At 42.9% G+C, this 72,089-nt stretch overlaps 1 protein-coding gene across 1 annotated transcript; it reads right to left on the bottom strand.

Moving 5' to 3' along the window:
- Positions 1–30,214: 30,214 nt before the first annotated feature.
- Positions 30,215–38,090, bottom strand: LOC307036317 (uncharacterized protein). Its single transcript, XM_079676526.1, has 2 exons — positions 36,858–38,090; positions 30,215–30,806 (listed from the first exon to the last, which is right to left on the bottom strand). Exon 1 carries the CDS (start codon positions 37,785–37,787, stop codon positions 37,353–37,355), a length of 435 nt encoding a protein of 144 aa, XP_079532652.1. The 5' UTR covers positions 37,788–38,090; the 3' UTR covers positions 30,215–30,806; positions 36,858–37,352.
- Positions 38,091–72,089: the final 33,999 nt, after the last annotated feature.

The raw sequence follows: 72,089 nt of genomic DNA, 5'->3' as shown, positions 1-72,089 counted from the left end.
CATTTTTATCAATTTTAGACAGCTCATTCAATATGTTTTCAATTGTGATAAGGGGGGCTGTCCTAAGGTGATATCTTGTACCTGAACTGACAGAAAAGCTGTGAGCTGATGGCTGTGAAGACTAAAGAAAGCTGAGTGTTCTTGAAGATGCCTCAACATATCCTGGTGGCTGTTTGAAAGGATCCACTTGCCCATTACACCCAATGGTTATTGACTGAAACAGGAGACTTATCCCTTAGATAAGTCTAAATAAATAATAGACGTTCAATTATGCCTAATTACGCCAAACTATTGACTAGTGAATATAAAAACCCTTGACTTGCATCTTTATCGTGAGCCACATCACTGTGTTCTCATGGGAGCAGCCTGCAGGCCTTCTGCTTCAACCAGAACAACATGGCCTCCGGCTGAATCCAGGAGAAGTATCAGGAACTAATTTTGCTTCATAAACAGCAACGCAAGCAAAGTAATGCACCATATTTTGACTGTTTGGGATACTCTCTGTTTTCATCTAAATGTAGGAACACATCTCACAGAATTTCCAGAAATGAACAACACAATGGATTGGAGGCCTGTTTTAATCCCTTAATGTTGTGCAAATATCAGTACACTATGAACTGATCAAAACACTTTGATGGGAAAAAGGCATCTATGTTTTGATATATTGAATGTGTTACAGTTTCTTCACAAATCAGTTTTTTCCTCTTCGGTGAAAGCTTTATTTGATATTGTCAATTGCCATCAATACCACATTTATTTGGTAAGCCTATGTACATGGCATTTTGTTGTTTTGGATAAATCTACCTTTTCATATCAGCCAAGTGTGAAAATATATTGACTTATATTTACACTTGACAAAAAATATATAATATATAAATCGAAAATGACATTCTTCAATAGTACTCGACAGACGTGGGAAGTAACTAAGTAGATTTACTCAAGTACTGTACTTAAAGGTGGGGTAGGTAAGTTTGAGAAACCTGCTCTAGATACAGTTTTTTTTTTATTCCATGGAATGCTCTTAACATCCCGATAGCAATGAATATCTTAAGTGCTTTGACATGAAATCCATAAAAAAATGTAATCTGTGGAAGCCGTAGTACTGTAAAAAGCACAACCAATCATTTGAGCCGGCCCGGCTAAAGTAACTGGATGGCCTACCTGCCTGTCAGCCTTCCATCTGTGCACAAACTTATCTCGTGCCCTCATGTGTCATGTGCGTGTTCGTGTGTGTTGGAGGAGGGGCTCTGTATTTTTTCCGGCTGTGTATTTTCAAATTCTAGCGCACTCGAGCTGGTTTCTTCAAAATGACCTACCCCACCTTTAAGTAAAAATTTGGGATACTTGTACCTTACAAACTGTTCTTCCCCTAAGTAAAAGCTTTATTTGATATTGTTAATTTCCATCAATATGCCAGGATTTATTTGCTAAGCCTATGTACATGGCATGTTGTTGTTTTGGATAAATCTACACCGCTTGCTTGGTAATATTCAAATAAGGGGCTTAGATGCCTTTTAAAGTCAAACCATAAAAAACAGGCATGAAGCAATTAAATCCAAAAGGACATTTTTTAAATTGACCAAAGTTTAATAATCCCTAGAAAAGATAGTCCCATTCAACCCTTTAAAATAAAAAATACATTGAAATTGAAGAGACTAATAGGCGTATTACAAAGAAGTGGGTATTTGACTCATTTTAAGAGGAATATTTGCAAGGTAAGAGTTTGGGAAACTAAATTGAAAGATTTCTGTTGAGAACAATTTTGTTCTGAAACACCACAGGAAGCACATTCAGGAGATGCCTGAGGCTTTTTAGTAGGAAGGTTTTGAAAAATAAAAGAATCTTGACTTGCTCTGGTGAAAAGATGGTGATTGTCATTGAACAGAACATTGATATATCAAATAGTACGCAACAGACGTTTTCACAGCAGTTCGCATGGCAATCGTTTCAGTAGTTGTTGATATTTTGACTGTGCACCAAACTGTTGGATGGTCTGAAGGACATGCCATCCCCAGGCCTGGTTTCCTCTTTACAAAGAGCCCCATGTATGAATGTACGCTTACAATATGTAGAGCAGTTCATTCAATCTACTAAAAAGTCTGAGCCCTTTTTTCGCTTGTATTCATCTTCATGCGGTTTAATAACAAAGGCACAGCACAAACTCAGCTTGATTTGTTTAATATGAGCATTATCCCTGCCAACAGTTTCCAGTAAGGATTTATGTGCAGCTCAGTCAGCGATCTTGGTCTTTAAATAGAGCTGCTGGAAAACAGCAGGGTAAAATGAAGTGACCTTTGAATGATATTTTTGTTTGCACTATCATTATTTTCAGTAAATGGTGCAGAAAGCCCTGCATTACCTTGTCATATTTGACATAGCTGGTTGTGTGCTAGTTGAAGCCACAGCAACTGGAGAAAGAGCTGCATAAAATGACAAGAGGCGCTTTCACAACGCAGTACTTTTCCCACAAAGGTTAATCAGAACTTAGTTCATCAGAACTCTTTAGTTCTGATGAACTAAGTACAGATCGCGTTCACACCGGAATAAGTCCCAGAGGGAGGATCCGGCAAATGAAGCCGCTGACGTCACTTCTTCTTCTTCTGCTTTGGGTTTACTGGCAGTCCTCAAACAACTTCACGGCGTATACTGGCTGCCGCCCAAAATCCCCGGCCGGAAGTCCCCGGAGTTGGGGACTGGCTTCAGTAGAAGCTGCTGGGACTCCCAGCAGCTTCTACTGAAGCCTTCCGAATAAACGGCCAGAACGCTGACACCTCCTCATCTCCACCGCTCCCATGTTTTATTTTGTGTTGTCATAAGTTAGTCTCTCTGCGTTTCTGCGCTGGGCTAATGCTAATAATGATAATAAAATGGCGGCTTCACAAACGTTTTTGGGAGTTTGACGGGGCGTGGTTTGCATTCCGCCCAGCCAATCAGACACAGGAGCCTTTTTCTCACACGAAAGTCCCTGCTCTCTAGCAGGGACTGAAAAGGGGGTAAAAAAGGTTCTGATGAACTAATTTTAGTTCCGGCTCTTTTTGGTGGTGAACGCGACATTTCGGAACTATATCAGAACTAAAGTGGGAAAAGTACTGCAGTGTGAACGCGCCTAAGCCTCTCTCTCTCTCTCTTTCTGTCCCGACTTGATTTGAAAGCATGAGAAGTACAAAAACGCCTCTCTTTCCTTTTAGTTGTTTCCTCGTCTATCCACCCAGTTCATTGAATTTCTTCAGCGATAACTTATGTGTTCCCTCCCTACCTCACCTGGGGTTTCCCCTCTCCTGTGGTGTGTTTTACAGGTTGTTGGTGCGTGTAAATGTTCTGCAAAGGCTAAAATCCCAAACCTCTCTCCCACACACTATTTGAACATTAAAGCATGGAGACATGTCACAGTAGAGACACTACATACCAATATCATCTGGAAAATCTTATCCTCTTTAATTACTCCACCCCATGACAATCTAAACTATAAATATGTATATTGGACTATCATTCTACAGCCATGCCAAAGGCTTAATTAGGTTGCACTCAGGTTCATGGTGTTTGACTATTAAGCCAATTTTAAACATATTTTCTTCGCAGTTCCAAGCAGAGTTCAAACTCCTGAGTACGGGGTGTAAGCAGCACTCTGTGTGCCAGACTTACTATGGCTTTGTGTTGGCATTTCAAACACAGATTTGACACATTGTGTTAGGCTCCTCGTAAAGAGACACAAAACTAGAACCCGCTATGCAAGAACACTGGGACGGAGACTTAGGTGAAGTGTCAAAAAGACTGGATTTAATAAGTCCACAAAAACCAGGCAGGGGACAAAGCAAACTCTGAACAGAGTGGGGAGAACGTGGAGCAGGGCTCAGACGGAGGTTGGGCTGGACGTGGCAGGCAGGACGGAATGGAATGTGGAGTTTCTGGAACAGGCAAAAAACAAAACAGGATTAGCATACGAAAAAATCCAACAGGAAGAGTATACAAAAGTACTAGAAAATCTAGTCAGCCGGAACTGGAGTTTACCACTGTGAGTATACGAAGAACTGGCGAAGTCTGATGATCGAACCGGGGTTTTAAGCAGAAGCAGGTGAGTGGTGGTAATCAGTGATGATGAGAAACAGGAGTGGAGGTGAGTTGGTGGAAGACGGAAAGTAGGTCAACCACGCCCAGCCAGGAAGACAGACAAACAGATAGACAAACAAACAGAAAAAAGGAGAAGGAGGTACCGCAAATCCTCACACATTCTGCCCCAAATCCAGACTGTATTTATCAAAGCAACACAGCAGACTGAAGTAACAGTTTGCATGAGGATGTACAGTAGCTCGCTCATCATAGAGCAGTGTTTACCCTATATACAAATAGTGGCGGTGCAGCGCCGATGCTGAGATATGCGCGCCACTGATATTAATCATTAAAAAATTTTTTAAACTTTGTTTAAATAATAATAAGTGGCGACCCTTTTTCATTTTTGATTGTTTGTCATGTGGATTTGTGGTATTTGTGTTACTGTATGTTCAATGGAGGTGTATCTTTGCTAAATCTTGAGATATTGTTACTGTATGTAGGCTACTGGCAGGGCCGATTTTTGGCATAGGCGGTCGCCTAGGGCGCCAGATCTTTGGGGCGCTGGTAGCTCTGGGAGGGGAAAACATTTTTTTGACCGTTGGCGCTCATCCTAATTTTCGGCCTTGATGTAACAACATTCATAATTAAGTAAATGTAACACCCTTTTCACCCCGGTTACACTTTTCATTTGCCCTGTACGATGGGCGAAAGTGGGGGATGTTGGCTTATCTGGCACCCGCATTTCACAGCCAAAGTGCTAGCGTGGGAGCGAGAGAGCAACGCTGTTGTTATTAGCACCTGGTGCTAGCTGCGCTAATGGATATAAGAAGTAGATGTTTCTACAACCAGGGTGGAGGAGAGCTCTCCTGTCAGACTGAGAGGCTCAGTGAGGTTAAGGACTCTCTGAGTGTTTAGATAGTTAATTTTAGTCTAAGTTATCTCAGTGGGTCTCAAACGTTTTGAACACAAATTATGTAAACATTTATTTCCAAGGCACTCCTTTATAATTAGTAGGATAAATAAAAACAGGTTTGAAATCATTCCAATGTATACTATAGGATAGTAAACCAAAAATATCGTTTAAAGTTGGAGAGATACAAAAATATAATAAATAAATGTTAACTAGGTAAAATAAGATATGAATGAACAACAAAAATAAAATAAGTTACATTTATTTGTTATTGGCTATGGTAGGTTATTGGTTATGTTCATATACTTATTTGATTATTAAAATGTAAACCGATCTTTTGCAGATGGGTGTTTTAGAGTTGTACCCTCTAGATCATGGGCCGTATTCACAAAGCATTTTATCTTACCGCTAGGAGTGCTCCTAACTCGCGCTAAAACATTTTACAGAGGAGTTTTTTCTTAAAAGTTATTCACAAAGCCGCTGAGACCTACTCATACTAAGGATAAATCACTAAGAGTGAACTAAGAGTGACGCGCCGTTGCTATGGATTACGTCGATTCTCGTGCATGAGTTTAGAAGTGGTCAGTACGGTGATTGGTTGTTCAGAGCAGGCGGTCTCGGTGAAACTAATCCGCAACATCCCACAAACGAGCCCACTAAATCACCGAAACACAAGGAAATAGCCTAGGCTAGAAATGTATTCCTATCAAATAGTTATGGAGAGTGCAGTTAGCAGAATACACGCATGATGACAAGTTTGGGCAGACCACGATAATGACATTGTATATGCACGTTAAAGAGAGAGAGCAAACAATAAAAATACGTACATTGCATTAAATCAAGGAGGCAATTAAAAGCACCCTGCAAACTATTATCCAATGAGCATATTTCCAGCACTTAAACACTTTCAATAACAGCCCATACCGCCGTTCAAGTCCCCCTATCATGATGAATGAAAACAATCTGCGTGTTGATGGAATGTACTTTCTTTCTATTGACTAACACGTCCTCATCTTTTGATGGCGCAATTATTTTTATGTGCGTCCCGTCAATAGCACCGACCACACCGGGCATACCTGCAATTGCCATGAAGTTGGCTTTGATCCTGTGTAGTTGTTGATTGTCCAAAGGAAACCGGATAAACTGTTGGATGATATGTGGTCTAGAGAGCGCGTTGATGGTTTGGTTTATGACACGGCTGACTGATGGTTGCGATATTCCTAAATTGTCGGCATTGCAAAGTTGCATTTTCCCACATTGCTAAATATCGTAGTGTTGCCAAACATTTTATTTCCGGACTAATCGGGTTATTCCTGTTAGTCGGGGATGTTATTGCATCCCGCACTAATTCCACAACAAGTTTGATACCCTCACGATTTAGCCTATATCTCTTGATCAATTCACAGTCTTCCATTGACTGCAAAACATTTCGTCTCACAGCCATTTTCAGATTCTTTGTGAATAGGTCTTACTGAGTTAGGAGTCCTCTCGAGGACTTTTAGGCTCTCCTAAACGTAGGTGCTACTTTTAGGCCTAAAATACTTTGTGAATTGCTCTTAGTGAATAAAATTAGGAGTCCTAAATTTAAGACTTACACGCCCATTATTTTTAGGAGTTTCTCCTAAATTCGCCAGTTAGGAGCTACTTTTAGCCCTAAGATCCTTTGTGAATATGGCCCAAGGTCTCTAGTAATTGTGTGCTCAAAGTGCACCAGATTGCAGCATTTTACTTTAAAATGTTTCAAAAAATCTTCCCGGGGGGGCATACCCCCGGACCCCCCTAGAGCAGTGGTTCCCAACCTTTATTCCCAAGAGCCCCCCCAAATGACTCCTGTTGGAGGTTGCCCCTTTAATTACCGCTGTTGCGCCCCCCCCCCCACACAAACACACACAGGGGGGGGGGGGGGGGGGGGGGTGTTGGTGGGCAACAGCGGTAATTAAAGTTTCAAAGTCTCAAAATGCTACAACTACTGTCACAAATTGGATGAATGTGATGTATTTAGTTAAAGTGGACCTATCATGCTATATTTGAATAATATAGTGTAGGACCATACCTATAAGGCATATTTATACTTTTTATTTTTCAAAATACCAAACAGATCATGCATTTTAGCCATTCCTAATTTCGCTCAATTTAACACTGTCTTTGCATGGGCTGATTCTGTGAGAACAGCACAATCTAAAGCAGGGGTGGGGAACTCCCGGCCCCCGGGCCTTATACGGCCCGCGAGACAATTTGGTACGGTCCTCGAGGTAATTTATAAACACTTGCAAAAAATTAGAGAAATCTAGACCGCAAAAAAATTAAACAAGCGAGTGCCTGTTTTTCCTAGCCAAAGCCAGGGTCCTTGAACACAACACGAGCCTAACGTCATCACGTGGCATATGTCTCGTCTGATAGGGGTGCAGTTCTGACGGAGAGCACCAGAACCCCACTCCGGCACTTCCAAAAATTGCAGTATCCATAAGGAGCCGTACACATGTCGCAGTTTTTGCGTGGCTGTGTCTTTAGTAGTAAGCCCAGTGGCGATCTGTTCATCTGACATACTGATCATACAGTCAATAACTTTGTTGTTATTAGCATCTGGTTAGCTAGCTATGCTAATGAATATAAGAAGTTTTTTCTACAACCAGTGAGGTAAAGGCACATCTTTATATGATCATTATAGTTATAAAAAAAATAAGAGAATAAAGTAAACGGGTATAAATTACTGTGACAGTAAAAAAAGTTGTTATTAATAAACAAGAATACAGTTTGAAAGGGGAGTGATTTGTAAAATATCCATAAAGAAAAAATAAATCTGCTTCCAGTTCTGTTTCATATGGATGTTGAGAGATGTATCCATAGATCTCCTAATGTTGCTCTCAAAGTGCACCAGATTGATGCTTTTAACTTCAACATTTTAAAATAAGGGGAGCATAGGGGACCCCCATGGAGGAGGTTAGGTCCACCAACCCAGTTAAATCATGTTCACATGGATAGGAAACTAAATACATTTGCATACATCTTGTGTCCATATCTTTCTGTTTTGGTGGTCATGCCACAACCGTGCACGTGAATGCATACACACATAAGATATCTGGATTAAGAGGTTGCTTTTTCTTTGCACAGCATGAAAGAAAGGCCAAATGAATGGGCTGTGATTTTATTATTTTTAAGCAGAGGTCAATAACTTGTACGGCCCTCGGAGGATATTGTAAACATTGAAATGGCCCTTGAGAGGAAAAAGGTTCCCCACCCCTGATCTAAAGGCCTGGGCATATGTACTACTACAGCGTCTCCAGCGCTTTCGAACGGCAATGTCCGTGGCTGTCTCCTCCTGATTGGTGGAGTTGGCCCAATAGCCGTAGCGCCACTTCTGTAACGTCACAGAAGTGTTCAAATCTGGATCAGTCTGTATCAGATCCGTTGCAGCCCCTTTTTAAGAGATTTGGAGGAAAATAGAGAGGGTTGTGTTTTCTGACACTTGGTGAGTTCCCTGGAACACCGGGGACACATATTCATGTATAAAAGACGTATAAAAGTGCATTTTGCATGATAGGTCATCTTTAAAGGAGGATGAAAGCGTAATTAAGGAGCACTATTGGAGTGACTTTGATGTTTATTGGACTCAGGATTCATTCATTTGGATTCCCGCTGTATGAAAAATTAAAGGACGGCGCGGAAGTGGAAACAATTCACAAAGGGATTAAACTGTTTAAAACACATGCTCAAATTAAGCCGGATTTTGCCGATGTGTTTATGTGGATTCAAAAGTCGTAAATAATCAACAAAATGGAGGAGACCGATCTGATCGGAGCAACTGTGACAAATAATCCAACTGAAACTGGCATGGACAATGACTATGTTTTAAAAATGCGTTTATCCAGAAAAGCCTGGTTTGGACACTTTACGGGCAGAAGAAACATTTCTATTAAAGAAAGAATTATAAATGTCTGTCTTTTTATGCAAGTAAGTAAGTCGGACCCATTTCAGGTGAGGGTTGGCCTCCGCCAGGGCTGCGCTTTGTCACCAATCCTGTTTGTAATATACATGGATCGGATTTCGAGGCGTAGTCGTGGGGGAGGGGGTCTGCAGTTCGGTGGACTAAGGATTGCACCACTGCTTTTTGCAGATGATGTGGTTCTGATGGCTTCATCGGTCTGCGACCTTCAGCACTCACTGGATCGGTTCGCAACCGAGTGTGAAGCGGCTGGGATGAGAATCAGCACCTCCAAATCTGAGGCCATTGTTCTCAGCAGGAAACCGATGGACTGTCCACTCCAAGTAGGGAATGAGTCCTTACCCCAAGTGAAGGAGTTCAAGTATCTCGGGGTCTTGTTCTCGAGTGAGGGAACAATGGAGCGTGAGATGGGTCGGAGAATCGGAGCAGCGGGAGCGGTACTGCAGTCTCTTTACCGCACCGTTGTGACGAAAAGGGAGCTGAGCCAGAAGGCAAAGCTCTCTGTCTACCGGGCCATTTTCGTTCCTACCCTCACCTATGGTCATGAAGGATGGGTCATGACCGAAAGAACGAGATCGTGGGTACAAGCGGCCGAGATGGGTTTTCTCCGCAGGGTGGCTGGTGTCTCCCTTAGGGATAAGGTGAGAAGTTCGGTCATCCGGGAGGGACTCGGAGTTGAACCGCTCCTCCTTCGCGTCGAAAGGAGCCAGTTGAGGTGGTTCGGGCACCTAGTTAGGATGCCACCTGGGCGCCTCCCTAGGGAGGTGTTCCAGGCACGTCCAGCTGGGAAGAGACCAAGGGGTAGACCTAGAACCAGATGGAGGGATTATATCTCTTCTCTGGCCTGGGAGCGCCTTGGGATCCCCCAGTCAGAGCTGGTTGATGTGGCCAGGGAAAAGAAAGTTTGGGGCTCTCTGCTGGAACTGCTACCTCCGCGACCCGACCACGGATAAGCGGGAGAAGATGGATGGATGGATGGATGGATGGATGTCTTTTTATGCCTATAATAGCTACTAACTTGAATTTGTATTCAAATTAATTAATCAATTATTCTTTATATTTTATTGTAATGTATAGAAAAGGCTTTTAGTGACAATCATGTATTGCGTTAAAATTACATGTAAAAAAAAGTCTAAATATGATATTTGGCCTCAAATTACATTACATTACATTGCATTTAGCTGAAGCTTTTATCCAAAGCGACTTACAGTAAGTACATTCGACAAGGAAGATACAACCTTGAAGAAAACAGAATCATATAAGTACATCAGGTTTCATAGAGCCAAACATTTCAAGTGCTACTCAATTGGCTTTAGATAAGCCAGTCCTTTATTCGTATATAAGTGCTCTGTTAGCAGTTCTTTGTTAGTAATTCTATCTCTCGAAGTGGAGTCGAAGATGAGTTTTCAGTCTGCGCCGGAAGATGTGCAAGCTATCTGCTGTCCTGATTTCAATGGGGAGCTCATTCCACCATTTTGGAGCCAGGATAGCAAACCCACGTGTTTTTGCTGATGGGAACTTGGGTCCCCCTCACAGCGAGGGTGCAGCGAGCTGTTTGGCTGAAGCAGAGCGAAGTGCACGCGCTGGGGTTTACAGTTTAACCATGTCCTGGATGTAGGAAGGGCCAAATCCATTTGCAGCATGCATGCAAGTAACATTGTTTTAAAGTGGATTCTAGCAGTTACTGGAAGCCGGTGAAGTGAGCGGAGGAGCGGGGTGGTGTGGGAAAATGTTGGAAGGTTGAAGACCAGATGAGCCGCTGCATTCTGGATGAGCTCGGATGGCACATACAGTTAGACCAGCCACTAGACCAGTACGGTCTTTGAGGTATGAGGTGAGGAGGGAAAGTGCAGAGCCTGAAACTCCAAGTTTTTGGAGAGTGCGAAGGAGGATCTGATGGTTCACCGTGTCGAATGCAGCAGACAGGTCCAGAAGGATGATGACAGAGGAGAGGGATTCTGCTTTAGCAATGTGCAGTTCCTCAGTGACAGCAAGGAGGGCAGTTTCTGTTGAGTGACCTGCCTTGAAACCAGACTGGTGCGGATCCAGAAGGTTGTTCTGATGGAGATAACAGGAGAGTTGTTTAAAAGCAGCGCGTTCAAGTGTTTTAGACAGGAACGGGAGGAGAGAGAAAGGCCTGTAGTTTATAACATCAGACGAGTTGAGAGTGTGTTTACTCTTGCCTCCTTGAGACTGTTTGGAAAGTGACCAGTAGTTAGAGAAGTATTGATGAAATGGGGGAGAAACGGTAGAATATCAGGAGCGATAGTCTGAAGGAGGTTTGAGGGGATAGGGTCCAGAGGACAGGTGGTAGGACGGGCAGAGGTAACAAGGGTAATAACCTCACTTGGAGAGAGAGGGGAGAAGGAGGTTAGTGTGTGGGTGAAAGGTGGGTCTGGTGACCCAGCGGTGAGTAAAGGTGAGTTGGAAAAAGAAGAGCGAATATCATCAACCTTTTTTTCAAAGTAGTTAACAAAGTCGCTTGACAGAAGGTAGGAGGGTGAAGGGGCTTTGGGGGGCTCCAAGAGGGTGGAGAAGATGGAAAATAGTTTTTTGGGATTGGCATAGGAAGATTGGATCTTATCTTGAAAGAAAGTGCTTTTTGCCTGAGAGATGGAAGCAGAGAAAGAGGAGAGGAGAGCCTGATAGGTTAGGAGGTCGTCATGGTGTTTGGATTTCCACCGTTTCCGCTCTGCTGCCCGAAGTATGGTTCTATTAGCACGCAGTGCGTCATTTAGCCAGGGAGCAGGAGGGGACTGACGAGCCTGCCGAGATGTGAGAGGACAGAGAGAGTCCAGAGAGGATGAAAGAGTAGAGAGGAGAGTTTCTGCAGCAGAGTTTGGAGGCAGGAGTTGGAACGAGTCAGAGGAGGGGAGGGCTGAGAGCACCGATGAGGCAAGGGTAGAGGGGGAGAGGGAACGAAGGTTAAGGTGGACAGGTGCAGAGCTAGAAGAGATTAGTTTGTTATGTTTGGGAAGGGGTAGAGAGAATGAAATGAAGAAGTGATTGGATGTGTGGAGCGGGTTTCCAGAGGTTAGAAGTAGTGCAGTTCCTTGAGAATATGAGATCAAGGACATTGCCAGCTTTATGAGTTGGTGGGGATGGAGACAGTGAGAAGGCAAAGGTGGTTAAAAGAGATGTTAGGAGGGACTTCCGGTTGGACGAACATGTGAGGGCTGCTTTGTCTCGTTCTCCCACGACTTTACTTTCTACATTTAATTTAAAACCACCGAAGTTGAGTTAAACCCGTATTGTGTGAACATAATTTGGAATATAGATCAGAAAAAGCCGATGTGATGCCGAAATCTGCATTGAAAACGGAGACGAAACATGCAAAAAATACCGAAACTGCTGTCTCAGACATGGCTAGCATAATTAGCCTGCTTGAAGAGCACAGAGCTAGCTCAGAGCTAGCACAGAGGGAGCACAGAGCTAGCATTTCAGCTGACTTCAAAGCTGCCTTTGCGGTACTGGAGGCGAAGCTGAACCAAACGCAGACCACAGTAGCAGAACATGGGGAACAAATAGACTCTCTTGAGACCAATGCCAATCTGCAAGATCAGCGACTCCGTATACTCTAGGAGAAGTGTGCGGTATTAGCAGAGAGCGATGCTAAGCTGGCTGCGAAGACCGCAGATCTGGAAGGTCGGAGCCGCAGAAATAACATTAGAATCATTGGACTTCCTGAGTCTATTGAGGGACCCCGGCCTATAACCTTCTTTTCTGAACTTTTGTTCGAGCTGCTAGGCAATGAAACTCTCCAATCCCCTCCTGAGCTGGACCGTGCACCCAGAGCGCCGGCTGCTGGGCCGCAGCCAGGGGCGAGACCGCGACCTGTGATATTGCGGCTGCATCGCTACCAAGTCAAGGACCTGATTGTCCGGGAGGCCCGCAAGAGACGAGGGGATCTCCGCTTCCGTGGGACACCAGTGCAGATCTACGAAGACTTCACACAGGAGGTTCTCGAACAGCGGGCGAAATACCGAGACATCATGTCAAAGCTGTACAACCTAGTTCTCAGACCGGCTCTTCTGTTCCCTGCTCGCCTGCAGATCACACTTGGAAGCGGGGCTAAGAAAAGGTTCCCCTCGCCCCTGGAGGCTGTAGCCTTTGCAGCTGGCTATGAACGCGAGCCGGCTAACTAACCACTGATGTTGTGCTAGGCTAGTGGTGGCTGAGCTAGGCTAGGCTAAACCACGCTAGCGCTGCATTGATGGTGGACCGGGTACGTTACAACCGTTATGTTTGTTCACAATTGATTGTATAATCTAACGTTACCTAGCCCTGACAGCGCACAATGCGACATGTGGTCTTCATTTATTTTTTGTATGATTACATTTTTGTATTTACATTATATACCCGGGGTGTTTTTTGCAGTTTTTCGAATGTCCTTGTTAACTCTTAATAAACTTAATAATTGTTTCTGGGCACTTTACAGCCGTCGTTCTGTTGGGACGTAATTTCTTTTATAACTAACGTTGCTCGGCCATGACAGCACACGATGTGACATGTTTACATATATTTTAATTTAATTTAATTGTTTTCATTTTTATATTTACACTCTATACCCGGGATGTTCTTGCACTTTTGCAATGTTCTTGTTAACATTTGCTGTTCACAATTGTTACACTTACTAAGGAGGTTGTATCTGCATGATGTGGGTACTGAGACACCTTGAAGAAGGAGAGATGATTCAGGTAGGGAAGTTATTGCCAATTTCATTGGCAGATGAAGCTCAGGGGTGGGGAGGGAGTGGGGCTAGGGCATGGAAGGAGGTGGGAGGGAGAGGGCTGGAGAGGGCGGGGCATTTATTTTGATGGGGCTATAGGTTCCCATTTGTTTGAGGCAGCTGTTTCATTTACATTCTGTTTTGTCATCTTTATGTACACTGTTCTCTCCATTTTTAGTTGTGGATGTTCTAGGGCTGTTCTTACACCTTCAATGCTGTACGCGGTGTCATGGCTAATGTAACTGGTACAGGGACTGGTGGTGGACAGGCGGTCAGGATACTCTCTTTGAACACTGGTGGGTTGAATGCTTCGGTGAAACGCACAAAGATTATGACCCATCTTAAAAACCTGAAGGCGGATATAATGTTTATACAAGAGACACATCTATGTAAATCTGATCAGCGAAAGCTGAATAGGCCGTGGATTGGACAAATGTTTCATTCACAATTTAACCTAAAGACAAGGGGCACAGCCATTTTAGTTCGGAAAAAAGTAAATTTCACCCCTACTAATACAATTTTAGATCCAAATGGACGTTATGTCATCATTTCTGGTACACTCTATCAGAAGCCGGTCATCTTAGTTTCCGTGTATGCTCCCAATTGGGATGATCATAATTTTGTGAAGTCGCTATTCTCCACAATCCCCGATTTGAATTCCCACCTATTGATACTGGGAGGAGATATGAATTGTGTTATAGACCCAGCACTAGACAGATCTAGTTCCAGAACTGTGGCGCCCTCTAAAACGGCACAAACTCTCTCTGCTTTTATGGACCACTATGGCTACGTTGACCCGTGGAGATTTTTACAGCCCTCGGCTAGGCAATACTCTTTCTTTTCCCATGCACATCGTTCATACTCTCGCATAGATTATTTTATTGTTGATAAAACATTTATTTCGTCGATTGTCTCTGTTCAGTACTCACCGATAACTGTATCAGATCATTCAACTGTGATCCTGGACATTCACTTTGATCATAAGCCTAAGGAATTTAGATTTTGGCATCTTGACCCTCTTTTACTTCCTGATGCAGCCTTTTGTGAGTGTATTTCGGAATCAATTACATTCTTCTGTGAGACCAACCAAAATGAAGAGACCTCTGCGTCCCTACTCTGGGAAACCCTTAAAGCTTTTCTTAGCGGTAAGATCATCTTGCATACGTCACATGTTAATAAACTTTGTAGAGCATGCCAAAGAGAACTGGAAGAATCTATCATTAATCTAGACAACCAACTATTTTCCACTCAATCACCTGATCTATTTAAAGAAAGGATGGGGCTCCAAACAGAACTTGACCTTCTCCTAACAAGAGAGGCTGAACGACGACTCCTACATTCACGAGGGTCTATATATGAACATGGTGATAAAGCTGGCCGTCTCCTGGCCCACCAACTAAAGGCTATGGTTGCCTCGAACCAAATCACCCAGATTCGGGACGGGTTGGGCTCTCTCACTTCTGACCCGGGAGAGATTAATAACATCTTTAAAACCTACTACTCTCGTCTCTACACGTCTGAATCCCCTGATAACGAAGATCAGCTACATACATTTTTGGATAAATTAGATATGCCCAAGATTTCGACTAACGACCAACAGACACTAGATGCCAAACTGCAGCTCGCTGAGATTAAAGAGGCAATACAGTCAATGAACAGTGGCAAATCACCGGGACCTGACGGATACCCGGTAGAATTCTACAAAAAATTCTCAAATCAACTGTCCCCATTACTATTAGATATGTTTAATTCGTCGTACGACCAAGGCTCACTGCCGCCCACCCTTATGCAAGCCTCTATCTCTCTGATCTTTGAGAAGGGCAAGGACCCGTTGAGCTGTGCATCATATCGCCCAATCTCGCTCCTTTCTGTAGATGTGAAAATACTTGCGAAGATCTTTGCTCGCCGGTTGGAATCTATTATACCCTCCATCATTTCGGAAGATCAGACGGCATTCATAAGGGAGAGGCACTCCTTCACAAATGTCCGAAGAATTCTCAGCGTCATCCACAGCCCGCCTTCTCCTGCTGAACCGGAGGTTGTCATATCTCTTGATGCTGAGAAGGCCTTCGACAGGGTTGAGTGGGCCTATCTGTTTTCTGTCCTTCAACAGCTGGGCTTTGGTCCAGGCCTCATCTCCTGGGTTAGACTTCTGTACTCTTCCCCTCACTCCTCTGTATGTACGAACACCCAGCGCTCCAAATTCTTCCCTCTTTTCCGCGGGACGTGTCAGGGGTGTCCGCTCTCCCCACTACTATTTGCAATTGCTATCGAGCCATTGTCAATTGCTCTAAAAGCAGAGAGAGGAATTAAGGGGATTCAAAGAGGGGATATCGAACACAGGGTCTCATTATATGCTGACGACCTTCTTCTGTATGTGCGCGATCCTATAGCTAGTAATCCACACATACTCTCACTTTTGACCACTTTTGGTTCATTTTCAGGATACAAATTAAACTTCCAAAAGAGTGAATGTTTCCCTATCAACCAATTGGCTGCAGAATTACCTCCGTTGTCGTTGCCTTTTACAATATCCAACTCAGGGTTTAAATATCTGGGCATTGCAATAACGCAGTCTTTTAGTGCGCTACGGGAACAAAATCTTACTGTCCTGACGGCAACAGTCAAATCTGACCTACAGAGGTGGGGCCATCTGGCACTCTCTTTATCAGGAAGAGTTCAGACGATAAAAATGAATGTACTGCCCAGATATCTATACATCTTCCAATGCCTACCTATTTTTTTGCCTAAATCCTTTTTCACTGCTATTGATAATTATTATTATTATTATTATTTCCTCATGTATTTGGGCTGGTAAACATGCAGGAGCTAGTAGACCATTACTGCAGAGGGACAGGTTCCTGGGTGGGCTTGGTTTACCTAACCTTATGGGTTACTACTGGGCCACAAACACACACAAGATCATGCTCTGGTTCACTTCACCCCAGAGTGACTGGTGTCTTGTGGAGGCCAACTCATGTCGATCCACGTCACTTCAAGCCCTCGCGTGTAGCACTCTGCCCCTTTCCCCCTCACAATTGACATCTAACCCCGTTGTAATTGGCACTTTAAAGATCTGGGCACAAGTTAGACGTCACTTTGGTTGGCTTACTCTTCCTCAAGCGACTCCTGTCTGTAACAACCATCTATTTTTACCAGCCACAATTGACCCCCGATTTTCTCACTTGGAGAGGGAAGGCCTCCGCTGCATAGGGGAGTTATACATTGATAGCCTGTTTGCCAGTTTTGACCAACTACGGGTTGCCTTTAATCTAAGAGGATCTGATTTCTTTAGATACTTTCAACTAAGAAATTTTGCTAAGACCCACTCTCCACAATTCCCCCAATCCCTTCCTCCCAGTGGAGTGGATCTTATACTTAGTGCAAGAAATTTGTCTAGGCGCCATGTCTCTTATTTTTATGAACTTTTTTCTGCGGTTGATGAATCTGCCATTAACAAGATTAGAACTAATTGGGAAAAGGAACTACAGTTCACCTTCTCTGATGACTTTTGGAAGGAGGCCCTGAGAGCCGTTAACTCATCCTCCAGTTGCGCTAGACCAGCGTTTCTCAAAGTGTGGGGCGCGCTCCACTGGTGGGGCGCAGAGATGTGATAGGTGGGTCGTGAAATACCAAATAAAAAAAATAAAATATATATATATATATATATATATATATATATATATATATATTTTTTTTTTTTTCTTTTTCACACTGGTGGAATATCAAAACAACGGCCCGCCTGGGGTGAAAAATGCATCAATGAAAGCGACCCTCTACCACACAAAACAACACCTGTAAATAACCCAATTTGTGTTCTTTGAAATTGAAAAGGATATTGCATTGTGTTTGTTACTTTCATTGCAGTGTATGTCTTAAGTGTAATTTGGCATGTTTTATTTTGAAGGCGAGTTTACGCTGTTGACATTTGTTGTTGCTATGGAAACAAGAAACGTTTCACAGTGGGCGGAACTTGTCATAAAGTCCGCGATAATAAAGCCCACCCATTTAGAGGGAAGATATGATTGGTCAATTGTACTGTCATTTGACATTACTCTCTCGTTCAGTTACTATAGCTGGCCCTCTGTTAATTCATAGCTGGACGTCCAACAGCTCCTGTCTTCACCTCGCAGAGACGAGCTTCTTTCATTTAACCCTTCAAATTCAAACAGAAAATGAATAGACAGATTCAAAGGATTTATTTCTTTGGAAATGTTATTTTAAATACAATTTAATCAAGTTATTTTTGGTAAAACTAATGACAAATATTACTAAAAACATATTTTAAAAATATATATAAAGAAAAATATAATTTGTTTGAATGTTTTTAAATATTATTTTGTAGAATATCTTAGGCCCTCAGAGAGAGGCTCGCCACTGGTAAAAATCTCTCATACACACATGTGAAACGCTCTCACAGACACACACAACAGCGTTGCAGTCGGGAAGAAAAGCAATGTGGAGCGAGAGAGAGAGAGAGAGAGCAAACCTTTATCTATTTAATAAAGTTGTAAAAAATAAAGTAAGAAATCATTCCAATTTCTACTATAGGACAGTAAAAAGTTTAAAAGGGGAGGGATTAGTATGCATAAATAAAAAGAAAGAATGCTAACTCGGTAACATAAGATAAGAATAAACAAGTTTAAATGATTTGTTGTGATCATATTCTAAAGATGTTTGGATTCTTGAAAAGTATACAGCTCCCTTTCATCTGAGTGTTGAGAGCTGTATCCATACATTCATGTTGTGCTCAAAGTAGGGCTGCTCGATTATGGCAAAAATCCTAATCTCGATTATTTGGTTCAATAATTGATATCACGATTATTAAAAACGATTTACCATTTACTTTGAAAACATAATAAAAAAATAATAATTTGAAAAGGATGTTTTTAACAGTTGATTACCCTGTACTTTAAGTATAATTCAACTGAAAAACCTATTTAAAAAAAATAAAATCGTTTTATTTCGATTATGTTGTTTTCATAACCGTTGCAAGCCAAAATCGTAATTGCGATTAAAATACGATTAATTGAGCAGCCCTAGCTCAAAGTGCACCAGATTGATGCATTTAACTTCAACATTTAAAAAAAAGCTTCCTGGGGGTGCATGTCCCCGAACCCCCCTAGAGGATGTGACGTCCACCATCAAATAAAGCAGGTTAAAATAATAAAATTGCATACATTTTATTTTAGTAAACACTGAAAACGGGTCTCACAGACCCAAACAGCACACAAAGGTTAAAGGTAGCATATAATAATGTTAAAATGTGCTAAATATATACACTGCAAAAAAACAAAAAAGAGGAGTAAAAGTAGCTCACGACTTGTTTTATTTTTTTTAAGTAGCTCTCATCCTAAAAAAGGTTGGAGAACCCTGTTATAGAACGATACATTTGACAATTCTAAGCTTGGCCTACCATTTTATTGGAGCGATGAGGAACAGGTGGGGCTTGAAAAGGCCCGCCTGTTCAAAGTGGGGAATGACAGAAAAAGTTTGAGAACCACTGCGCTAGACCCAGCCTAATACAGTTTAAAGTTCTCCATAGACTACATTATAGCAAGGCTAAGCTCTCCAAGATGTATCCAGATAGATTAGATGACCAGTGTGATAGATGCTCCCAGGCCCCCTGCGACCTGACTCACATGTTCTGGTCATGCCCTAAATTATCTAGCTTCTGGCAATCTTTCTTCTAGTGTATTTCTGAAATTGTAGGTCTAAAAATCTCTCCATCCCCTCATGTAGCTATTTTCGGTAGGACCCCAGATGAAATCAACATTACAAACACTCAAACCAATGTCATTGCCTTTAACGCCTTGATTGCTCGTAGGAAAATCCTTCTTTTGTGGAAATCTCCTTTACCTCCCTCTTTTAAAATGTGGCTGAGTGATACTATGTCTCTTCTAAAGTTGGAAAAAATTAAGTTTACTCTCCGGGGTACCTCGGATAAGTTTTACGCTCATTGGAGGCCACTGATCAGCTATGTAGACCGTCTTCCCCCTGATATGGTGTCGCTGTAGGGATTCTCCCTTTATTTATCCATCTATAATTCTGATATGATTACTCCCCTGTCCGCCACACATGCTCGTGTGATATCCCTGAATATGTGTTAGTATGTGTACATGTATGTATGTATGTATGTATGTATGCAGGTATGTGCATGTATATTATTGTATCTATCATTTTGTATTGTATTGATGTACTGTTGCCTCAGTGCTCCGGGAGAGGGGTGGTTGGGATGGGATGGGATGGGTTGGGATGGGGCGGGGGTTAAGGGAAAGTGAGTAAGGGTTGTTTTGAGCGGGAAAAAAATGAAAATGCCTTAATTGCTGTAATGCACTGTTACACTTTTGTCTTACATGTGAATACAAATATTTGGGAAAAAAAAAAAGAGATGTTAGTTCATCTATCGTCCCTGTCTGGAGGTTGAAGTCTCCGAGAAGTACAGTGGGAGGGCCAGTTTCAGGGATGTGTGAGAGGAGATTATCTAATTCCTCCAAGAAGTCTCCCAAGGCGCCTGGTGGACGGTAGAGAACGACAATGGTTAATTGTATAGGATGGGTTACTGTGACGGCATGGAATTCAAAGGTGGAAGGAGTGAAGTTAGGTAGCTTGAAGAGGGAAAAGCTCCATTTGGGAGAGAGCAGGAAACCAGTGCCACCTCCTCTGCCAGAGGGTCTGGGTGTGTGGGTGAAGGAATATGCTATGGAGAGAGCTGCTGGGGCGGATGTGTTGGATGGAGTAATCCAGGTCTCAGTGAGAGCAAGGAAATCCAGAGACTGCAGGGAAGCCAGAAATGAAGTCAGCCTTAGGAACAGCTGACTGGCAGTTCCACAGGCCCCCTGAAACTAGCTGTTGGATCTCAGTGGAGCATCTGGGATAGACGAGAGCAGGCCGGTTATATCGATTAGGAGATACACGGGGCCAGTGATAATTGTGAGAAGACACATGAACAGGAATGGAGAAAATACACATGATTATAGCATGAGGGGCTAAAAAACCAAACAAAATAAAATACTAGTGATACTTAGCTCAATCAAAGTAGGATTTGCCTCCTCTTTGCCTTCCTCGTGAGTCCCGCAGGACTCCTATGTCTTTGTCAGTCTTACTCCCGCAGGACTCCAATGTCTTTGTCAGTCTTTGTCTGTCTGACGCTGAGGCCTGGCGCCCCCCCCCCCCCCCCCCCTGCGATCTTTGGCGCCTCCCAGGTTGGGAACTACTGCCCTAGAGGATGTGACGTCCACCCCCCAATTCAAACATGTTCATACAATACTGAATACATTTGAAGCAATTTTGACGTATATTACTTATGTCAATAAGTTTCTGTTTTTGTAGTGTATTTGTGTTTTGTAGAGATTTTTCATTTATTCTTTATATATAAAATCTTGCCTGAAATCTCGCCTAGAGCAGCAAATTGGCTAGAACCGGCCCTTGTACTAGGCCTCAAGACGAGCCTTTCTTGTGCTGGCAGACACATAGAAACAAATTGGCGGGGCGCACTTCGCACGTGCACACACAAAAAATTCCACGCGCTCCGCGCTCACATTATGCTGGGCACGTGCCTTAGCACTGCTGCTATGACTCCATAGGGGAAACACTGTAGAGTGTTGAAGTTATAACATATTTTTGTCGGCTGACCTGGAAGTATAAATCACAAGGGCTCCCTCTACTTAAAGCAATGGGATTTTTCCTTAGGGTTTTGGAATATGGCAGAAAATAAGCCTTACAACACTTTTGTCAACAACATCATGATTGATTCAGTATTCAGTTCAGTATTCACTGACGTATGTCATGCTGAAGAATAGGGTTAGGGTTAAGGTTACTCCAGAGATTTCACAAAAAACTGTTTAAAAAAACATTGAGGTTGAGACAAGGGAACCTGGAAGTGCTAAAATGCTAACTTGCATGTGTGTGTGTGTGTGTGTGTGTGTGTGTGTGTGTGTGTGTGTGTGTGTGTGTGTGTGTGTGTGTGTGTGTGTGTGTGTGTGTGTGTGTGTGTGTGTGTGTGTGTGTGTGTGTGTGTGTTTGTGTGTGTGTGTTTGTGTGTGTGTGTGTGTGTGTGTGTGTGTGTGTGTTAGGGAGTGTTAACTTTGCTGTGTGCTTATCATCGATAACGTCTGTGCTCATCAGAGCCTGGCATTGCCTGTGCATATGAGCCATATTGGTTGTGAAATTATATTCTAAAATGATTCTGTTATCACCCACGTTTATTATGGATAAATGTGGCTTTCATATTGACCGGAGCCTGCCCAGGCTTACTCACTGTGATTGAATGTACTCCGTAATTCTGTCCAAAGGGAAAAAACACACTTATATTTGGGACTACGGATGGAAATGAGCTCAAAGCTAAAACCCGGCCCATTTACATTTCAAAGCATTATTTTGTTTAAAATGTTCATTAATGTGCGGTTCAAATAAACGATTAAATGAAAAAATATTCATCTATTAGTGAAAACATTCCAGATGTTATGGAAGAGCTCTGTAAAGCTACCTATCTCTGTACGATGTGTATATTATTTCTGGAAGACAACAGGGCTTCAGATTTATTGTGGAGACATTTGATTAAACAACAATTTAAGTTAAGAAGCAATATTAAAACCAACCAAGAGCACTTAAGACAGGTAATAATGGAGACTCCTCTTAAAGTGGCTCTCTACTGGCTTAACACAAACAGCTGTCCCTCCTTCTGAGGCAGAAACAGCTACTACTGCGCTATTTCTCCAATGGAGCTTTCTGAAGTCTGACAAATTATAGGGCCATCGTGATGTCACTGGGGCTAGTGTTATTTGTATTTAATGAATGGCTAGAAATACCATAATAATTCCTTAAATATTAATTTTACTGATAGATGCCTCATCGTCAATAGAAAGAAAATCTGATTGGTTTTCTGGACCAATGTTTTCCCCACAGAAGACCAGCTACGACATTTCAGTACATTTAAATTATAACATGGCAGAAATGTTTTTCAGAGTTTTTAATCCCTAGAAAACGTTTTGAGATGATCATGACCTTTAGGAAGTTTCTGTCTGGCTTTTAACCACGCCAGAGTACTGAAACAGCAGTTTTAACTTTGTTTAATGATCCTACTTAACTGTTGACTCAGGGAACTTTTAGTCAGGTACTTCTAGACCTGACCTCTTCCTTGACACCATGAATAATTGGATCCTGTTATCAACTCCTTGAAAGCAATGTGGAAATACAGGTACTGCCCTCAAATGGCTCCAGTTATACCTAACAGATAAGATCTTCTTGGTTCACCAAGGAGACTGTCCTTCGGCTCCGGCCAAATGTACTTGTTGTTGGTATCAAGTTAACCTTACCTTCTGTCAATGAGTCAGTGTGGTTTCTCTTTTCTGGGCTATTGTAGAAACATGGTGGTGTTACCGACAGCCTTTGAGATGAGGTTGGGCTCCGTATGTGATATGAAAGAGTCATTTTTAACATAATAAAAGCACCACAATTCTGAGTTTCAACTGATTTAATCAAATCATGCACTGAAGCATCAGCTTTGCTTGGCGTACCTTAAAATAATAGACAGACATGCATTATGCAGGACTGATTTTTAAGAACTTCAGACAAATGAATTCTCCATGTAACAAAAGGACACATATTATTAGTCATTTAGCATAACAAACAAGAAAATAAGATGGAAGATAAGATGGATACTTCATTGGTGCCTTTGGAGTCAGGAGGATAAGGTCCGGTAAATCAAATAAACAAATAGGGGCAGATCTCCACACATGAGACATGGTGTAAGAGAGCCGAAAAGCAAGTGCAGCGCTTTAAGGAATCTCAGCAGTGTTGCCTGTTCTGGTTAGTGCAGGACAGAACCATGTGAACATTGTGAAGGTAACAGACAGCCTTTTCTCTCTCTTTGCACACTTTTATCTTATAGCATTGTCTACAGTCATCTCTGCAGCACTGCTTTGTGTTTGTATCGCTGCCTCCTCTCCTCCCCATGGCTTTTTTCCCCCTCACAACGTTCAGATTCCCCTTTCAGTCCCTGCTCTGTCTGAGCATGATTAACATGGAAGCACACATCATCCCACAACACCTTCAGAGGGGGAAACAGCCGCACTGCAAACACAAAGATAGTCCCTCTACCTTTCTGCACTCTCACACATAACATCCCACACATATCTAGCTGCAGAAAAAACATCAACAACTCACCTTTGGGTCAGAGAGGGTCATAGCCTTCAAGGTGAGAAGCCCAGAGGCACAGGCACACCGGGACCTGTTGGGACTTCATCAGTGGAGATGTTTCTGGGACTGGGTCATCAGTGAGTGCATGAACGTTAATTCATGTCTCATTTGGCATAAGTTCAGCCCCCTGTGCTTATTTTAGAGCATGCATCTTTTTTTTTAGGCTCTCAGTGTTAGTTTTTAATGCATTTTAAGTAAAGTAATGTCACTTTATTTTTCTGTAATTGGTGCAGGTATTAGATCTGTTGGTAATACCAGCATACAATGTTCATGTTTTGTGCAATGACAGGAAATACGTCAGTAAATACCCTATTGGTGATCCTGTGAATGTTTTAGCTGTCATAAGAATGGCGGTTACTAACCGGTGGCTAAAGAGACAACTAAACATTGTCACACCAAACACAAGTCCATCTAGCTTACTGCTGCTTAGGTGAAGACATGCGAACATGATGTAGGCTAGGTTGTTTACTGTAGCATTACGTTAGCTTTTTACTTCTGGCATTTGCACTCATGCTTCAACTATTATGAAAGTGGTGTTAATATGTGGAGATTATCCTGTTCAACAAAATCGGTTTGCCACAGATATAATTTTCTCTTTTGTCCCAAAATCCATTAGAAAAGCATATTGCTTTTCGTAGAGTGCGCTTGTGCAATGCTAACTTCCGGTTCATCCTACAAAAATACATCATCATGGCACCAATCTATTGTTCTGTTTGCTGCTGGTTTTTGATGTTTTATATTGTGGAACAGTGTAATTTAATCTGTGTCACCACTTATTTGTATAATTGAACCATAGTGGGCAGAGAGGTGTCAGTGGGCGTGGCTCAGTTATGTGGTTAGCACAGTAGCAGTTTGCATGCTAACACAATAGAGCATAATATGGATGTATTAATAGAGCAGGATACAACGTCATTCTTGTTGCCAATTTGTCAAACTGTGGTACTGCAATCAGAAAAGGTTTAAAACTTTAATATAATTAGGGCTATTTATCTGTTATATTATCCATACATCCTTCCATCCATCCATCTTCTCCCGCTTATCCGTGGCCGGGTCTCGGAGGTAGCAGTTCCAGCTGAGAGCCCCAAACTTTCTTTTCCATGGCCACATCAACCAGCTCTGACTGGGGGATCCCAAGGCGCTCCCAGGCCAGCGAAGAGATATAATCCCTCCACCTGGTCCTAGGTCTACCCCTTGGTCTCTTCCCAGCTGGATGTGCCTGGAACGCCCAGGTGGCATCCTTACTAGGTGCCCAAAACCACCTCAACTGGCTCCTTTCGACGCGAAGGAGGAGCGGTTCAACTCCAGGTCCCTCCCGGATGACTGAACTACTCACCTTATCCCTAAGGGAGACGCCAGCCACCCTGCGGAGAAAACCCATCTCGGCCGCTTGTATCCCCGAACCCTCACCGGAAATGGGTCCGACTTACTGCAGAGGACACAGCTCTCGCTTTGGGAGTACAGAGACTGGATGGCCCTGAGTAGAGACCCCCTCACCCCATACTCCTGCAGCACCTCCCACAGTAACTCCCTGGGAACCCGGTCATACGCCTTCTCCAAGTCTACAAAACACATGTAGACCGGATAAGCGTACTCCCAGACCCCCTCCAGGATCCTTACGAGAGTGAAAAGCTGATCCGTCGTGCCACGACCAGGACGGAATCCGCATTGATCCTCCTCAATCTGAGGTTCGACAATCGGCCTGACCCTCCTTTCGGATACCTTAGAGTAAACTTTCCCGGGGAGGCTGAGTAGTGTGATGCCTCTGTAATTGGCACACACCCTCTGATCCCCCTTTTTGAAAAAGGGAACCACCACCCCGGTCTGCCACTCCTTCGGTACTGTTTCGAACTTCCACGCAATGTTGATGGGAGACGTGTCAACCATGACAGTCCCTCAACACCCAGAGCCTTCAGCATTTCTGGGCGGATCTCATCCACCCCCGGGGCTTTGCCACTGTGGAGTTGTTTGATGACCTCAGGAGATTGGTGTTGATCCCCCGTCATACTCCAGCTCTGCCTCTAACATAGAGGGCGGAGTTGTCGGGTTCAGGAGTTCCTCAAGGTGTTCCATCAAACGCCCTAACACTCCATCAGTTGAGGTCAACAACGTCCCATCCTTACTGTACACAGCTTGGATGGTTCCCTGCTTCCCCCTCCTGAGGTGTCGGACAGTTTTTCCAGAACAACTTTGGTGCCGCCCGAAAGTCCTTTTCCATGGCTTCTCCGAACTTCTCCCACACCCGCTGCTTTGCCTCGGCCACGGCTGAGGCTGCTGCCCTTCGGGCCTGTCGGTGCCTTGCAACTGCCTCGGGAGTCCCCCGGGATAACAAATCCCTGAAGGCCTCCTTCTTCAGTCGGACGGCTTCCCTGACCACCGGTATCCACCAGGAGGTGCGAGGGTTACCGCCCCTTGAGGCACCTAAGACCTTGAGACCACAGCTCCCCGTCGCGGCTTTGGCAATAGAGGCTTTGAACACCGCCCACTCTGGTTCAATGTCCCCAACCTCCACAGGAATGCCAGAAAAGCTCTGCCGGAGGTGTGAGTTGAAGGCCTCCTGAACTTGGGCCTCCTCCAGACGTTCCCAGTTCACCCGAAATACACGTTTGGGCTTACCAGGTCTATCCAGATGCTTCCCCCGCCACTCGACCCAACTCACCACCAGATGGTGATCAGTTGACAACACCGCCCCTTTCTTTACCCTAGTGTCCAAAACATACGGCCTCAGGTCCGATGATATGATAACGAAATCGATCATGGACCTTCTGCCTAGGGTGATCTCGTACCACGTACACTTATGAGTATCCTTATGTTCGAACATGTTGTTTGTTTTGGCCAATCCATGACTAGCACAGAAGTCCAGTAACAAACCACCACTCCGGTTCAGATCAGGGGGGCCGTTCCTCCCAATCACGCCCCTCCAAGTGTCTCCATCATTGCCGACATGTGCGTTGAAGTCTCCCAGCAAGATTAAAGAGTGTTACATTATCACAATTTAAATTCTATGTGACAATAATATATCATAATATAACATAAATGTCTCAATTTTGAGGAGGTAATATGGATTAACACCACCATGTTGTATAAATATTGGAATAGAAAAGATAATCTTTGTTAAAAAGGTACCTTTTACATTCATACCTGACCAATCGTTGAACAACATTTCTGTGCACATGACTTGTGTTTATAGTCCGTTTGAATTTTGCATGTGTGAACCATAGACCGTATATATAAATGGACGTAGTGTCCCTGACGTCACCCATAGGATTCTGCAGAGTTGTCGAGAAGCCAAGAAGTAGGCAGTGTAGGCCACTAACGGCTCGACAGTGACGTCAGAGTCTAACTCCCACCTGCTCCAGCCTGCTCCAAATAAGGGCAAAGAGGCGGAGCCGAGACGGGACCTGCTGCCACCGAGCTGAAAGTTCCAGAGCTAGCTGAGGCTACCAAGCTAAGCTAACATGCTCAGCAGTGCGGCTCTGTGATGCTAGCCGGCTAATCTACATCTGTTGCTCCCGGTCTGCACGCTTTACGTTGCTTAAGGTAAGTTAACATGAAACTATTCAGCAAAACGTTCTATAATAATCTAAGGTAATGAGTTTTTGGGATAATACTTGCATACAAATCTTAAAATGCCTTCAGGTTTCTAAAATATATATCTTGTGGTAAATTCAACAGTGGATCCAGCAAAGATTCAAATATTTGCATGATTTTATTTATTGATGTTTTGCTGTTACTTAATTATACTTTTAATACATTCAATTCAAGCTAATTACATGTGATGTAGCTAGTTAGTGCTCTTACCTGTGTGCCTCCTCCACAACCAGACTGTATTACAACTCTTAAGTACCACTTTTAAACAATTAAAAAGACAAAATCAACTACATGTATTGAAATAACAATCTTCATTTTAGGTGCCTCTTCTTCTTTTAAATGAAACGTTCAGACGTGAGATATTGAAATACAGTAATAGTAATGTTTATTTTTTTAAACTGAGCCACTCCTTACAGTTAACTTAATATTTCTTATGGTCTAAAGCAGGGGTATTCAACTCAAATTCAACGAGGTCCAGTTAGAGAAAATCTCCCCATGCAAAGGTCCGGAACTTCAAAATGTCTAAGCTGCTTTATGAATTAGTCTGATATATATTGAAGTAGCCTGTAGCTTTATCAACGTCTGCATGTCATCAACAACTGACTGCCAATCAAATAAAGAAAGTACAATTCATAAACAACAATATGTATTGTCAATTAACATTGAACTATACAGATATACAGTAAATACTGTGGATATGTTTAACCTCTTAAGTACGAGGGTCCCCCCAGTGGACCCCTCCCACCGTTTTTTTACGAGACTTTGTCTAAGTAATAAGGGAGCGAGGAGTGATTTCCGGTGCATAATAGGTTAGCATTTTTCGCTCGGGGCTAATCCAGAGGCTCACTGTTAGCATTGTGGGGCCTAAGAGGATAACAGAGTATGTTTTTTTAATGTTTTGATTTTTAATTTTTTCACAATAGTTGTATTTGGATGGAATGAATACCTATAGTAATAATTCAAAGTAATACAATTATTTTTACAGTGAAAAAGATCAAATGGAACCGATGGTTCCCAAATTATCCAGAGGTGAGTCCGCCTGGACTTTATTTTTCTAAACCTCTCTAAAAAGGTCAAATTTCACTTGTTTTGCATCAATCTTGATACAGGGTACTTATTATATGTTATAGTTTGGATTCCTAAAGCTTTTAGTCTACTAACCCATCATTCAAGGGTGGTTTTCACTACAAGTAATGGATTTTCTTTAGGCGGACATTATAATTTACATGTTTTTACTAGGTTCCATCTGAATTTACTTTAAAATAAAAACATCTAGATTGATTCTGACACTTCTACATCCAACTCACAGATGTAACCTTGCTTTGAGAGAAAAGTTATTAATTTACCCCTTTTAGAACTGAAGATATAGTCTTTGCTGTGTTAGTGGCATTTTGGAGCCTGAAACCTGAAAAACAGGCTCAGTGCTTAAGAGGTTAATGTTCCTCTCGGGCTGCATTTAAAAATAAAATAGAGGAAATAAATAAAATAGCTTTTGAAAATGTGTGCATCTTAAAAGTGTTTAATTTTAGATAAATAAAATAAAGTGTAGCAGCAGCTTGAGTTTCCCTTTTTCTTTGTTAACCGTTTCACATCATGACTTAATAGTTTCAGACGATTACAGAACAATGTCAGTCTTTACACATCATAACAATTGAACAGTTTTAAAGTTTCTCTTTCTTTCCCTCTTATATTGCAGTCCCTCACTCACTTTTTTTTTATTCAGTGCGAGAATTGAGCTTGAGCTTGTCCTGCCAGGAGTTTAAATCTGGGCTGAAATGGTGTCAGGGCCATTCTCATACAAACATGCAGGTGCTCATTGGTTAGCCTCGGTTAGCCTGCCCTGGAACGATATTTATTTGTTGTGAGCTCAGTTCTGACTTGAGAGGGAATGTTTGGTCAAACACTTTGTGTTTTGTCTCATAGTGGCGTTTTGGCACTTTTAATGAGCACTACGAACAAATGAGACACACTGGTTCTGTGCTCCCAGTGGGCAGGATGAACATGAATGAGTCCGTCCATTCAGGGTTAAAAGCTCTGTTCTCACTGTCCACTTTCCTCTTCTTGGAGAGTGCCATGTGTAATTATTTGTCTCTCCCTGTCTGCCGCTAACACGCCTGTTCCCTCTCCGTCTTCTCTCCCTGTATCGCTAATTATTCTCTTCACTTACTTTTCTCTCCGCTTCTCTCTGCTCTCTCACTCGTCTCTTTCGCCCCCTGTCGGCGGCGGTTAAAATAGAATCGCCCCGTCAAAATTGAAATCCCCTATTAATGTATTGATTATAGGTCCTGGTCCGTCTAGGTTGGCGTCTGGGTCCGGATCCGGACCACGGTCCGCCTGTTGCCGACCCCTGGTCTAAAGCATTTATTACACACATGTTCCCCTCTCATATTTACAGTGTGGATCAATTGAGACAGTGTGGTGTCCAGAGAGCTGCAGAAACTTAGGGAGAAACCTCAGTGTGACGGACGTCCTGTCTGTTGGTTTGGCTGGAGAGGACTGAGGTGGAGCGGCCTCTCGACATCTGTGAGCCCATACTGGGCACAGCTGTCACAAACAAATGATGGTCCTGTTTGACTACACAATATTCAGTGTGCAGATCTTTGTGTTCACAATAAAAGAGTATTTTCTTAGTGAATGTCTTGTATTGGTCTTTAATCTCATATCAGCTTTTCATTTTCTTCTTGCCCCTCGGAGAAAACGGTGAGGCAGTTGTGTCCTTCAGGTATGTCCTTTCCTAACATAAATGACAAGAAACATAAAACATATGACATTATTGTAGCGTGAGTGTGTTATTTATGAAAGATGTGCATTAGAGGGCTGTAGAAAAAAATAAAGATTTGTTTGAAATTAATGACTTTGTACTACAAAGATAATCAGATTATGAATGAGCAGTCTGCAGTTAATCAACATTAAAATATGTTATTATTAAAATAATATTCAACTGTTATCAGAACTTAGTGTAAATGTAGAATCATGCTGTTCGGTTGTCTCACTGCAAGAACCACTTTTACCACGTTTTTACAGACAATATGTAGAGACAAATGGTAGTAATTCTCACAAAGTAAAATAATAATTGCCTTAAATACATTGACATGTGAAAGCCGGCAAAAAAATCATGTTGCTCGTTAAAATCTAAATGTAACTTTTTGCAAGGAAGGAACAGTCAACTTGCCTGATGTGTCAGTATTTAGTCATGTTTAATGGAATGTATATCAGTGTATTATAGTTGTTACTTTATCTATTTAAACCAGAACGTTTCTCAATTCTTTGTACAGTATGAAAGGGGTCTTTGTACATTTGAGTCCATGCTGAAGTTCACTGATGTTAGGAATAGGTCTGTCTCTCATGGTCAGCATCCTCTAGTGTCTGTCTGCATCATCTGGAAACTTTAAACAAAAAGATAGTAAAGTAACAATGTGTTGGTCAGAGACCTTTTTACATGCAAACGTCATGTCCTAATCTTTTTGATTATCCTTAAAAAAAACAGCCTGTCCTCCTACAAAAAAACGACGAAAAATGGCGAAGTCCCTCCCCTTCCGGGGGACCTCCATGGGACCTTGTTTCAGAAAAATCATGTATTGAAGTCAATGGAGTGACACAAAGGACTCACAAAGACTCAGATGCACGATTCTTTCTTGATTTAAAAAAATACCTTTTATTATAAAAAAGGTTTTAGGATCAACTAGGATACTCACAAGTTTGCGAGGTTCAACTAATGGTACAAAAAGACTTTACAAAGATAATGATTTCTAGGATCTACTAGGATACTCAATAGTTCACTAGGTTAGACTAGTATGCTCAAGGTTTTCACGAGGGAGTACAGGCATAGACTTGGTCTAGAGACAAGACGAACCGACAAAAGACAAAAGGAGAACAGGGCTACATATACACACAACGGTTAATGGGGCACAGGTGAAAACAATCAGGAGCAGGACACCACAATCAAGCTGGCAGGTGACACACAACAAGAAGTGTAGACACCTGAGAAGAGAGGACAGAGTCAACATCAAAATAAAATGCAAGGCCACAAGAATAAACACAAAACAATAAACTAACAGAACTCTAACGCTGAAACCTTACATGGAGAGAGAAAGATTATCTTTTGATTCCGTTTGAATTGTGCAACGAATTACACATATGATATTTGTCAATTTAAAAGATAATTTTGCAACTCAAAAAAATAAAAATGTGTCGTAAAACTGTGAAGTAACACTTTTTTTTGTGTGAAGCGCTCAATGAACTACAACTCTGGTCTTGCATACGTCACCAACACCAAGATGGCCGTCACGTTAGCACACTTCACCTCTTTCTTTCAGAATGAAGTGAAAAGTATTAAAAGAGGTGAAAATCACTACAAGTCTGGGCATGTTGAGAGCTGTACACACACACAAGGGGAGTTAGTTGGTTCCGTAAGAGCCAGCATGCGGGACCGGCTTTACAAGGTTTCGGTGAGTAACACAAGTGCAATGTGTAACGTTAATGTAAGCGACTCTGGGATTTGTAGTCTTTCTAGTTGCGTATTTTTCATAGTCTTATATTTCAACAGTTTTAAGACAAACTGTGGCTTTTTTGACATGGAAAATATTTTTTAAGATTGACAAACATCATATGTGTAATTCATGGCACAATTCAAATGGGATTGAAAGATAAGTGTTCTCTCTCCATTGACTTCAATACATAATTTTTCAGAAATAAGGTCCCATGGGGCGGAAGTAGATGGGCGTGACTTCGCCACTCTATATGTCGATTATTCAGCAGCTTATTACGACCCAGAGTCACGTTTTAAAGTGTAGCACCTCTAGTGGTCGTGTAAAAAACAACATGCTCCCGTTGATTGCAAACGCTCCGGAGATTCTTTTATTCACAAATAACCCTCTCTGGAAAATCCTAAATTGTGCAATAGTTTGGCCATTAAAATGCGTAGATTTCTAGCGAGAAGTGTATATTGTACTTTTATAATCTACGTCCAGTGGATGTGTAGGATCTATAGCAGGGGTGCCCAGCGTTTTTTGAACCGAGAGCTACTTTTAAAGTTGCCAGTCTGCCGAGATCTACCAGTCCAAATAGAGAGGCGTAGCCATTACTGACAGCCTACTACCAGGTAAATACACACTTCTACTTATATCAAACGGACCTTTGTACGATTAATACTTCATAAAATACTGCAGATCCTTTATCTTACCACCTTTCTAATCTACACACATACAAGTATTTAACCGAAGTTACACAACAGTGTTGTTGATACAGAGTTGGAGTTTATTCACACGTCACATACTACAGTGGGTAATGTTTTCAAGAAACATTGAACAGTGCTGCCACATATGACACAGGGAAAAAAAAAAAGACTCTGAACCCTTTCTTTGCCATTATACAAATAGTGTTGCTAGAAAAGTATAAATTAGGCTTACTAATAAGACAACTCAGATCTGAAGCTACACAGGAATCTGCTGGCAAAGTGCAATAGAAAAGACAACATTAGTAGAATCAAACCTTTTTTTGTTGCAATTTAGTAAAGTATAAAAAGAAATGCCTTTAAAATAGGATGCAAGCAACACTAGTTTCTTGACCTGAATTGATAATAAACTAAAATCAATTTAAGTTTGCATTCTTATACCATTTTGTACAATAATTATAATGAATAAGTTCAAACAAACTAAAACTTACAGCTGATAAATAACGGTATCTAACTTGAGTTTTTATTACATCAAAAACCTGTTGAAATGCTACTGTGATTTTTACTGTCCCCCAAAAACGCGTCGGCAGCCTCCAGGAATGCTTCTTTCACAACTTCACCATCTTTGAAAGACTTCATGTGTTTGGCAAGAGCGTGACTGACACGATAAGATACTATGGTAGCAGCCTTGCTCTTGTTGTTGGGCCTGGTGAAAATGGACTGCTGTACATTTAGCTGTCCTTTCAGGTCCCTCACCTTTTGGGAGCGTAGGGCAGAATTAGGAGGGAATTCCGTCTCGTAGCGTTTGTGCACTGTTTTGAAATGCCGCTCCTAAATTACCCTTCTTCGGTAAAGCCACGCTCGCATTGCAGATGAGACAGATGGACTTTGAATTGGAATAGATACAAAAATAATCATCCTCCCACTCGGAGTGAAAATGATATTTTTTGGGCTTTTTTCCTTCTGCCGTAATTGGTGTGCGGAGTCAGACTGTTACTCCTGTTTACACGGACAACGTCAGCGAACTAGTGCACTGCAGTGCCCACTACCCACCAGCCACGCCCCGAAACATGGGGTCACGCCAGCCAATCACAAAGCTTTGATGCGTTCATGTGCATTATTCTGGCACAGGAAGATTATGTTATAGGACATTAACAATAAAACAGAATATTGTTGTTCTATTTTTAGACACATCTCGCGATCTACTGGGAATCTCCCGGTCGATCGCGATCGACTGGTTGGGCACCCCTGATCTATAGTTTGATGGATATTATGAAGATGATTTGAGGTCTCGCCAGGAGAACGTGCACGGGTCTGATTTTCAATACCCGCTCCCGCCCCGCAACCCGCACATATTGCCAATTAGTTCCGCAACCAAACAGGACCCGTCGGCACAGGATCTGCAACCTGACCCGAACCCGCATATATATGAGCAGTGAAAACGTGCAATTATTAACACACGCAGTTGCATATTTGTCTAAAAAAGCGTGGGATGTTGGTTATTTTCTGCATCTAGGATGACACCAAAAGCCTCCCAGACGTTGGATTTCGCTCTTGAGGAAGTGTTATTGAAAATGCTGTATTCTCCGCTAGAGAGCTTCACCTCAGCCATTTCGAATGTGGAGCGCTCAGAAGCAGATTGATGCGCTGCAGACGTTATGATTATGCGCGGTCCCGTGGGGGAGAGGTCTGAGGAACAAACATTAAACGAAATTATTATTATTTTAATATATTTATTATGCAACACCCATCATCTTTGTTTTAGCCAGAACCGAACCCGGAAAAAAGCGTTTGAAGAAATACCACCCGCGAATCACCTTTTTTGCGGGTCACCCGGGTACCCGACCCGATGCAGGACTCTGGCGGCATCTTCCATGTAAAGTTAGCGTCAACCCTCATGGGGTGAAAACAGTATTTCCAGTCTCGAAGTTTTCAAAATAAAACCGGAAGTATTCCCCTCACTGTCCTTGTTAATTACACAATATTGATTGGTTTAAATTGTGTACAATGCTTTTGTGTTTTTAACCTTCGATTCGGAGAAACAAATCGTTTTTTCGGAGTTTAGACACTACAGAGTTTCCGACGACAGTACACTACCCAGAATCCCGAGCTATCGTTTGCTATCCGCCTTGCTTTACAAACCCCGTGATTAGTCCTCAAGCTCTGTGATTGGATGTTGGAGTGGCAGTGCGAGAAGGTTACACTGAGCGTCAAACAGCTCTATGAAATGGAATGGAACCACGGCACACTTTCCAAAACAGGACTTGGACGGGTCAAGGTAAGATATACTTTATTGATCCCAAGCTGGGAAATGTTTTTGTTAGAGCAGCATGCACTACTTTGCTCTACTCCACTACAATTCAGAGGTTAACCTGGTATTTTTACTCCACTACATTTATTTTAGTTACTTTGTAGATTCTGATTAATGATGTTAAATATAAACAACCCTTAAATCAGTCTTTAGTTACACCTGAGTCAAATTCAGGGAAGGTGATTGTCAAGTGCCAAAATAAACTATGCAATATATTAGACGTTAAGTACTTTGTCAGACTTAATATGTATCTGTTGATACCCCCAAAAAATTTTTCTTATTCAAAAGAAGACCTTAACTTAAAGTATTCTTTAATTTTTAAATAAAGCCTTATTAGTTTGTCTGTTTTGCACATCCTCCTGTTAATATCTTTGGACGTCCTCCACTAGCTGTTTTATTGGAGAGATCAAACAGTATCTTCTTGATATTTTCTATTCTATATTTTTATCATTGACCGTCTACTTTCTCCCTATTTCATATTTCTCCCAGTTTGTCCAAAGGTCTTCTAATCAAGGCTCTATAAATAAAGAACTACGGCAGATGTGTAATATTTAATGCAGCCGAACCGTGTATTACAATGCCGTTATGTGATGACTTTCAAAGAGAAAAGCAAGAACACTCGGAATAAAGTATTATTATTATTTGTTTTATGTTTTCTGATTTCATATCGCATTAACACCATATCCCGACGTGCATTGCGGCTAAAACATCCAGGAGTATGGGTAGTTTGATGTTTTAGCCTATCAAAACCTCTGAAAAAAGAAATGTGTCTCTCAGAATCTAAAGAGAAAAATCTACACTGAAAAAATTGATACTTTGGGCTAATTTTTTTTGTTTATTCCAACTTGATTTTTCAACCTAAAAATGTTAAGTTGAGTTAAGTTAAAAATATGGCTTCTGTCTAAGATATATATTTACATTCACACAAAGTAATAAGATGATTCATTCTGAAGACCGCACAACACTTATTACTTTGTTATAACTTAATTTTTCCTTTTGGACTAACCTCATATTTATATTAGATATAAGTAGAGTTTTTAAGTTTCTGAAAAAAAAAAAGAAAATACTTCATTTTGTTGCAGGCAATATTTTTTATTATGGCTTAAAATATGTTATTTTATTACAAAGCAAACACTTCAATGTACATCAATACAATACTGTGTTTTGTTTACTGTAAACAAATTACATTTGACTTATAACACTTTGTTTAGCTCAGTTCACATAAAGACAGGAATATTCTCTTCAAAAGACCTTAACATGTATTGGGATGTCTTTAAAATATGCATCACCTATTCTGCTTTATAAAATACAATATTTGTTTAATTAAAAATAAATACATCAATAAATTAATACAATTAATTGATTAAATTATGCAACCAATTTGTAACGATTCTCATGTTATGTCACGTTTATAGTTTTGGGTGTTTTTGCTGTTTCCATGTCATGTTTTCCTTTGGGTTATTGTCTGGTCCTTTTCCCTGTGTTTTTCCTCTTGTCATTAGTTTCCCTGGTGTGTCTAATTGTCTGATTATGTTCACCTGGGCCCCTGTGTTTTCTCCTCCCTCCTCACCTGTGTCTTGTTGTGTGATTAGTCTTGTGTGTATTTAAGTTCTGGGTTTTCTGTCTGTCTTGGTCGGTTCGTCTTGTTCCCTGACTAGTTCTGCGGTGAGTGTTCTGTTTGTCATTGTATAGATATATCATAGCCTTGAAATAAAGGAATTTTCAGTTTATATCTGCATTTGGGTCCTGCTTGTTTCACAAACCGTGACAGTACGAACCGACCAAGAAATGGGCCCAGCAGATCCGTTCGAGTCGGAATTATTACATTTTTCCTTTTTTTGGCTAACTGCTCGGATAGATGGAAGAGAGCACCCGGAGTTCAGCAGCGGGAGGCTGTGTTGTCGGAGGCGCGCCAGATGGCTAGAGAGAAACCAGGTATGGTGAAGTTCTTACCTGGCTGGATTTCAAAGATCCTCCCTGTGTGTGATTCCCGGCCTGCTAGCCCCAGGCATGCTAGCTCTCGGCCTCCCAATTCCCAACCTGGCACCATACGCCTCGGTGGGTTCCGTCTGCAGTCAACCCGTGCTTCTGCCCCAGTTCCTGCTCCTGTCCAGGAGTCATATTCTGGAACTCGTCTGGCTTATGGAGGTCCACGGAGTATTCAGGCGGCTGCTAAGAGGAGGAGTCGCAAGGCCAAGCTAGCAGCTCAAGCCCCAAGAGCCATGTTTCCAGCCCCAGAACAGGCCCCAGCAGCCATGGCTCCATGCTCCAGTACCGGCCCACGCAGCTTTGCTTCCATACTCCATTACCTGGCTTACACAGCCAGGGTCCAGGCTTCCGCTCCGCGCCCAGCAGCCAGGGTTCCGGCTCCAGAACCGGACCTTACAGCCATGTTTCAGGCTCCAGAACCGGACCTTACAGCCATGTTTCCGGCTCCAGAACCGGACCTTACAGCCATGGTCCCGGCTTCAGTGCCGGCTCCAGTAACCATGGTCCCGACTCCGGCTCCTCGTCACCTGCTGACTCATTGGCCGACGCCAGCTCCTCGAGTCCTGTCGGCGTACCGGCCGACTCCAGCACCTCATCTCCGGTTGGCTGTCCGTCCGACGCCAGCTCCCCGAGTCCTGTCGGCGTACCGGCCGACTCCAGCACCTCTTCTACGGTTGGCTGTCCGTCCGACGCCAGCTCCCCGTGTCCTGATGGCTGTCCGTCCGACGCCAGCTCCCCGAGTCCTGTCAGCATACCGGCCGACTCCAGCACCTCGTCTCCTGTTGGCTGTCCGTCCGACGCCAGCTCCCCGTGTTCTGTTGGCGAACCAAACCACTCAAGTGTCGTTGGAGGTCCCGCAGACTGCCTTTCTGCCGGGGGTCCTGCCAACCCCATGTCTTGTCCCGTTGTAGGTCCCGCAGACTACTCTTCTGCCGGGGGTCCTGCCAACCCCATGTCCTGAGCCGTTGGAGGTCCCACAGACTGCGCTTCTGCCGGGGGTCCTGCCAACCCCATGTCCTGTGCCGTTGGAGGTCCCGCAGACTACTCTTCTGCTGGGGGTCCTGCCAACTCCACGTCTGGTCCCGTTGGAGGTCCCGCAGACTACTCTTCTGCCGGGGGTCCTGCCAACCCCATGTCCTGAGCCGTTGGAGGTCCCGCAGACTGCTCTTCTGCCGGGGGTCCTGCCAACCCCATGTCCTGTGCCGTTGGAGGTCCCGCAGACTACTTTTCTGCCGGGGGTCCTGCCAACTCCATGTCGTGTCCCGTTGGAGGTCCCGCAGACTACTATTCTGCCGGGGGTCCTGCCAACCCCATGTCCTGAGCCGTTGGAGGTCCCGCAGACTGCTCTTCTGCCGGGGGTCCTACCAACCCCATGTCCTGTGCCGTTGGAGGTCCCGCAGACTACTCTTCTGCCGGGGGTCCTGCCAACCCCATGTCTTGCCACGTTGGAGGTCCCGCCGACTACTCTTCCGCTGGGGGTCCTGCCAACTCCATGTCCTGTCGCGTTGGGGATTCCGCCGACTGCTCTCCTGCTGGGGGTCCTGCCGGTCCTGTGTCCTCTTCCATGGGGGATCTTGCCGACACCGGCTCCTGACCGGCCTCCGGAGCTGTCTGGTCTTCACCCCTCCTCGGACTCTGCCTTGCCCCCGGGCCGTCCGCCCGAATTCCCCTTTTTGAACTCTGCCTTGCCCCCGGGCCGTCCGCCCGAATTCCCCTTTTTTGAACTCTGCCTTGCCCCCGGGCCGTCCGCCCGAGACCCGTCCTCCAGACCCCCTCCACCCACCCTGCTGGACTTTTGTTTTTTTGGGACGTCTGGAATCCGTCCCTTGAGGGGAGGGTTATGTCACGATTCTCATGTTATGTCACGTTTATAGTTTTGTAGGTTTGGGTGTTTTTGCTGTTTCCATGTCATGTTTTCCTTTGGGTTATTGTCTGGTCCTTTTCCCTGTGTTTTCCTCTTGTCATTAGTTTCCCTGGTGTGTCTAATTGTCTGATTATGTTCACCTGTGGCCCCTGTGTTTTCTCCTCCCTCCTCACCTGTGTCTTGTTGTGTGATTAGTCTTGTGTGTATTTAAGTTCTGGGTTTTCTGTCTGTCTGTCTGTGTTGGTTCGTCTTGTTCCCTGACTAGTTCTGCGGTGAGTCTTCTGTTTGTCATTGTATAGATATATCATAGCCTTGAAATAAAGGAATTTTCAGTTTATATCTGCATTTGGGTTCTGCTTGTTTCACAAACCGTGACACAATTTTCACTTATGTAAAAAATAAATAAAAGTAAATCAAGATTACTTTGGCTTTTTTTTTTACAAAACTCTCCCGTAGCCTTAACCAAATACATCACAACTATGCATATGAACATGTTAAACTAGCTTGCATATCTCTCCTTTAAAATGTAAATATGTAATGCGTTTAAACCTGGCTGCCTTTTAATTAAAGACTAGAACGTATGCATGACATCTTGTTTTTCTTTACATTTTTAAACACTTCAACAATATTTAAGAGACGGATCACGTTTGAACAAAACGTGATCCGTCTCTCAAATGTGCTATTTTCCATTCTATGGAGAAATTGCATTGCTTTTTTGTCGAGGGTACCGGAAGGAGTTTACTTCCGGGTTTTAGGACGTGTCACTGTGGCACTCTATTTCACACACTTTCCTGACTTCATCAGTAAGCTGCGCCATTGTCTCTGGAATTCCATTCGGCAAAACTAGCTTCCTGGTGTCATCGGGATTCAGAAGAATTTGTAACTTGGCTGGCGTTCTCACGGTCATGTCAGACAACCCAAAAGGAAATAGAAAAAACAAGAACATAAACAATAATATTAGTAATAGTACAATGATACACTGACAACTGAATGTCAGTGTATGTCTCTCAATAGTGACATGCCTGGAATGACAGAGCAAATGATTGCCACCAGTAGCTCTCAATAAACATACAGATGAGGATTGACTTTACATGCAATAATATTAATGAATTGCAGTCTTGTATTTTTTATTTACTTGGACAATACATACTTTTTCTCATTTAACTTTAATATTTTAAATTACCTTACTTAACATTTGGGTACCTAAATAGATATATTATCACTTGAGACTAGAGTAGAGCAGTATACGGCCCGCGAGACAATTTGGTACGGTCCTCGAGGTAATTTATAAACAAACGCAAAAAAGAAAAAAAATTAAGAAATCTAGACCGCATAAAAATTAAAGAAGCGAGTGCCTGTTTTTCCTGGCCAAGGTCAGGGTCCTTGAACACAACACGAGCCTCACGTGTCATCACGTGGTATATGTCTCGTCTGACAGGGGTGCAGTTCTGACGGAGAGCACCAGAACGCCACTCTGCACTTCAGATAAGGAGCTGTACACATGCCGCGGTTTTTGCGTGGCTGTGTCTTTAGTTGTAAGCCCAGTGGCGATCTGTTCATCTGACATACAGTCAATAACTTTGTTGTTATTAGCATCTGGTTAGCTAGCTATGCTAACGAATATAAGAAGCTTTTTCTCCAACCAGTGAGGTAAAGGCACATATTTATATGATCGTTATGGTTATAAAAAAATAAAGTAAACAGGTATAAAATACAATATGACAGTAAAAAAAAGTTGTAATTAATAAACAAGAATACAGTTTGAAAGGGGAGTGATTTGTAAAATATCCATAAGGAAAAAGAAAATATGCTTACAGGTCTGTTTCATATGGATGTTGAGAGATTTATCCATAGATCTCTTAATGTTGCTCTCAAAGTACACCAGATTGATGCTTTTAACTTCAACATTTGAAAAAATATCTTCCCGGGAGAGCATGCCCCCCGGACCCCCCTAGAGGAGGTTAGGTCCCCCAATCGGACAGGTCGGACCCAATTCGTGAGGCTCTCTCCAACCAAGGCGTCCTCATGGGCCGGCATGATAAGAGAGGTTATGGATAACCTCGCATCACTAGCCGCCAATGTAACACAGATGGGACATCACCTCAACCTGGTTTCAACTCATCTTGCTCCGCCTGCTCCGGAGGATCCAGCTCCCTTAGCACAGGTTCCAGCCCAGCCCGCTCTCCCTTCACGTGAGCCAAACATTCCCACTCCAGAGCGGTACGCAGGTGCCTTAGGGACATGTAAATCTTTCTTAATGCAGTGTTCTCTTGTGTTTGAGCAGCAGCCGTCTACTTTTGCTAATGACAGAGCGAAGATTTGTTATATGATAGGTTTACTTACAGGTAGCGCCCTAGCCTGGGCATCAGCTGTATGGGAGAGTCAGTCCAACCTTTGTTATTCTTATCCAGAGTTTACAGAAGAAATGAAGAAAGTTTTCCACCACCCCGTCAGCTGTAGGGACGCTACTAAACGCCTCCTCTCACTGCGACAGGGCTCCCGTAGTGTAGCCGAATACTCAGTGGAATTTAGGACCTTAGCTGCAGAGGCGGGGTGGAATGACACAGCGCTTCAAGGGGTTTTTCAAACCGGGCTAACTGATTCTGTTAAAGATGAGTTGGCAGTCAGGGACGAATCAGCTAACTTGGATGAGTTGGTCTCCCTAGCCATAAGACTGGATAACCGCCTTAGGGAGCGCCGTAGGGAAAGAGCCAGTCGATCTCCTGGGTCACTCCCCTCTCGCCCTGTCTCGTCTCCTCTCGCAAGATTCAGGTCGGAGACTTTCCCAAGTCCTAGTGCTGCATCTGAAGTCTTTTCTCCTCTCCTGTCTTCAGAGGAACCGATGCAGCTAGGCAGAGCCCGACTCACTCCCCAAGAACGTCTCCGGAGAATAAGAGAAGGACTTTGTGTCTACTGTGCTCACTCCGGTCATCTCGTGGACACATGCCCCCAGCGCCCAAAAGAGGGTGCTCGCCAGTAAAGGTGGGGATACTGGTGAGCAAGGCTGTTTCTTCCTCAACCCCCCAGACCCGCAAGCCTCTTGAAGCCACACTGCTGTTAAATCAACAGTCTCTCTCTCTGCCTGCCCTAGTGGACTCTGGGGCTGATGAGAGTTTTTTGGATGCCCAACTGGTTGCCTCAGCCGGCATCTCAACTCAACCTCTGACAGCTCCTCTCAATGCTCGAGGTCTGAATGGGAAGCTCCTGGCATGCGTTACCCATGTCACCGAACCCCTACATCTCGTCCTGTCCGGTAATCACCATGAAATGATTCAGTTCCACGTCATGTCCTCCCCTCACACACCCCTAGTTCTGGGCCAGCCATGGTTAAGACTGCACAACCCCCACATGGACTGGTCGGAGAATCAAGTAAGGAGTTGGAGTTCCTTTTGTCACTCTTCATGCCTGCGGTCTGCAATTCCCCCAGCAGAGGTCGGTATTCCTCCAGTTCAGCAGGAGCCACTCAACTTGTCCGCTGTCCCTCCGGTTTATCATCACCTGGGAGAGGTTTTCAGCAAGCAGCGAGCTCTTTTTCTGCCCCCTCATCGCCCTTACGACTGTAGAATAGATCTTCTTCCTGGGGCATCTCTCCCATCCAGTCGCCTGTTTAACTTGTCCCGAACTGAGCGTGAGGCCATGGAGACATACATCAAAGACTCACTGGCTGCTGGCATCATAAGACCCTCTTCTTCTCCCGTCGGAGCAGGCTTCTTCTTTGTATCCAAGAAGGACCGCTCCCTACGCCCCTGCATTGACTACCGGGGCCTTAACAACATCACCATCAAGAACAAGTATCCACTGCCCCTCATCAATTCAGCCTTCGAACCCCTACAGAAGGCCACCATTTTCTCGAAACTCGACCTCAGGAATGCTTACCACCTGGTCCGCATACGTCAAGGAGACGAGTGGAAGACGGCGTTCAACACCCCACTAGGCCATTTCGAGTATCTAGTGATGCCCTTTGGAATCACCAATGCCCCAGCTGTCTTCCAGGCTCTTGTGAACGATGTCCTCCGTGACTTCCTGAACCGTTCAGTATTTGTGTATCTTTATGATATCTTGATATTCTCACAGACCATGGAGGAACACACCCAACATGTGCAGCAGGTTCTACAAAGGCTCCTCGAGAACAAGCTGTTTGTCAAAGTAGAGAAATGCAAATTTCACGTGGATTCAGTGGATTTCCTGGGCTACATCATTGAGCAAGGTCAGCTGAGAACAGACCCAGAGAAGGTACAAGCAGTGGCACAATGGCCCAAGCCTTCCACCAGGAAGCAGCTCCAACGTTTCTTGGGCTTTGCAAATTTCTATCGCCGGTTCATCAGAGACTACAGTCGTGTTGCCGGTCCTCTCAACCAACTCACCTCCCCAGCAATCTCCTTCTCGTGGACTACTCAGGCTGAGGCTGCCTTCTCTGAGCTGAAGAGACGTTTCACCTCGGCTCCTATTCTTATGAACCCTGACTCATCTCTTCAGTTTATTGTTGAGGTTGATGCATCCAACACCGGTGTGGGGGCGGTTCTATCACAACGCTCAGTCTCCGACCAAAAGCTTCACCCTTGTGCTTTTTTTTCCCGACGACTGACAACCCCTGAGCGCAACTATGATGTTGGCAACAGGGAGCTGCTTGCTGTTAAGCTTGCGCTGGAAGAATGGAGGCACTGGCTGGAAGGCTCTGAACAATCCATTCATTGTGTGGACAGACCACAGGAACCTGGTCTACATACAAACTGCCAAACGACTAAACTCCCGTCAGGCACGCTGGGCATTGTTTTTTGGGAGGTTCAACTTCACCCTTACCTACCGACCTGGTTCTAGAAACATTAAACCTGACGCATTGTCCCGGCAGTTTGCAGTGGATCAGGATCCCATAGCTCCTGACACCATAATCCCCGCTACCAGAGTGGGGGGCGCTGTAACATGGGAGATTGAGAACTCAGTGAGGAAGGCACAGAGAGACCATCCAGATCCAGGAAATGGTCCAGATAACCGTTTGTTTGTACCTGACTCTGTCCGCTCACAGGTTGTCCTATGGACCCATGCTTCCCGCTTTGCCTGCCACCCGGGTGTGAGTCGGACCCTATCCCTCCTGAGACGACACTTCTGGTGGCCTTCTATGGAAGCGGACTCTCGAGCCTTTGTGCTGGCCTGCACTATTTGCGCCCGTAGCAAGTCTTCACACCAGGCTCCTATCGGTCTACTCCAGCCTCTCCCAGTCCCTAGTCGTCCCTGGAGTCACATCGGCCTAGATTTTGTTACCGGCCTCCCGGTTTCACAGGGTAACTCAACCATTCTCACTATTGTCGATCGCTTTTCCAAAGCGGTTCATTTTGTGCCTCTTCCTAAACTCCCCACAGCCTCTGGAACTGCTGACCTCCTAGTCAATCATGTTGTCCGGCTCCATGGCATTCCAACAGACATTGTTTCCGACAGAGGGCCACAGTTCATATCTCAGGTATGGAAAGCATTCTGTCGAGCACTTGGAGCATCTGTCAGTCTCTCCTCAGGCTATCATCCTCAGACTAACGGGCAGGCCGAAAGAGCCAATCAGGACCTTGGAGCTGCACTTCGCTGTGTCACCTCCCGGAATCCCACCTCCTGGAGCTTACATCTGCCCTGGATTGAATACGCTCATAACTCACTGTCTAGTGCTGCTACCGGTATGTCCCCATTTGAATGTTCTCTTGGATATCAACCCCCTTTGTTCCCAGCCCAAGAGGATGAGATCGCAGTTCCCTCTGTCCAAGCCCATCTCCGTCGTTGTCGTAGGATTTGGAAGGATGCCCGCTCTGCCCTTCTCCGCTCCGATGAACGCAATCGGCATATTGCAAACCGCTACCGGACCGCAGCTCCCCAGTTCCAACCAGGTCAGAAAGTTTGGCTTTCTTCAAAGAATATTTCTTTACAAGCTGAGTCTAAGAAGTTGAAACCACGCTTCATTGGCCCCTATGTGATCGAGCGCATAATCAATCCATCTGCTGTTAGACTCAAGCTGCCTCCCTCCATGAGAATTCACCCAACCTTTCATGTGTCCCAGTTGAAACCAGTGTTGTCCAGCCCTTTGTGCCCTCCAGTCATCTCCCCTCCACCCACCCTTGTTATTGATGACCACCCGGCCTACACGGTCCGACGGCTGTTGGACATTCGCCGCCGGGGCCGTGGGTACCAGTATCTGGTTGATTGGGAGGGTTATGGTCCTGAGGAGAGGAGCTGGGTGTCCCGCAAGCTCATTCTATGTCCCTCTCTCATTCGGGACTTTCGCAGGGACCACCCAGATAAGCCTGGTGGTTCGCCTGGAGGCTCCCGTTGAGGCGGGGGGGTACTGTCACAGTCCAAACTGTGTCCCTGTTTGTTCCCCGGTGTGTGTGTGTGTGGAGAGGGTGTGGTGTCCCTTGCAGGCAGCAGCCTGATTGCTCTCACCTGGCCGTCCGACTCAGCTGTCCCTCATCATCTAATCAGGACACAGCTTATCTACTCCAGTCTCCCAGCAACTCACTGCCAGATTGTTTTCTACACCAGTGGTATTACATCCTCCTGGCTGCCCATTCAGTTATCCTGTCTGCGTGTAATTCCGTACTCTTTGTAACTAGTTTCTCTTGTGTTTCCAGTGCAATCCCTCGGCCATCATCCACCAGAGCTTCCAGCCAACCTGCCTGCTTCTTCCTGCATCCTACCTGCCTGCCTTGTAATCAGTCCAGCCTCTCACTGCCTACCTCCACTCCGGACCTCCATAATCACCAAACCTGCCTGAGTCTCCGAAACAATAAACCATTTAAACATCTTCAGTCATTGCCTGCGCCTGGGTCCTGTTTAAAACATAATCCTAACACAGCGTGCGTTGAAGCTAAATCCAATCACATCGATCTCCCGCCCCGGACACACAAGCACGCGGTTTGATTGGCTAGAGCTTGTACTGGCATATAATTTGATTGGCTGACGCTTCCGTCGAAGCTTGAAAAGTTGAACTTTTCTCAACTTTTGAAGCGAGCAACGGAGGCAAAGTGAAGCGACGGAAGCACAATGCAGTTTGGCAAAGCGTGACGTCAAAGGGAATGGAAAGCTGCGTTGAAGCTTCAACCAGGGTTCATGTTATAAACTGAGCTCTATGGGGTCTTTAAACAACAACAACAACACACACACACAAACTTAAATATGAAAAGGTTCAACTACGCACACACATCATCTTGGCTCGCGCAGCACGCTCACAGGCATAGATTGCGCAACCTTGGAAGTGCAGTGCAGGCATATTGTCATTCAAGAGATGCGTAGTTCTTTTGGAAAACATGTTTTGAGTTTAGCCTATTCACCTCGTTAGCATAAATAATACTCATTACATTGACACATGCATTATTTTTGATAAAAATAATGGTTGTTGGTAGAGTATTAGCGACCCACACCGATGTATGATTTCACTGCGTCCGTTGGCTCCCACATAACTCGAACCCTGGCTTCAACGCACGCTGCCGTGTGGACGGGCCGTAAGTCTCCATTTTGTGTTTTTCAATCCTTTTTAAAACGTACATGAAAACTACTTGCAGTTCATTTTGGAACTTACCAAATCAGCATACATTGTGACCTTCAGTGGAAACAGCAAACCTGTAAACACAAAGGAAATAAATAAATAAACAAGGTGTGTTTAAACAATCTTAACCCAGCATAAATCACACACCCTCACCCTCAAAGCATGGTCAACAAGACGGGCAGCGTGTTACAAGGAGATTCGGGTTGTTTCCCCCTCCCAACTGTTTACAGTCCCCTCCGGAGCGGCGTGGTCCGAGCACGGGTTGCTGCAGAGCAGAGATACACCATCAGCCACATAACGGTCCCGGAGCTTTAATAACGGCTCGCCAAAAGTATGAACATCTCTAACGCTGGCTGGGGTCTGGCTGTTAGTGTATTTAATATGCTGCGGTGTTTTTTATGAGCGGAGCACGCATTAAAAATGACCTGGTTTAACAGCTTAAAAACTAGCAAGCACGTAGCTAAACTTGCATAGCCCATATAAAATACGTTATGTGAAACCAATATAACATTTGCAACTATTTAAACTTTTCACTAGTCAAACCGACACAACAAAAAATCGCCACTTCCATGATAAATGTATGAAGATTATCTGGTTAAGCCAGGGGTCGGCAACCCGCGGCCCTCGAGCCGCATGCGGCCCTTTAAGCCCTCTGCTCTGGCTCCCTTGAGCGACAAAAATAAGAAGGAAATCAAATAAAAGTATTTGTAGGACTATTTATATTTTGTTGCATGGTTGAAAATGTTTCGTATCTTGTATTTTGAGGTGATACTGTGACACATAAATAAAAAACAAAACGGTTTTAATTAGGTCAACTAAAATATGTGTCACATCCTGCTACGGTCCCACGCGAGCGCCTTTTCTTAGAGGCGAATAACCTGACCCCCGGCTCGATGAGCGAACTATGCATAAATCAAAGTAAAGTACCGGAGGAACACAGGATTTAATTCTGCATGGACAGAGTTATATGCTTTCACAGCAAACGATGCTGGTTTACCGGTATGTTTGATATGAAGAGAGAAGTTGTCAAAGGTGCTGCAGCCTTTACGTATCGGGAGAGGAAGACAGCTGACGATCTTCAGTCATAATTCAATAGGATATGTAATTTATTTCAGAAAACACTTTTTGTTATATTCCATGGAATGCTCTTAACATCCCGATAGCAATGAATATATTAAATGCTTTGACAATAGTTACATACACAAATTAATCTCTGGAAGCCGTAGCGCTGTAAAAAGCACGACCAATCATCTGAGCTGGCCCGGCTAAAGTAACTGGATGGCCTACCTGCCTGTCAGCCTTCCATCTGTGCACAAATTTATCTCGTGCCCTCATTGGTAATGTGCGCGTTCGTGTGTTGGAGGAGGGGCTCTGTAAGGAAGTCTGAAGGAAGAGACAGATTTTTTCCGGTTGTGTATTTTCAAATTCTAGCGCACTCGAGCTGGTTTCTCCATTCTTACCTACCCTACCTTTAACTCTTTTTAGGGTGCAGCTATATGTTTTATTTATTTCAAAGTGGGCCCATTTTAATTATATATTTGTTTCCTTCAAATGTGCAGAGGACTCCCCAAGTGCTGTGTTTAATTTATGTTAAAGTAGGCCTGTGTATTATTTTTAATTCTCCTTATAGGAGTTCTTTGTTTCTTATTAGAGGTTAACAGTTTTATATAACGTAATACATAGCCTAATAAATGCAAAAAAACCTGTAGTTTTTGTCTGATATAACAATAAATACAACTTTATTAGCTATCAAGCTATGAAATATATGTTTTGCGGCTCCAGACAACATTTTCTTTTGGAAAAAGGAACAAAATGGCTCTTTTGGTCAAAAAGGTTGCAGACCCCTGGGTTAAGCCATCCTTAAAAAATGGTTACACGTGGTTAAACGTTGCTACCTAACACATAGCCAAATACAAAGACAGATGGTAAATTTGTTGTTTATCTTGACACAACACTAAATGGATAAACATTTAAACATAGTTTAAAACAAAAAAGCAACCATTTCAAATCCTTACCTTATTTAAAAGTGTTTTTGGGTCACACACTCTCACAGACAGTGGGTAGCGGTGTAATGGCGGCTGCAGCAAATCTTGAAGTCACCTTGCTTTGTACGTCACGTGGTCATGTGGCATGCTTTGAAGTGAAAATAACGATTTAGGTTGAATAGAGAGGCGAAGTCCCTCCCCTTCCGGGAGCCTCCATGGGACCCCGGAAGCGGAAAATTATACATTGAAGTCAATGGAGAGAGAAAAGTTATCTTTTGATCCCGTTTTAATTGTGCCACGAAAGACACATATGATGTTTGTCAATCTTAAACAATAATTTCCATGTAAAAAAAGTCACAGTTTGTCGTAAAACTGTGGAAATATAAAACTATGAAAAATACGCAACTAGAAAGACTACAAATCCCAAATCGCATTCTGGGTCTCGTAAGTGATGTCATAGGCGATAATGCTCCAAGACTGGTTGCGACTCTCAATTAAAGCAAAGAAGAAGAAGAAGATCTCATAACTGATTTATTCCCTCCAATAAATATAAGAGATTGCTCCAATAAATTCACTTTTACAAGATGCCTGTGTGCTTTGTACCAGGTTGTAATCAAAAAAGTGATCATACCCATCGGCGTCGCGAGACCCTTTTCACGGGGGCACGTGCCCCCCTGTAGATCTGAGGTGCCCCGGTATGCCTGGGTCACTGATTTTTTTATTAATGTATTAATTTATTCAGGGTTCGAAATGGCGACACGCCCGCACGCCCGGGTCTAGTAACTTTCCTATCGGACTAGTAACTCTATGCACTTGCCTGCCCGTGTGTCTGGTAACTTTATAACCCCTTTGCACGGAGCGTCTTTTACAAGCATTGTGGCCGTCAATGCGAACTCAATTTTGCTACTGTAAACCTCTCTTGCACAGCATAAGACTAGTCCTATTCAGCACACGCTGCTTTCATTTGTTTATTCGAATGTTTTTTGTCCCTTCTGATAACCCGTAGTGTTGATGCGTGTTTTGCCTTGGTAGTTCAGGATACCATGAAATAAAGCTTGCGGTCAATCTGGTAAGCAACGTAATTTTACTATGAACATAATCTTAGTTTTAGAAGTGAAGGTCACACAGGAGTAGGCTATATATTTTAATGAGTTTGCCTGGAAGCTAATCGTATAGGCTACACTGTTAAATGTTATGTGATTTGTATAAATAGCACTTTTTAATCATTTATAAAACATAATAGACTAGGCTAAATGGATGGAGATGTGAATAGCAGTGACATGCGCTGAGGTTCGTGGCTGGTGAGGCACTGACAGTTTCAGTGTCAGATTTAGAAATATATAAACCCAAGTATCTTAAATCACGAAATCTATTATTGAGGTGAAACATTTTCAAAGAAATGTGGCTTTGAACGTGAGTAGTCGATGGAGTTATCCTAACCGTCTTTTGAAACATACCTTTTAGCTCCGGCGTTGGTTTCCCATTATTTATCACTTCACGATTTGATTGATTTGATAGTATTCTGTATTTTAGTATTTAGTATCTTGTAAATGGACATCAGAAAGTTATTCGCTCGGAGCAGGGATAAAGCAGCAAGGAAAAATGAGAGAGGTAAGCTAGGTAACAAGGCAACCCAAACCACTTGTAGGTAACAACCCACAAGTTGAGTTCACCACTGGTCACTAGCCTAACAGTTACATATCTGTCCAGACAAAGAGGAGCAGCAGAGTGTCGGAGGAGGTGAAGGAGAGAGGGATGTTGATGAGCACGAGCAGAGGTGATATGGCTATTAATTTAATATTAATTAGGAATAACTGCAAACAGGTTATACACAAGTAACCTTACATCTGCATATGTAAAAATGTAGATAATGAAAATGCAGACATTAGACTGTAATATGTTCATGTTGTTTCAAGACTCAGTGCAGCAGAGTGCAGAGGAGGAGAGGAGGAGATTGAAGGGACACAGGAAGGGATGACACTGAGAGATGACACTGACAGGTGAGAGTGAGACTCAGCTGACAATGTAGTTAGCTACTGTAAATGTCCCTACTTATAGATGTGATGAATGTTATTTGAACTTTTAATGGTTATCTGAGGTAACTATTGAGCATATGATTTTTTTGTACGTTGCACCAGACAGGAGAGTCAGAGGGCAGAAGAGATTGAGCTGGTTGAGGCAGGGGAAAGGCAGAGAGAGAAGGAAGGACAACAAGAGACAGACAGGCCGGAGAGATCACACCCCAGAGATGAGACTGAGAAAACAGTTGCCACAGTGGCAGAGAACATTAGACTGGGGGCAAGAGAAAAAAGCAGTGTCCACAATCTTGAGGGACATACAAGTGATCTTGGGGGAAAGGAGTCTGGCCCAAACCAAGTTAAGTTGTCAAAATATCCCCAGCACAACTTTGGTGCAAAGAATCGATCATTTAACGCCAACTGGTTTGAAAGCTTTACATGGCTGGAATATTCCAAGGCTAAAGATGCAGCGTTTTGTTTTCCCTGTAGAATATTTGGGAAACATTTGAAGAATGACACCTTTGTAAACACTGGCTTTCAAAATTGGAAAAAAGCTCTGGATGTCTATAGAGAGCATGAGAAATCACCAGCACATAAGGCAAGCATGCAGTCTTGGTGTAGTTATAAAGCCAGTGAGGCTCATGGCAGTGTTGTCGACCATTTGGATTCTGCCAGTGAGCATGAAATAAAAGAGAGACGGGAGTACCTCAGCCGGGTTGTGGCTGTTACCAAGTTTTTGGGAAAACAAAATATCCCATTCCGTGGCCATGATGAGGGCATGTCCAGCGACAACCAGGGGAACTTTCTGGAATGCATGAACCTCTTGAAAGAGTTCGACCCTTTCCTTCAGACATATTCAGCACCATCACACACTACATACTTGTCACCTTCATCACAAAATGAAGTAATTCAGTGCTGTGCCCAGGAGATAACAAAAGCTATCAGTAAAGACATTAAGGAGGCTGGAATGTTTTCAGTGATGGCTGACGAAGCAAGAGATGGCAGCACTGAGCAGCTAGCTGTGTGTGTCCGATATGTTGCTGGGGGGAGTGTGCAAGAACATTTACTAGCTATGGTAGATTTGAAGGGTTTTGACGCGGAGTCCATTACAACTGCCATTGAACAACAGCTAAGGTTGAATGGCATAGACCATGTGAAGGTGGTTGCACAGGCTTATGATGGCGCCTCAGTCATGAGTGGGGCTGTTGGAGGGGTCCAAGCAAAGTTCCGAGAGAACCATCCCATGGCCATTTATGTGCACTGCTATGCACATCAATTTAATTTAGTGCTCTGTTCCACATGTCTGGCCATACCAGAGGCCAGGAAGTTATTTGACCTCCTGCAGAATGTCTATACATTCTTTTCTGGCTCCCTTGTGAACCATGACAAGTTTAAGGAGACTCAGAAACAGCTTGGCTTACAAGCTTCTGAGCTTGTACAGCTGTCCAAGACCCGATGGTCTTGCCAGCTGAGGTCTATCAACGCTATGATAGAGAATTTCCCAGCAGTTCTCACGTGCCTGTCCAATATCAGCAACCCTACGGCTGTGGGTCTGCATGCCAACCTTGCAAGGTTCTCCACAGTTTATCTATTGATGATGTTCAAGACTTTTTTGTCTGTGACAGAAAGTCTACACAAATACCTACAAAGTGAAACTGTGGACCTGGCAAAAGCTGAGGAGTTCAAATGCGCTGTGTGCGCCACTCTACAAGAAATGCGCACTGATGACAAAGCAGCTGAGGTTTATGACCGCGCAAAGGCCTTGTGCGAAACACACCAAATCCCTGAGTCATGTGCTGTACCAAGACAAAGGCAGAAGCAGAGACGCATGGAGGAGTATGTAGTCGAGTCTAGTTGTGGGGCAGCGAGTGACCTAGGGAATGCCGAGAAGTTGAGAACCGCAGTGTATCTACCTTGCCTTGACAGGATGGTTGCTGAGATGGAGCAGCGTTTTTCATCTCTCAACAGCACAGTTCTAAAAGGTGTTCAGGCCTGTAATCCAGGATCTAGCAACTTTCTCTGTGAGGAGGACCTCAGAGGTCTGGCAGATCATTATAATATGGATCTAAAGCAAGAGGAAGTGCTGGTGGCTAAAAACTATCTGGCCAGAAAGCAGGAAAGCCTTCCAATCACTGACATGCAATGTCTTTTCAGTTTGCTGGATCATGTCATGTTCCCAACATTGACACAGGTCATTCAGATATCTCTGACCATTCCAGTGTCCAGCTGCACTTGTGAACGTACATTCAGCGTGCTGAGACGCCTCCACACGTGGTTAAGAAGCACAATGGGGCAAGACAGACTCCACCATCTTGCCATGTCTGTTGAGAGAGGAGCACTCTCCAAGTTAAGCCACTGTCAATTGATTGATAGCTTTGCAAAACTGAAACCGAGACGTTACAGTTTACTTTTAAAAAAATGAACATAGACCTCTCCCATCTCTCTGACCATGTACACACCTCATAGGATAGTCACCATCACACCATCATAGGATGGGGGGTTCTCTTTCAGTTTTCAAGTCCATGTTTGCTGACAGATATTTCATGAAGATTCATTGTGCCTCTTTTGCCTTCATCAGTTAGTGATTTAGAGATACTGTATACAGTTAAGTTCACAAGTAGGCCAATTCAATTCAGTTTGGTTCAGGTAGGCTAGATATTTAATGATGCAGAAAATAACAATCTGATTGTACTATTTATTTATGACACTTTATTATAATAAATAAGTGCAAAAAAATGTTTGCTCGCGTGCTTGCATTAATTATCTGTGCCCATGCTTTTTTCAAAGAAATAACTGCAAAACATTTTTTTTTTCTGTGCCCCTGTTGTGCCCCTGTATAGTATTGGGTCAGCTGACGCCCCTGTCCAGACAAGTGGCTACTGAAATCAATCTTACTATGCTGTCTGTGCAATTTACTCCGCGCGAGTTGGCAGACTTTGTTTTGCTTACTTTAACATCATTTTTCATGGTGGGGATACGCCATTTATTGGTATGGCTGTAGCCTACCCCAGTCATACCCTGACCGCAAATACCTCATTCCTTCTGTCCAGTGGTGTAGTGGGGATTTTTTTACTGGGTGGACGGGGTGGTGGGTGGACGGGAGACACTCGCGCTCGTGAACTGTCAACGTGGGTGGGGGGGGGCTTGGGGGACCTCTGTGTCGCCTGTCAGCGCAACTTACATGATGCTGTCAGCGAACCAATCCGGCCTTTCGGCGCGATATCACTCAAATGCGGGACATAGTCTCAATGTGTGGGAAGCGGGACAAATAATAAAAATGCTGTGTGTGCAGTCCCGCACAGTGCGGGACACCTGGTCACCCTACACACATGGTTCTGCCCCTCACACACACACGCTTCAAATCAAGTTGCATAAATGCTTGAGCTACGTTTTTATTATAATAACTGTGAAATCTGCCTATTATGTTTTCGTCATTAATACAACAAACACACACTTGCAACTGATAACACTGGCAATGATTTTAGATGTATAAGACTATTAAAAAAAGAAATCATGCTTCAAATAAGTGGGGGTACGGCGTACCCCCGCGTCCAACGCCCACTACACCACTGCTTCTGTCTACTTGTATCCGAAATGCTTCTCGTTTTGCGCTGTCCTCCCGTTCAAATGAAATCGCCGCCAATCATATTTCCAAGCTCGCGCCAGAGGGGGGGAGGGGTTACAAGGCTCGCGTCTTGTGCTGCATTCCCTTGCACTCGGACATTAGAGATTTTCTCTCATAAATGTCCGATGAAACACAACTTTTCTTTCAAAACAAAGCTGCCAAATGGGGTGGCAGCTGGGGTGGCAAGGCATTTTTCTGAGGTGGCAGCTGCCACCCCGTGCCACCCCGTAGAACCGCCACTGGTCAGTATCATGATTTTTAGTTGTTTTTAATCCATAACATTAGTGTGTCTTTACCAGAGACATTAGCAGTTCATATTATATTTAGATTTTAAATAGGATCTCAAGGATTTCATTTATAATAACACAGATGCTTGTCAGAAATTCAGAGCTATTGAGATATGTTATTTAGTTCACCTGAAGATGTTGGGGTTTATTTTGTTGACACAGGCCAAGTATTATAATTCTGAAGCGGCCTACCAACGGCGGGTCAAACACCTGAGGGCCCAGAAGCTCTGAGCGTAGACTTGAGGGGTGGGTATCAGATTTCTCCACACAGGTTGCTGACGCCAAAAGGGGGACCCGAGGAGCAGAAGGCCGACACAGCGGAGTTCGTCTGGCTGAAGGTGGCTCAACCCCAGGTTCTCCGGCCTCTACAGAGTGACCCAGAGGACATCTCATGCCGTCCGCCGAGGAGCAAAGGGGGACATCTGGTACTACTGGAGCCAGTGTGTGGCGAGGAAATTACCGGCTAGGACCTTGGAGGACATCAGGACGGACCTGGCTATCATCAACGAGGACATCCCTACAGCAGACGACTCAGAAGCTGGCGTCAGCAGGCTGGGGGACTTCTCGAGGCAGCAGAGGAGTCTACTTCTCTCTGATCAGATTCATCAGTTCCACCTTTGCAGGAAAGGCCGCATCTCCCCCTCCCTATCAGCTGCCCTTGTTGGCGTTTTCCGCGGAGAGGGGGGGGGGGGTGTTCAACAACATGCAAGGATGCTGCTTTCTGGCACTCAGGCTCTCACTCTGATAGTTCCTTCACTGACATTGAAAGTTGTGTTCTGTTCACAAAGGTTTAATGAAGGGGGACAGACACAGTAGCAAAGAATGACAGTAGTTGTGTTTCAAATGTCTTATGTGAGTTGGTCTCGTGGGGCAAGACCAAAAGGGGGAATTTAAGTATTATTTGAATTATTTGAAGGATTAAAGTAACGTGTTATGGCAGGAAAGTTCAATCTGGTATATTCATTTTAATGTCACCTCATATATAGAATGTGTGTTAAACTTGTGATTTCTGCATTGAGTGACTTCTGCCTAGCAGATACCAAGAAGAGGCCCCTAGGGTCTCTCTGTTAATTATCGATAGTCCTTGCAGTCAACAGGGGAATTCCCAGATACATTTTCAGATATAAGGCAGTTAAGAGCTTATCAATAAAATGTATAATGTGTAAGCTAACTTTGGGGTGAAGGGAAGTTCAGGGAAGCCATTAAGCGATAAGAACAATTAAACTTCTGTTAATCAACCAAAACTCATGACTGTCAGGGGACAGGACATTCGGACCTATAACAAGGGTCACTTCATAGAGAATATGTGTGGGTATTCCTTACTGTGATCATATGTCCTGTATAATCATTTATCAACTATTCCTGTATTGGTGTTTTATTTGATTCCTCTGTTTTTATTCTTTCATGTGTGGGTACTAGATGGCTACAAACATTGTGGAGAAATTAGCTTAAACATGTTTTATTACTCTATATGAAATGGAAGCAGCTTTTATGACAGCGACGAGAGAGCTGGGGGAGGGGACATTCTTCTTAAGATTTTCAGCATGTCAATAATCAGGGAAATCTACTTGTTTTAAATAGATGTGTGTGGTTGATTACTTTGTATTAATAATAACAGTATGTGTAAAGGAAGCTGGAAATATGCAATGTGAAACCTTTTATTTGAAATAAAGATTCTGCAGGGAATATTCTTAAAGAACAATAGCTCAAGTGTCTGGAAGAGTTGCAGGCTAAATGAGTGTGCGGTACTTTTTAACTGCTTGAGATCAGAGCTGATGTTTTCCTCTTGTTATTATTGTTTGAGGTTAAGGTAACTCACATGTGTTATTTGTATAATCCAACTATAAAAAACTATATCTTAAACCTATCTTTATAAAATGCCAAAAGTATGTGAAACTTGCAAGGAGGGGTTTGTTATCTCGAATGTAAGGGTCGCCTCTGGCTCGCGCTGATTGGCTGTCTTTTCTAAGTGGAGGACCCCTCGGGGGGGGGGGGGGGGGGGGCAGCCACATAGCTCCTCCTGGGGTTTTTGGATACAAGCCTATGTCTTCTTTAGACCAGTCTCTTCTTTTCTTCAAACTGACCAGATCCGTAAGATTGGAGGAAGAGCAGGAAGTACTTCCTTTGTATTTGTATTGTTACATTTTATCATTAAAACAAGATTATTGTTTAACTTGCATTCTGGTGATTCTTAATCCCTTCCTCTTTTACGAATTTACCCAGTTTACCAAACGACACGCGGAGACGAGGTTGGTTTTAAACATCCTCCGATCTCCAACAAGATGCCCCCAACAATCCTGATAGGGAGAGACACAAATCTGACTCATGGACCTGCATCTGGGTTGCAGTGGTGAATGCCCTGACGCCCTCACATTCATTCATAGTCCCCCACTGTACAGACAAAACACCATCAAGGGCCTGTTGTTGCCCTAGCACCCTGGCAATAAAGGAAGCAGTCACAAGCTTTGACCTCAGGACAGCTCCAAAGTTGCTGGCAGTCGACCTTCCTTTCCTGAACAAATGCCAGTTTGGGTTGGTTCACTGACCAGTGGTAGCCATCTGAATTGCCCTCTGTTGCTCCTCAGACAATGCCATGCTTGCCACAATTGCCTCAGGTCCCTGATGCCCAACATATTTGATAATTTCAGGAACAGTAAGTGTTTCCAAGCTGCAGTGTTCCTCTTCTGGCTCGGGGGAGAGAAGCCAAGAAATTCCTGAAAACCTGCCCCCGAGTCTGTCCCTCAGCCAGTCACAATCTTCGGAGGTGGGCTCTCTTGTGAGCGGGTTAAATTAGTTATTGGTTTCAACAGTCACATTAAAACAGTTACTAAATCAGCCTATTATCACCTAAAGAATATATCTAGGATTAAAAGACTAATGTCACTCGCAGCAGGATTTGGAAAAACGTGTCCTTGCTTTTATCTTCAGTAGACTGGACTACTGCAATGCTGTCTTCACAGGTCTCACTAAAAAATCTATTAGAAAGCTGCAGCTGATTCAGAACACCGCTGCTCGAGTCCTCACTAACACTAAGAAAGAGGATCACATCACTCCCGTTCTGAAGTCTTTACTCTGGTTCCCCACTAACACTAAGAAAGTTGATCACATCACTCCTGTTCTGAAGTCTTTACACTGGCTTCCTGTGTGTCAAAGAATAGATTTCAAAATACTGCTGCTGTTTATAAAGCACTGAATGGTTTAGGCCCAAAATACATTTCTGACCTCCTGCTAAATTATGAACCATCCAAGTCTCTCAGGTCTTCAGGGACGGGTCAGCTTTCTGTCCCCAGAGTCAGAACTAAACATGGAGAAGCAGCGTTCAGTTATTATGCTCCATATATCTGGAACAAACTCCCAGAAACTTGCAGGTCCGCTAAAACTCTTACTACTTTTAAATCCAGGCTGAGGACTTTTCTTTTTGTCGCTGCTCTTAATTCAACTATTCATATCTTAGACTGCACTGTAACTTTTATCCATGTATTTTTTCTTTTAATGTTTATTTTATGAGCTTTTCTTTTTAATGACTGATTTTAAATGCCATTTTCTTAATGTCTTTCATTTTTTGTAAAGCACTTTGAATTGCCTTGTGTTGAAAAGTGCTGTATAAATAAACTTGCCTTGCCTAATAAAGATTTCATGTGACACATACAATTGATTTGTTGATGGGAATTAATGTGAATAAATTAACTCTAGGTTAACGGTACTCTTGCTATCACTACTCGCCGACACTATAAACCTTGTCCCTCATGCTAGCCCTGACAACACCGGTAAGCACACCTTCATCTAGGCTGCACTGTTACGTGTCCTGACTTGTAGTGGCTCTCTCCTCTATCTACACTCTTCTTGTCATCTTTGTAAAACGATATCAGACTGGTAATTGACACAGCCATGACTTCTAGTTAAATTCAGTGTGGCTAAAATGAACAGCTTTGTTAAAATATGCAAGCACGCGAAAGTCAAATTCAGCTTGTTATACATCCAGAAATCTCGAAATATCATTTCCCACAGTGTGACATGTATACATAAAACAAAAGAAAAAGGGCCTAGATAAACGTGGTATACATTAAACAAAACGGGCCTAGATAACCGGGGTATACAGTTTAAAATGTTAATATATTTAAAGTGTTCAAAGTGCAGTTTCAGTGCAAGTCAGTTGAAACAATCTTAAGTTGGCGTGACGTTGAAGTCGTGCGACCCTGCGGCTTGTAGTTCATTTATAGCATAATGTTAGCATTTTGCTTCTGGCGACTAGATTTATGATTAAAAAATGATAAAAGTAGGGTTGACATGTGGAGATTATCCGGCTGAACAAAACGTGATCCCTCTCTTAAATGTGTGTCAACCACAGACCTTATTTCGAGCTATTTTCCAAAATCCTATGGAGAATTTGCATAGGTTTTTGACAAAGGAACCGGAAGAAGTTTACTTCCGGGTTTTACGACGCGTCACTGCGGTTCTCTATAGATGAGATAAATTACAAGTACGAATCGGGTGAGCGTCAGGGGAGTCTCAAAAAACCCACACACGAATGCACAGCGATCCGTGCACAGAAAGCAGTTTGTGTTTGCAGGTTCAGGGGATTTAAACGGAAAACAAATATGTGTGGATCAAAAATACATATGTCAAACTTTTTCCTGTGTTTGGATTTTATTTACATGTATATGAAACGGAACACATTTGTATGTGCATTGAAAAACACAAGTGTGGATCTGGAAATACAAGTGTGAATCCTTTTGCGGATCATGAAATACAAGTGTGAATCCTTCTGTGTGCATGTGTGTATTATGAGACTGTTCTGATCCCATAAGCTAGCGTTCGTTCCTGGGCGCGTTGTGCATCCACCTCCCTGCAGCACATACTCTCCACAGCTTTATCAGGGAAACCGTATTACATCTCTCTCCCCCCCTGCTCTCTCTCTCCCCTCCGGTACACGGCACCGTAAGACGTACTGTGGAGTTGCATTACGTAACGCTGTGGCTGTACTGTTCCAGCCGTCTCCTTTGTGTTTGTTTGTTTCCCCCTGTCTGTGTTGTTTGTGTTTGCGTGGTGGCTGTCACTCCTGGCTCCCGGCTCAACCTCCACTCACCTGCTGCAATCAGCTGTGCACCCTCCCCGACTACACTCTTTCCATCAAGCCATTTACAACGGCATATCAACGGAGGCTCCACAACCTTTCTCCGCCAGATCGTCAAGTATCAGCCGTATATCGCGTCTCCCCTCCGGTACACAGCACTGTAGTGTGGAGTTGCATTAGGTAACGCGAGAGATAGAGACGGCTGATACTTGCGCATTAGTTTCTGTTATGGATCAGTATCAACAGTCCTGCCAGTAACGTTACTATATTATCAATACTACTTTAGTTATAGCCTGATATATGATTGCTGACTTTACAATGTTGTGATGTGACGTTAGCTAACATTAACTGTAGCTAACGCCGGTCACTCACCAAGACAGCTGCTCTGTTCTCCACTGGTTCTCCACACACCAAACCTCCATTTCTCTCCGATGGCCGTTATTTTTTCTAATCCTTGGCTGCTCCTGGTCTCTTGGACGCCTAGCAGGCTCATAATTATAATCATATGCATTCGAATATATATTTTCAACCTCTTCTGTGTCAAAACTAGCATTGTGATCCATGTTTATTCACACGTTAGACCGGTGTTACAGTACAAGTTGAGTCATGACAACTGGCGACATTCTATTATTTTCGTCATAGGAATCCGGGGCGTGTACATTGAGGACCCATTGTTGACTTACCAGGAAAGAAACATCGTTTGTCGTTTACGTTCATCTTTTGCTATATCTGCCTCCATAGGATCACTTTGATGCACATTCAGTACTCGTATGTGAGGTTGTGGGGGAGAGGTCGATATCGTGACGCTTACAGGGAGGTATCGAACATTACAAAGTAGGTGACTGTGTAGATGCCTGTTCAAAATATTGCAAACTTGAATAAATCATTTAAATTATATTATTTGTTTCCGACTTTCATTTGTTCATCGTTCTTAATGTGATGTATATTAGCTTTGATAGCTGTCCATACCTTCAGACAGCCTAAAAGTAAAACACAAGTTGTTTATTCACAAACGCTCATCGACATGACTGGATCACTCATGACAAGTTGTGATCAGCTCCGATTAAATTGTGATATCAATTCTGTAGCTATTCTCCAGGGAGCACGTTTTTTTGATGAAATACCTGTATCCCTCTCATCACAACAAGACTCTACACTGTGCAGGAAAAACAATTACATACATGAAAATAACCTTGATGCATGGGAATGAAACACACAAACTATCTTCCGTGGCTATGCTGATATGTCACAGTAACAGTCAACCACATAAAAGTAAGTCCAGCGGGGCAAACGTTGAATACATATAATACAGTAGTTCTATTATGCCTTTAAGCCTATACGTTTAACCCATAAGAACCCGGACCCATTTCTACTTTTGGGGAAATTAAGGGGAACGTCATTTAGACTAAATAGACACATTTCTGACAAGTAACCCCCCTAGTGTCAAATATCTGAAATGTGACATATATGTCACATTGGGCTTTAATCGTAAAGTAACTCTTATTTATAACTTCATTAATGAGGATGATGTTTTGGTTTACATTTGTTTGAACATACTTTCAATTGAATAATAAAGAATATGTTAACTAAATATAATTGAATCAGCTAAATTAACTGAGCAGATCATAATCATATTTGTAATTGTACATATATGTCACTCTGGGTTTACTGTGAATGTTTAGGGTTAATGTCCCGATGTGACACCAGTGTCACAGCAATATTTATGGCATTTGTTTCATATCAATTTCATCAAGAAATGTTTCTACAACATATGTATATGTAATCAGAATCAGAAAAGAGCCAAAGACAGCTTAATGTTTAACAAATGACATGTCATGTAAGCATTTTTATTCTTAAATGGCTTGAATGTTAGCTTTAGCAACAAAAAACATTTCCAAATGTAGCTAGTTCTGTCACATGAGTTAGCCTGGCACATGGACATCTTGGACATGTTGTTATGGGAACACAAAAGCAAATGACTAGGACCATGACCCACCAGACTGTTCAGTGTGTGTCACTTAGGGACTTCATGAGACAAAAAAGGCTAAAGTTGTATAAGGAACTTTCCAGAGCATTTAAAGTTCATGTGACACCTGTGTCTAAGCAATTATGTCTGCCTTCCGTGTTGCACCATGAGGACCCACTGATATAAAATGCTTAACTGTCTAAGTTGCAACCATGCACTTTTTGGAGGGCTAAGTGCCAGCTTGACATCTTTTTGGCTTCATTTATAGAAGGAAAGACAACAGTGATAGTTATGTTTCAGAATAACATTTATTGGAAATTGTTAGAACAATCTCCCTGGTCACCGGCTTGAGCTTGAGCCTCAGGATCCATGTATCTGTGATCCTCTCCAGAATGGAAGGAGTCATCACATACAGAGCATCAACTAGTTCCTGAACAGTGTCCTTCACATGCTGATATCCAAGAGAGGGAGTTCCACAGTCACAAGATGGAGGAATAGAAAGCAGTATTCAATGTTTACTTCAGATTAGCTCCACGTCAGAAATGATCATGCTTGTCATATGTCTCTCTCCATAGAGGCTGAATCATCATGTTAATCACATAGCTATCATATGCCTCAAACAGTCCTGATGCTCTTCTAGGTAATCACACATCCTGTCATGTTCACAGCTACAGTTGATACCTTTGTTATCATGTTACCCTCATGTTGGAAGAGGACATTCAGGATTTTGCCAACAGAAATAATAAACTGTGTGTGTGTGTGTGTGTGTGTGTGTGTGTGTGTGTGTGTGTGTGTGTGTGTGTGTGTGTGTGTGTGTGTGTGTGTGTGTGTGTGTGTGTGTGTGTGTATATGTGTGTGTGTCTAAGAAGTGCAGCCTTTACAAAAGAAATCTGCATTGAGAGAGGGCTCCCCAACACAGTACGTGTGGTACCACATAGTGCACCCAGTGCACTCGATCTTAAAAATAAACAGAAAAACGACTTGTTAGAATATTGACAAACATTTTAACATCCCTCATCCAGAGTAAGCAGTAATCAAGTTGTTTACATTTCATTAAGCAAGCAATGTATAGTTTTAGATCTTAGCTGTTTTCCTTTCTGTTTAGAGTCCATGCTCAGAAGTTTCTTCAACTGCTCCAGTGTCATCCCATAGTGCAAAGGCATGCAAGTTTGGTGAATTAAAGTAAACATTTATAATATCTGTTATAGAGAATGTTCACCCAGTGCTGTAGAGGTAACCAATCCAGGGTGTATCCCAGTCCTCCAGCCAAATGTTGGTCAGGAAATAAATACAACTTCTTACCCATTGGTCAACCTTAGGCCCTATGCTATGTTCCCCACAGGCCCGACACAGCTCGGATAGGTCATCTGTAAAAAAAATATTAAGAAATACAGGCATTAAGGTATTGAAATGCCAAATAAGACACAATATTTATGTTTCCCCTGTCTAGTCCTGTATACCTGAGTTGTTCACCAGAGCCATTGCCATCTTTAACCTCATTGAGGCCACTCCTTCCTGGTCCACTGGGTACTGGACCTGTTGTTTTTGCAGTATTTGCTCTGCAAGCTTAAAAGGTCTGTCATAAGTATCTTCATAATTTTTGTTAATTACAGATGGTTATATATACACACACACATTACTAAATGTTACCTTCAGAACCAACACACCGCAGCACGTAGAATCCATCTGTTTGGGATGATCGATTGTTGTGCAGGCCCATCTCCCAACTGAAGGTCTGTGTTTCCGGACCAGCGATCTACATAGGAAACAGATAGATTGGGTTTTGTATATAAGCCCAATTCAGATCCTTTTTTAAGTCAAGAAGAGCTGCATGTTCACACAGGACAATCTAATGGTATTCAAGTAAAACAGTAGTAATCAGGAACATGATTTATGTGGCTTTGTGTTGCTCCCTCTTAATATAATCAAAAATCCTGAATATGTCTAGTAAACACATTAGAGCTTATATTTTATTCACCTTGTTACATCTTTGCATCTGATTAATTGCTCTTCCGTGGCCCCCAATGGGTTCAAGAACAGGGACCTGTTCTCATTCAGATACATGATCTACGGAAGTGCAAAGAAATTATTAAAGTGTTGAGTGTTGAATAAATAAAAATGTCTTGACCCATTAACATTTTAGATTACTTACAATGAGGGTCCAGTGTGCCCCGTCACAGACAGCTCCGGCCGCCACCTCATGTTTTGACAAATCCAACTGAAAAATATTTGTACATACATCAGTACATACATATGTTCATATATACACTTATTTCTAGTACTCTACTCACCTTTCTTAAGCCTCCCTTGTGGGTTCCCTGCCAGAGGGAAGTCATCAGGTAGGAGTCCACAATGAAGACCCCAGCTTTGGCCCCAACCCATGCCAGATAGGCATTCACAATCTATGAATACACCAGTATCTTTTGAACCCATTTTCAGAATGATCAGCTTGCCTACTTACATTTTTCATATACAGTAGGCTTACCTCTCCCTCCAACTCCTCTCCCGGGGCCAAGACCAACAGATTTTGACTGTATATTTTGTATGGGCCATACTTGGCCCACAGTGTCTCTTGTCTCCTCCCTGCCCATATGTCTCGGATTACTATAAAAAAAGGCATGTTAGTTATTAATGAAATGCATACTTTAAGGTGTACTTTTTTTCAGTTTACTTACAAGTCTCTACATCAGAGGATGCTCCTCGTGCCTGGCACTCTGTTGTGGAGGTGGAGGTGGGTGTGGGTGTGGAGGTGGGTGTGGGTGTGGAGGGCAGTGGAGCAGCCAGAGGAGAAGGATCCAACACTTTTTGTAATTTAGCAGGGATCCTCTCCTCTGGCTGGACATAGTGTTTCAAATGATCAATGTTCACTCTCATTGTCTTTTTTCCTTTTTTTGTAGCAAGGTCCGCTACCTTCCCCTCAATTTTTAGGATCCTGAATGGTCCCAACATGTCTGCCTCTAGCTTTCCTCCTTTCCTCTGTTCCGACCTTTTGTTGCGTTTTAAAACGAAATCCCCCACTTGAAAATTGTCCACTTGCCCACCTTCTTTCCTCTTGCGGATCTTATCTTGGCTTTTTGCTATGTTACCTTTCACCCTCGCGAAAACTGCCTCCTGTTTTTTGAGTCCCTCGAAGACTTCCTCCATTTGCAACAAGTTGCTCACTTTCTCTTCCGTTATCTGCCACAGAAAAGCGTCAGAATGTTGAGAAAACATTGATGTTTGAAATAGTATGAATAATTAAAAAGGATGAGGACCTTATCTGATCTTACCTCATACTCCTTGGGCACCTCTGACGGGTACCTCGCCTCCCTCCCAAACATCAGAAAATAAGGACTGAACTTGGTGGTCAGCTGGGTTTTCGTTCTCAGACCAAACATCGTCCCTTGGAGGAGTTGGTCCCACCGTTTGGGCTCACCCTCCACCAGTTTGTTCAGGGACCTAAATTCAGGTCAAGTACAAACACAAGCAGGTAGAACAGAAATTGGTTTCTAATATATGATAAAGCAGCTGATTTATTTACTTTTGTTGTATTTTTAGCTATCAATTCTGATTAGTTCATATAGGAACAGTAATGTTTGTTATTCTATGAACAAATATACCTTTGTATTGTGCCATTTAGTTTTTCCACCAAACCATTTGTTTGTGGGTGGTACGGCAAGCACAGGCTTCTTTTGATGGCCAGCTTCTCACAAAGGTTATAGTTGACCTTGAAGTGAACATTGGGACAAACAGGAAATAAATTTGTTAGCACAGCAGTTACATAATGGGGAGTCATAATTCTTCACAGTAGTACCTTATTGCAAAATTCCCTGCCTTGATCTGTTAGCAGTCTTTTAGGTGCACCAAATTTGTAAAAGAAATCAAGAATACACTTGGTCACCTCATCTGCTGTTTTATTTTTAAGTGGGTATGCCTCTGCCCATTTGGTGAAATAATCAACCATTACACAAATGTACTGATTGCCACCATCGGTTACTGTGAGTTTACCCACTAGGTCCATGCCGACAAGCTCCAGAGGCTCTGTTACCTGAGATGAAAACATTAACATGAGCATTGCAGTACATTACTGTTGGCATGTTTGAAAGCTGAAACTGTCTGCAAATGTGTCCTGTACTTCAATAGGATTGTACTCTTTCTTCTCCTTGATAGTGGCCCTCTTGGATTGGCACTGGGGACACGCAGCAATCTGAACAAAAAAACACACTATAAACCTTTATGTGTTGCACTTTTGTACCATAATGTGTAATTTACCTCATTATTTTGAACTCACCCACTTGCGGATGTCCTCCGTCATGCCAGGCCAATAGAACCGCTGAATGATGGCCAGATGAGTTTTCTCCATTCCAGCGTGTCCACCAATTAGGCTGCAGTGGAACTCTATGAAGAGCTCGTTGGCTTCTTCACTTGATAAGACCACTTTTGCAAGGTGCTCAGTCCTGTTTTTTTTCCTCCTGCATATGTAGTGCAGGTCTCCGTCTGGTATTGAAATGTCATAATTATACATGTATCAACAGTGTTATCAAAGCAGATGATGTTCTGAAGACCACATGTCTGAAATGGTTACCTTTAATCCTGAAGGACTCAGCTCTTCTTTTGATAGCAAACCTCTGTTTGTTAGTCAAGCCTTCAGGATATATATGGCGGATATGGAAATCCAACAGTTCTTTCACCATGTTTGCATCCATGGTTTGCTGGCCCTCTCTAATATTAAGCCCTACACAAATGCTGTCCCTCCAACACACACACAGGCAAACAACTACTCACTAAATTAACACACAACACACAAGGACAAACAAACAATCACATTCAGTACTCACGCACAATCGATCTTTCTCTGTCGAATCTCACTATTCTATCGCTATGTATCTGTCTCTCGCTCTAAATGTCTCTCTCGCTCTAACTCTAAATGTCTCTCTCGCTCTAACTCTAAATGTCTCTCTCGCTCTAAATGTCTCTCTCTAAATGTCTCTCTCGCTCTAAATGTCTCTCTCTAAATGTCTCTCTTGCTCTAACTCTAAATGTCTCTCTCGCTCTAAATGTCTCTCTCTCTAAATGTCTCTCTCGCTCTAAATGTCTCTCGCTATATCTCTCTCGCTATCCTCATACATTTGTGTCATTTCCACCAGTTTATATAGCACTAGAGACAATCAAGGAGCAGATCACAGCTTGTCCCAGATGGTCAGCTGTGGCCAGCTGTGATCGATCCTGTGATGAACACGTGCTTCAGTTACAGTGTTGGGTGTAATGCGTTACAAAAGTAACGGAGTTACAGTAATGTATAACTGTTAGCTGTAACGAAGTAATGTAATGCATTACTAATAAAATGTGGGTAATATATTGCCCGTTACAATTCTCAGTAACGCAGTAACAACACATTTTAACCCGAAATTAAATGGTTTTATGTTTTTGAACCATTTACCAACATCGCAAGACATTCTGACACCAGAGAAAAATTGTTTACCCTTCAGGCTCATCAAGATCCAGGCTGTCGGATGTTCTTTTCCCCATGACTGCCTCACTGCACAAATATCCCGCTTATACACTAAACACACTACAGAGCCCATTCCGTGTTCCTGCTAGTATTTACTTCCTCTCTGCCTTCTTCTGGTGATTTATCTGACGTTCAGCGCTCCGTCTTTTAACCTCTTTTGCTTTCTCTTTCTTGATCCTCCTTAGCAACCTTCATTGTAGTCATCAACAGTGGTCTGTACTACTGTATTAACAACGTGTCACAGGTTCAATGAATCAGAATCGAGTATTCAACTAAGCCGTGTAATAAAAGTTGTGAGTAGCCTTAATGGCCTACACAGTTGTTATGCTATACCACATTGTCCTTCACTGGATGTATAATGAGCTGCACTTAACTACATTTTAGCATTTAAAATACTTAGCCATTCTTTTAAGGTTATTTTGGTAGAGTAACTCAAAAATAGGCTAATATAAAAGTAGTGTTAGTAATTACATTTCAGAGACAGTAATATTGTAATGTAACGTAGCCTATTACTTAAAAAAGACATTAGTAAGTAATGTACTGTCTTACATTTTGGAAGTAACTTGCCCAACACTGCAGATGATCCAGTCATCTCGATGTTGCTTTCGGGCTGTGAATAAACAACTTGTGTTTTACTTTTAGGCTATCAAAGCTACTATACATCACATTAAGAATGATGTACAAATGTTTTATATGTATTCAACGTGTGCCCCGCTGGACTTACTTTTATGTGGTTGACTGTTACTGTGACATATCAGCATAGCCACGGAAGATAGTTTGTGTGTTTCATTCCCATGCATCAAGGTTATTTTCATGTATGTAATTGTTTTTCCTGCACAGTGTAGAGTCTTGTTGTGATGAGAGGGATACAGGTATTTCATCAAAAAAACGTGCTCCCTGGAGAATAGCTACAGAATTGATATCACAATTTAATCGGAGCTGATCACAACTTGTCATGAGTGATCCAGTCATGTCGATGAGCGTTTGTGAATAAACAACTTGTGTTTTGCTTGTAGGCTGTTTGAAGGTATGGACAGCTATCAAAGCTAATATACATCACATTAAGAACGATGAACAAATGAAAGTCGGAAACAAATAATATAATTTAAATGATTTATTCAAGTTTGCAATATTTTGAACAGGCATCTACACAGTCACCTACTTTGTAATGTTCGATACCTCCCTGTAAGCGTCACGATATCGACCTCTCCCCCACAACCTCACATACGAGTACTGAATGTGCATCAAAGTGATCCTATGGAGGCAGATATAGCAAAAGATGAACGTAAACGACAAACGATGTTTCTTTCCTGGTAAGTCAACAATGGGTCCTCAATGTACACGCCCCGGATTCCTATGACGAAAATAATAGAATGTCGCCAGTTGTCATGACTCAACTTGTACTGTAACACCGGCCGCTCTCCCCCATGTTACGTCACACGCCGGCTTTTTTATGCGGAAGTGAAAATGTCTTACTAAAACGACACCAGATGTCACTGTAGTGTATATTTCTGTATATTTTTTTGAAAATCTAGTGTATTCATCATTTTCCTACACATGTATAGAGAACCGCAGTGACGCGTCGTAAAACCAGGAAGTAAGTTAGCATTTTTAGCACTTCCGGTTCCTTCCTCAAAAAGCAATGCATTTTTTCCATAGGGTTTTGGAAAATAGCTCAAAATAAGGTCTGTGGTTGACACAAATTTAAGAGATAAGTCACATTTTGTTCTACGACATTAAATACATCAGCAGTGACCCCACTGGGGATTTTTGAAGAGTTTACGTGTCTGAAAAACGATGGTTGTTACCGAGTGGCTGAATAGGACTACAGAAATTGTCGAGGCCGTTGTACGTCATTACGCAGAACACGTAAACACTCCCGCTAAGTTTGTTTTCCCCTGTGTTCTGCTTGAAAGCAAGTACCTGCCTATCTTTAGTATCTGTATAGCCTATCTATATCTGAACATTAGAATCTGTATTTTTGAAATTTTCGTTTTTAACACAGTAATTTTACATATTTATAGAATAATTAATTACCAGTGTTTTCCAAATTTACTCGGCAGTTCGTTTCGTTAGCTAACGTTAGCTAAAGCTAGCGCTACTAGTTAGATACGCAATGGTTTGTTGCTTTGCTCCGGGTTGCAGCCACAGGTCTTCGCATGAAACGTGCTTGTTCTATCGTTTCCCGGCCAATGTTTTCCAAAGGAGAGTCTGGATTCGTGTCATGAGGTAAGCTGACGTTACATTTTTGTCCATGTCACGGTGAAATGTAAATAATGGGTAGTGACTGTATCGCCTTTTTAGAGATGGCGCTGCTGAAAAGACCGCAACATAAGTAAAGATAATGAATACATCCTATTAAAACCTGTGTGGCTTATATGATAAGTCTAATTAGTACAAGCAGCATAACGTTTCACCATGTAACTAAAGATTGTAGTCAGGGAAATCAGTTTGACATATTGAACTAATAACAAATCACCTCTGGCTGGCAGAGAACTCTCTGCTCCATAGCTTCTCTTGGACGTAAAATCACATGTACATTTTACATTTATATTCAATTTAATATTCCATCCCTCACATACTTTTGTATATAATAACTTATATTTTGTTTTTCTTGTTATGCTGCTGCAACACAAACATTTCCCAAATTGGGATCAATACAGTAATATCTTATCTTAATTAACTAAGAAATATAACTATTATAATTAGTGTAGCAGCTGACACCTATTTTCAATATGGATTAATCTACCATTTATTTCTTTAGTTCAATTTTGATCTATAAAAATGTCAAAATAGTGAAAATGTTCACGAGACTTATCAAAGTGCAAGGTTATATCTTTAGATGTTTTGTTTTAGCCTATGTACTGTATGTCTTAATACTCTTACAGTATATGTGACGGTGTGACTTCCATGAAACTAATATTTTATATCTTCCCAACAGACGAGCTGACAGGAAACCTAACACTCTAACAATCACAACATTGCAAAGGCGAGTAAATGTAAATTAAAAACAATTCACAATTTTTTTATTTCTTCTTCCTTGCATTGAGGTGAAGCTGATGTTGCACTTGGTGCCAGTAAGGATGTTCCTCACGCAGGCTGAATGTTTCTCCTTCCTTACTGACACAGAAGCCCTTGATTTGCAATGCTTCACTAATTGTCATTTCCCTTGCTCTGTAGGGACACTTTACCTCCAGCACAGCGGAAGACCCTACCAGACCATCTGGAGATGCCCCCAACAATCCTGATAGGAAGAGCCACAAATCTGACTCATGGACCTACATCTGGGTTGCAGTGGTGAATGCCCTGACGCCCTCACATTCATTCATAGTCCCCCACTGTACAGACAAAACACCATCAAGGGCCTGTTGTTGCCCTAGCACCCTGGCAATAAGGGAAGCAGTCACACGCTTTGACCTCAGGACAGCTCCAAAGTTGCTGGCAGTCAACCTTCCTTTCCTGAACAAATGCCAGTTTGGGTTGGTTCGCTGACCAGTGGTAGCCATCTGAATTGCCCTCTGTTGCTCCTCAGACAATGCCATGCTTGCCACAATTGCCTCAGGTCCCTTATGCCCAACAGATTTGATAATTTCAGGAACAATAAGTGTTTCCAAGCTGCAGTGTTCCTCTTCTGGCTCGGGGGAGAGAAGCCAAGAAATTCCTGAAAACCTGCCCCCGAGTCTGTCCCTCAGCCAGTCACGATCTTCGGAGGTGGGCTCTCTTGTCAGCGGGTTAAATTAGTTATTGGTTTCAACAGTCACATTAAAACAGGTACTAAATCAGCTTGCTATCACCTAAAGAACATATCTAGGATTAAAAGACTAATGTCACAGCAGGATTTGGAAAAACATGTCCATGCTTTTATCTTCAGTAGACTGGACTACTGTAATGGTGTCTTCACAGGTCTCACTAAAAAATCTATTAGAAAGCTGCAGCTGATTCAGAACACCGCTGCTCGAGTCCTCACTAAGACTAAGAAAGTGGATCACATCACTCCAGTTCTGAAGTCTTTACACTGGCTTTCTGTGTGTCAAAGAATAGATTTCAAAATACTGCTGCTGTTTATAAAGCACTGAAATGGTTTAGGACCAAAATGCATTTCTGACCTCCTGCTAAATGATGAACCATCCAGATCTCTCAGGTCTTCAGGGACGGGTCAGCTTTCTGTCCCCAGAGTCAGAACTAAACATGGTAAAGCAGCGTTCAGTTATTATGCTCCAAATATCTGGAAAAAACTCCTAGAAACCTGCAGGTCCGCTGAAACTCTTACTACTTTTAAATCCAGGCTGAAGACTTTTCTTTTTGTCGATGCTTTTAATTGAACTATTCATATCTTAGACTGCACTGTAACTTTTATCCGTGTATTTTTTCTTTTAATGTTTATTTTATTAGCTTTTCTTTTTAATGACTGATTTTAAATGCCATTTTCTTAATGTATTTCATTTTTTGTAAAGCACTTTGAATTGCCTTGTGTTGAAAGGTGCTATATAAATAAACTTGCCTTGCCTTGCCTAATAAAAATTTCATGTGACACATACAATTGATTTGTTGATGGGAATTAATGTGAATAAATTAACTCCAGGTTAACGGTACTCTTGCTATCACTACTCACCGACACTATAAACCTTGTCCCTCATGCTAGCCCTGACAACACCGGTAAGCACACCTTCATCTAGGCTGCACTGTTACGTGTCCTGACTTGTAGTGGTTCTCTCCTCTGTCTACACTCTTCTTGTCATCTTTGTAAAACGATATCAGACTGGTAATGGACACAGCCATGACTTCTAGTTAAATTCAGTGTGTCTAAAATGAAAAGCTTTGTTAAAATATGCAAGCACGTGAAAGTCAAATTCAGCTTTATTGTCAAAAATTCTACATGTGTTATATATACATCCAGAAATATCGAAATATCGTTTCCCACAGTGTGACATGTATACATAAAACAAAAAGGGCCTAGATCAGGGGTAGCCAACGCAGTGCCCGCGGGCACTAAGTCGCCCGCAGGGGGGAAATTGGTCGCCCGCGTGCATGTTCTAAAAATAGCACAAGTCACTATGGAGCTCCGTCTAAAAAGATTATTGAATACATGTTTTAATTTTTAAAATTACAATATTGAATATTATATTTTAAAAGCACACATTTTGTATGTACATATGTAAGTGAAATGGAGATTTGGTGCGTCAAATTGAACTCTGACCCCAGATAGGTTCAGAGTTGAACTCCACGCACCAAATCTCCGTTCCACCTTTAGCTGAGACAAGCTAGCATGAGCAGCTACGATCATGGGCCGCCTCATCACCACACACACACACACACACACACACACACACACACACACACACACACACACACACACACACACAC

The sequence above is a fragment of the Notothenia rossii genome, assembly GCF_949606895.1.
Source record: "Notothenia rossii genome assembly, chromosome: 4".
Classification (NCBI taxonomy): domain Eukaryota; kingdom Metazoa; phylum Chordata; class Actinopteri; order Perciformes; family Nototheniidae; genus Notothenia; species Notothenia rossii.
Note: the sequence above shows the minus strand (reverse complement) of the source record. Positions and strands in the feature narration are given on the sequence as shown.

Excerpts from the sequence above, each read along its gene's own strand:
- LOC307036317 (XM_079676526.1), bottom strand. The coding sequence starts at position 37,787 with ATGGGGTTGGCAGGACCCCCGGCAGAAAGGCAGTCTGCGGGACCTCCA.